The sequence below is a fragment of the Lonchura striata genome, chromosome 1 (genome assembly GCF_046129695.1).
Source record: "Lonchura striata isolate bLonStr1 chromosome 1, bLonStr1.mat, whole genome shotgun sequence".
In the NCBI taxonomy this organism is placed as follows: Eukaryota; Metazoa; Chordata; class Aves; order Passeriformes; family Estrildidae; genus Lonchura; species Lonchura striata.
This window is the reverse complement of record NC_134603.1, coordinates 132851476-132923564: the sequence shown is the minus strand read 5'-3', so window position 1 is coordinate 132923564 and position 72089 is coordinate 132851476. Positions and strand designations below refer to the sequence as shown.

General features: G+C 38.6%; 2 protein-coding genes across 2 annotated transcripts; one reads left to right on the top strand and one right to left on the bottom strand.

The window, feature by feature from the left end:
- Nucleotides 1-32752: 32752 nt before the first annotated feature.
- On the top strand, nt 32753-62296 carry LOC110474736 (putative acyl-CoA dehydrogenase 6). The gene is made up of 7 exons (XM_077782579.1): nt 32753-32871; nt 37396-37502; nt 43481-43648; nt 48807-48980; nt 54922-55083; nt 55205-55355; nt 62059-62296. The coding sequence occupies exons 1-7, from the start codon at nt 32753-32755 to the stop codon at nt 62147-62149; spliced, it is 972 nt and encodes a 323-aa protein (XP_077638705.1). The 3' UTR covers nt 62150-62296.
- Nucleotides 62297-63018: 722 nt separating this feature from the next.
- On the bottom strand, nt 63019-68276 carry BET1 (Bet1 golgi vesicular membrane trafficking protein). Its single transcript, XM_021538403.2, has 4 exons — nt 68061-68276; nt 66698-66813; nt 64738-64794; nt 63019-64265 (listed from the first exon to the last, which is right to left on the bottom strand). The coding sequence occupies exons 1-4, from the start codon at nt 68077-68079 to the stop codon at nt 64110-64112; spliced, it is 348 nt and encodes a 115-aa protein (XP_021394078.1). The 5' UTR covers nt 68080-68276; the 3' UTR covers nt 63019-64109.
- Between the last annotated feature and the right edge of the window lie 3813 nt (nt 68277-72089).

Sequence of the window (72089 nt, the reverse complement as noted above, 5' to 3'; positions counted from 1 at the left end):
GAAAAACTCCCTCTTGAAATGAACTCATATTCTTATATTATAATGTGGAAGGTTGTCCCACAGCTGTTCAGCTGTTAGATCTCAGAGAATTGTTGGGCTGTGATTGTCTGACAAATCCAATTAGGTCTGAGCTGGTATTTCTTTACAGAAATGCTGACAGTTCAAGATTATGCTTAAGATCTATTTAAAGGACAAGTAGGATTACTGGAGGAGAGAGAAAACCCCTTCTACTTTCTGCTATAATTGTTTGATAGGCAGATTTGAATTGCATCTCACTGGGTCTCCTTCACGTTGCTGATATTCGTGTTGGTTGTAATAAAGGGACATTGCTTGGTTTCCAGATTTCAGTTCTCCCTTCTTATATTCATCACAAGGCATGCAGAGGCTTTAGCTGGGGTAAGGAACCTCAGTGCTGAAGGTGATGCACATAAAACATTACAGAGGTGGGAACTTTATATAAAGCTCACAACATATCTGGACAAGAAATAATTGGAGTGAAATCCAGTGAAGAAGGGACTCGTGGAGGTAAAGTTGGCACAGAAGGTTGCAAACAATGATTACACTTGGCATGCTCATGTTTAAGACCATTTAAACTTTGGCTTTGATGTTTGTATGCTGTTAATGTAATTTGCTTGACCTCTGCAGCTGCATTTTATAAAAGGCATAAAAATTGATAAAATCCTCAGCAATTTGTGATCCATCTCAGTTCAGTATTGTTGGGCACAGAAAGTGCACCAACTCCTTGGAAGATGCTGTCTTTGCAGCATTCAGTTGTGCAACAGGATGTCACCAGATCCAGTTTTGCTCTGTAATGGTGTAATACCACCAGGTACATCCTGAAAGTCCTGAAACTTTCTCCTGCTGGTAAGTCAAAGTGTGGTGTGTAACAGCACAGTCTCAACTACACAACTTTGGTAGAGCCTGAAATTCTTTGTCTTCTACACCTCTACAAAGTGCTTAGGCTTGCTATATGATTCGTGTATACTGTAAAATAAAATTAAACTATTCACTTTTATACTCTGCTTAGCCACTTCTGTTATTTAGTTGATGTTTGCAGAGGAAGAGAAGTCTTATGAGATTTGGAGAAGCCAAGAGCAGACAGGAACTTCAGAGGAGTGTTGCAGGAAGTATGAAGAAGAGAGGTTAAATTGATTTGAGGAGAGTAATTGCAATGCAGAGCACTTGTGAGTTAGCTGTCTGCCTTACTTTCTCTTTCACAAACCAAAATTATCATGTTGCATCTCTTCAAGTCCAGATCATAAGACATTCTCTTTAAAGAACACTGATTTTTTTAAAGTTAATTCACTTTAGTAATAGCTGCAATTTTGAAATACAAGTTTTATTGAATTTATTTTCCAAGATCATTCTGTTAAGTATGGAGGGTTTTTTTCCTGCAGAAATAATTTTGAAGCTTTCTGATTGGGCAGAAATGGGTCACAAACTTGTTTTGCTTAGATAGAAGGAAACATCTGTTGGATTTCAGATTTGTTGAAACTGGGCTTTTTCCTGTGTAAACACCATTGCCTTTATGAACAATGAGCTGCTTCATGGGAGTCAGGTTTTTAAAAGAATGTGCCTTACATGTGTCTTTTATCACTGGAAACTTTCTCTGTGTGGAGAACTGATTTGGGGCACTATTTGTATTGCCAAAGCTCCATCAATTCCCACTGTATACAGTTGCAGGCTACAAACTTGGCAAAGCTTTTCCTGTATATTTTTTCACAGTTGTTTACACAGTACTTAGTTCTAGTGAATATTGGCTGTAGTTTAGGATGTTCATTGGAGGTCATGTAAACACTGTGGGCAAAACTCAGACATGCACCCATAATTGGAGAATTTTTAAGATCATCAGTAGATTTAACTTACTGTCTGGTCAGTTCTCTGCCACAGAAAAAGTCTTCTCTTTGAACCATTTCTCTGCTCTGGTATTTTTTACATGACTCAAAAATAGTGCATATGTTAGTTTTCCTTAGGAAAAAGTTTGTGTCCTGTTACATTGCAAGATTCTTCCTACTAGTAAAATAGATGGTGAAAAGTGAAGCTAATTTATGCATAAAAAGCGTCTTTCTGATTTATGCAAATTTTTTTTTCAGAATTATTTCATTCAGGATTTAGAAGAAAAAACAACATCCCTATATACTTATTATTATTCATTTATCTTTACTGTGTATTTCTTAATAAATTATGAAATTCTGAGTTATTGAGCTACTGCCAGTCCCAAAACTAAGGGCAGAGAATATTAGGGCAGGCAGCAGAAATATTTAACCATTCTTGGTAGTTTGCCATTGTCTGTTTTGCTAAGGGAAGTGGGCAAGACATATTCTTTGAACTGTTCTATGTGCAGATTAGATTAGATACTGGATTAAAAGTGGAAAGTATCTGTTTGGTTATTTGTGATCTTATGATTTATGAATCAAAGCCTTGGCTGTTGCTAAATTTTAGGATGTATTGCCAAAAATGCAGGCTCAAAATGTACCAAGTGCCTGCATATGCCAGTGCAGATGACTAAAAGTTGTTTTATCAGTTGATGTAAAAGCACAGGAATCCTGTAAAGGATGGGAGAGAAGGGTTTGTGGGAGGGCAATGTTTGCTCTCCTGCGTATTCACATGGCATCACTGAAACATAAGTGATAATGATGTCTGCTCTGGCTATTTCATTAGTGTTTACACTGGCAGTACTGTAGAAATATTTAGTGGAATGCGTTGGCATCTAGAAATAATTATGACAAGTTTTTCCAAATAGTAGCCTTCATTTATTACTGTCAGACACCTAGCAGTGAATGTAGAAAATATGTACTTATATATTTCAGGAAAATTAAGCAACTGTGGTACTATTTGCACAAGAATGGGAAAGTGTAGTTCAGTACACTGTCTATCCCCTTCCCCTACTGCTGGGACAAATGCTAGATTCAGGACTGGAGAAAGTAATAATCAGTGCCTTCTTGTCACTTCAGACAGAGAAGCATCTAATAAAACAAAAACAATGTTGTAAGTGATTGATTGCACTGCAATTGGAAAATGATACAGTACCTTTCCTTCAGAAAGCCTGTTTATTACAAGTGTCTCTGTGCTGAGTGTGGGGAGGGATTATAGATATATACTGTCCTCTAAGGTTAATTCTGTTGTTTTCTTTGCAAGTATACATTTGTCTGATAAAATGACACCTTGTGAGAGTTTGGACATGGAGAGTCACATGGAAAGAGTGTATGGGGTTATTTTTTCCCCTTTCTGTAATGCTAGGTATTGTTAATATACAGAATGAGCCTAGAAGTACCTGGGAGGAGCAATAACTAGAAAGGGATTTAGTAGTTCAGGTGAAACGGGATTTGATGGCAACTTAGAAAGTAAATGGAAGATGTTCAGGTACTTCTGTGGATAGAACTAGGAGGGATATATTTGTCAGAAGTGAATTGATTTACCCCAAACTGTTCCTACATGGCAGTAGTGGACCAGCTGCAGTTCTTGTTCTTGGTTTAGTAGATTTAAGTATAGTCAGCTGAATTGACTACTTGATCTTTTTTCCACTTACAAAAGAGTGCAATAATCATTAATTAATAGTAGTTGCACTCTAAAGGTTTGCAAGAGAAGCCTTCGGCCATATTTTCAGACACACATGAAATGATAAATCATCACTCCCAAGTGTTTACCAGCTATAATTTATACCTGTTTTGCAATCAAGTAATAATTTTGATAGGCCTTCAAAAAACAGTAGACCAAATCAGTCACTGCTTTATTTGAATCAATTTGATGACAAAATTTGTGATGTGTGGCAGAGGTTTGGAGACCTTAATCAGATCACTATAAGCAATTTCAGGTGCTTATTAGACCTTCTAATTTGGTGGATTGGATTGAAATCTCAGGAAAACAGGGTTTTGTATGTGTGTATACACCTGAGCTCTGTGTAGTTGTGATTTTTTTCCCCTCTTCCAGTGTTGTGAAATGCTGACTATTCAAGTCCCATCTAGTATCTTGCAAGTGCCAGATGAAATTCAGTTGAAAATGGTAAGTGGGGGGCAGTTTGCTGCATTCCACAGATCATCAGGTATTTCTGATCAGACAGGGAAATAAGCACTTGAGTTCATCTTTGATTTTTCTTTAACTGTGAACCTGACTTGAGAAATAGTTGTGCTTCTTTTCTTCGTGGCTGGTTGGGAAATGCAGTGGTCCCTCTGTGAATAGCTTGTTCAGCTATTGATAGCAGCCAGCAGAGAACTGACTTACTGAAGGACACCCAGTCTTTGCAGAAGAGATAATCTTCCTTTAAATGTGTTGTTGATAGAAGGATCAGATTAGTTCCTGGGATTCTGCTTTTGTGCTTCAGATAAGGCAAATCCTCACACTTGTGTCTTGTAATGCAGTACTTCATGCAGTTCAGGTGTGCTAATGACAATATCTTAGGGGTCAGACTTAGGAATTTCTGAAATCTGGTATGTGTACAGGTTATGTCAAAATTATATTGAGAAGATAATTTAAAATGTCTCTTTCCTAGAGAAAGTTAGAAGCATCTAACTGGGAGCATGTGCAATTAAGGCTTGAGCTCTTGACACACATTTCTCTCACTGCAGATCTGCCATGCCAAATTCACTTCTGTGAATCACAGGCTTGTCAGACCCACGTGGCGTCTTGAATCTGACTTGGAGCACTTAGAATCTGAGATGAGAATGTTGCAAGCAGCTGTCACTGTTCTGTCCCTGTTCTACATCTGTTCTACACTGGGTTATGCAGGAGAGTCTGTCCTCTATTGTGATTGACTTTCCTCCAGTTTTGTAGGAAATTGGGCTTGGAGATTTTTAAAGAGATATATCTGCTAAAAATAAGATGTTTTTGATTTTTTATTCTGAATAAGAGAAGAATGCACACTGATGAGAGCAGTTAAAGAAACATATTAAAGAAATTAATATAACACCTGAAAAGAATATAGGGTTTGAGACATTATCAAGTAAGACATACTGTTCAGGAAGTTTGTATTAGAGGAGCCTTGTTTATTCTTTATGTCTGTAGATCAAATAGCAAGACTGTCTCTTGACAAAGCTTGGCCAATGAATGAGGTTATACTAAAATAACCTGGGTATTACAAATATGTCTATTTACACATACCTGTTTTTTCCCAGTCTCAAGATTCTTGACGTCTGTCACATACATAAATGCCATAATTTAAAAGCTTTCTGAAAGTATAAATGCACCTCTTACATGTCAGTACAATTTGAAGTGTGGACCAACTGTGAGAGAAAAATTGGTAAGAAAAGTGTTCTTCCAATCACCAGAATTGTACATACATTGATATTTAACTGAAGTTTTCTGTTTTACAGAGAAAGTTTTGAAGTAAGACCTCAGTGTCAGGGTTTTTTTCTGGTTTTATTTCTTAAACAGAGTCGTGGGAGGCCATTTGTGATAAACAAAATACTTCTTGCAGGACAATCTATTTCCTGAAGAATGTGTCTGTTTGTTCTCTTTGTGTCTTTCCTGGGTGGTTTAGAATTGCTGATTCCTGTTATCTCTAGTGCAGTAGCTATAGTTTTCCATAAGACAATAAATCTGCTCTGTGGTCTTGCCTGCCCTGGGAGATGCCTTCAGTGCTGGGCAGCAGGAGCCAGGAGCGTGGCATGGCTCTGGAGGAGGGCAGAACTTCTTGTGTGGGACCTTGGAACAGCATGACCTGTGAATGAGCACTGCCCTTGAGCCTGAGAACTGGCAGAAAATGGGCACTTGCCCAGGGCCTCAACCACTCACAAATCAGCTTCACTTGTACACCTAAAGAGGGAGCAAAGGCAGAATTAATGAAAAATTTCCATGAATGTATACCGCACGGGAAGGTATCTGAGTTTTTTGTGGCATCATTGAATGCTTTAAAATTCTTTGAAGGTGACTTTAGTCAGCATTTCTTCTGTTTCCTATACTGTGTGTCAGAGGAAATGAATGGGACTGTTCTCAACCTTGCTTTATTATTCAAGAATAGGAGTCTCTCAAGAGAGCAGAAGATCAGTGAGTAATAAGCCTTCTGAAAGGATTTTTTTTTCTTTTTACATTATGTATAAGCTGTGAAACTCATTCCACAGAAATCACAAGGAGCAAAGTTTAACAGAATCCAGAGAATGTTAAATAAATGCATAGATGGTGGCACCATCCACAGCTACTACAGGGAGAGTAATTGTATTTCTGATCATCAGCTGCTCACTCAGCAGGTGAATACACCATTTCACAGCTTCTTGTACTTTGTGGCCTCTGGCCTCACCAACTCCCCCCTGAATAGCACATCTAGCACTTCTCTGTGTGCTGGAGTCTAAGCCTGGCAAAAACATTCACAATACATATTTTGACTTGTTTGGGATCCTTCTGCAGCCCAGGAAAGGAAGCCTTTAAGTAGTCACAGAATCATAAAGTTTAGAAAAGACCTCTTAGATCATCAAGTCCAACCATTAACCCAAAACTGCCAAGGTAATTTTTGTACTTTTCTCCGTCTTTGTATGGTTGTGAACATCTTTTTTACAGGTCATTACTATCAATATTTATTTTCTAAATTTTACCAACTGTTTTCAGCCACCTCTTGTGTTTCCCACTGAACCTCATCTCTTTCTTCTTGAGAGGGTTCTGATGGGTCCTTATGTAGCTTCCCTAACAACTTCTATTTACTACTTCTATTTTAACTGATTTTGAAAGGACTGAAGGCAATAAAAATATTTTGAAAAAAAGTAATGAAAAAAGCCTCTGAATCAATTTTTCTGTTTTTTTTGGCTTGGCTTGCTTGTTTTAGATAGACTAATGAGGGACTCTCTTCCCTGCTTCCTTTTTTTTTTTTTTTTTTTTTCCCCAAGAGTGATAGCATGGGAGCAATTTGCTCTTGTGTAGCTGGTGTAAAGGAGCTGTTAGTTCAGTTTGTCACTTGGAGCTGGTCAGGAAATTCTTTCCAGTGTGTCCAGATTCTTCCTGTGCACAAGGCTGCTGTCATACTTGGCACATGATTAAAAAAAAAAAAAATCACACTGGTGATGTTTTTTATTTTACTTTTAACCAGGTCCTTTGGCACCATGGAGGGAGGACAGTTTTTCTGGTTGGATAGTCACACTATGCTTGGGGTTGTTTGGAAGAACAAAAAGGAACCATGTAAAATTTCTATTTTTTTATTTCAAAGCCTTACACTAATTCATATTCTGCACATACAAGGTTCTGAATTATTAAAAGAAAATAGTTATGGCAGCTGATACTTGTAGCAGTGCTGCATTTCAGAAGAGATTTTGGCATCTTTGTGTTCTGGGGGTATTTGAGCTGATCACGATGCATCCTCTGACCTTTTTGTGGATTGTATTATTCTTTTACATGCTTCTGCATGGGAAAAGTTGTGTAAGCTGTACGTTCTGGTTGTTCCTGTAAAACCTGTGGGCTGCTGGACCTATAAAGGAAATAATTATGCACTTTTTACTTTTGGACAGGTCTCACCTGGACTCCCTGGCACCACACTAATGAGATGCCCAGATAAACTTGATTCTCTCAAGAATAAAGGCAGTTTCCTGTATTTTAACCCTATATCCTTACAACACAATGTTGGAATTCCTTCCTCTATCTCTGCCCAGGTTGAAACTGTTTGTCATCAGATCCCGTAGCCCAAGAGAAGGATGTGGAAAGAGGAGAATACAAGAGGAAACAAACACCAGGAGGAAAATTCTTAACATACAACTCATTTTGACAGGAAATGTTTTGCTCCTTCCAGCAGGACTTTGTAATTATTTTTAAGATACTAATTTCACTTTATTCCATTTTTGCATTTATTTCTTGTTAATGAGAATCCAGTTTCTTCTCTCCTAGAAGATAGATGAGTATTTTGGTCTTTGAAAAGTTTGCTTCATCATTAATTTAGTCACCAGCAGATCTTTAATGCACATGAAAGATGCTATAAGTTCTGCTGGGTGGTACATTTAAAACTGAAGGAATCCTGAGTTTTGGAGGTGCCCACTGAGCATGTTTCTGCAAACTGATTGTGCAAGAACTGGCCTGTAAAGTCATTGCATTGTGTAACCCATAAGCAGCTCCAGGGATTTCAGAGTATCATCTTTGAGATGGATCAGAATCTGACCACTGCACAGATTCTGTGGTGCTGCCTGCTAAATTAGGGAAGGGAGGGAAAATATCCATTTTCTGTTAGGAAACTGGAAAAACAGTGGAAGGTAATGAATTGGACTTCCTCTAAAGATATTTTTCAAGCAGTTTAGTTAGGTGTCTGAAACATAAAACATGTAAATGCAGAGGATTAGAAAAATCTTCCAACTTTGATCTTGCCAAAGGTTTGACAGGTTTTAATTGCTCCCAGGTTTCAGACAACAGACTTTGAAACAATTTGAGATGCAAAAACTAAAATGATGAGATTATAGGAGATTTTTACCTTTGCAGCAACTATTATCTAGATCTATAGCATTGTGGGGTTTCTGCAAGGAAAAATGCACAGCAAAGTGGGGAAGGTGGAGTGGGGGGGGACGACACATTCTATGTTGTACTTTGTGCCTGCATAATCAGCATTCAGGAGGCATCCTCAGGTTTTCTGTCATAGTTTCAAGCTGTCTGGGATGCATGCTGCATTCTGTGGATAGGCTGTCCAGCATGGACATTTAAAATATTTTGCCCAGATTTGGGTAGATCTGTGTTTGTGGTGTGCACAGTCTTCTGCTCATGGATATAGTCAGGAGAGGCTGAATAGAGAGTGGGTACATGGACATGGCTGGGAGATCTGGGGCTTAAACCTGCTGCCTCTCCTACCACTCCAGCGAGCTCTGTAATTAGCTTGTCTGTAATGAAAGGTGGAAAAAGCCTTCAGCAGAGACTTTGCATGTTCTGATGAGAGATGAAGCAGTACATGTGAAGGGTGGTGGTTTCTCACAGTGGCTACCATCATCTCCTTTCCTGTCATTTGAGTGAAGACACTGGTAGTGCTTGAAAGAAAAAAAAGCTGATATTTTAAAATAATTTTCCCTTCATTTCACTATTTTATTTATTCAATGGGTAATTGTGAGCTGTATTCTGTAAATATCTCCACATGCTGAATGATCTAATTTTCCATGTGGGAGTACAGAATAAACTTTAGAACACAAAAGGTTACATGGAAAGGTGGCATTAATTATACAAAATTACCATCAGAAGGCAGATTATTGTACAGAACATTTTTTTTAACATTATGAAACAGCTTTTAATTTAATACTAGGTTTGAACTGACAACACTCAAAAAATAATCACAAAGCATTGGAGTTTAATTTCTTATAAGAGTGTATCCTTAAAGGTAGTTCTTGAAGTGTACTAAATAAGTTTGGGGGGAAAGGAAATTTAAATATAAGTTCTGCTGAACAATAATAAAGGGATTGAAATAATTAATTTCTGGTTATAACAAAGCTTGGTGAGAAAAGGTGAAATGGAACAATACCCAAGTTCTCTCTGAGTCCCAGATATCCACGAGCTGTTAATATGAGAGTAGCCTTGCAGAGAACAACGCTGCAGCTGGGGGTGCTGGTGGATGAAAATTGGACGTGACCTGGCAAATGTGCACTCATGGCCCAGAAAGCCAAAGGTACCCTGGGCTGCATGGGAAGCAATGTGGCCAGCAGGTCAATGGGGGTGACTGTCCCCCTCTCCTGTGCCCACCTGGGTGCTGCATCCAGCCCTGGGGTCCTCAGCACAGGAAAGATTTGAGCCTTTGGAGCGAGGCCAGAGGAGGGTCATAAAGGTGATGAGAAGGACAGGGCACCTCTCCTGTGGGGAAATGCTGAGAGGGATGGAGCTGTTCAGCCTGGAGAAGACTCCAGAGGGACCTTGTTGCAGTCTTTCAGTACCTTCAGGGACTTTATGAGAAAGGTGGGGACAAGCTCTTTGGCAAGGCTTGTAGTGATAGTACAGGGAGTAATGGTTTTAAATTAGAAGAGGGTAGATTCAGATTAGATGTAAGGAAAATATCTTTTATAATCAAGGTGCTGAAGCTCTGGAACAGACTGCTCAGAGAGGTGGTCAGATGTCCCTTCTGTGGAACGTTCAAGGTCAGATTAGACAGAGGTCTGATGTAGTTGAAGGAGTCCATACTCAGCACAAGAAGGGTTGATTTATATGACATTTAAAGGTCAAGCCAAAACCTTCTATGATTCTGCATAGTTAATTTCACAGGCATTAAAATGTAAACAAAAACCTGCAAAGAAAAGGATTGTAATTTATTTGATGCATTGTTTAAAAAGAAATAAGAAAATTAAGAAGCAAATAAGAGGAAAAATCAAAATATAACATGGTCAATTTGTCTGTGGCTAAAGTTGCAAAATGTGAAATAGACAGTAATGAAGTAAGACTTGTGTTTTGCAATTATCCCTGGCTTTGGAGTGGTACAAGCCCTTACAGGTTTCCTTTTTATCTCTAATTATGCCAATTTATTTTAAAAAAAACACAAAAAACCCCAAATAACAACAACAACAACAACAACAAAACCCAAAAACCAAAAAACCCACAAAACAAAAAAAAACCCTGAAAACCAAACAAACCACCAACCTGCTCCAAAAGCTACACTTACGGGGTAGAGGCCACCAGTGTAGCCAGGTCCGTGGTGCTGGGTGGATGGTGGTGCCCACCTGGAATCAGGCTTCACAGCTGAAATGCAGATATGGCAAAATCTGGAGCACAGCCAGAAAATTAACCCTAAATTTGGGAGTTCAGGTAGCTGTGATGAATGTGAGAGACAGGAGATTTCTGATCAGGATGGTTTGTTTGTGCTCTCAGACAATCCTGAGGGAGTTACTGTAGTCCAAAATTTGAAAGATCCCAACATATGACCCTTGTGGAGAAGTGTTTACCTCTGGCATCTCCCAACATCCCTGCTCAGCTTTTAACCACCCTTTCCACTCTTGTCTGTGATGTTTTTGAGTCAGGGTTTGGTTTTTTTGTTGTGAGAGTGGTAAATTTCAGAAAACAGGTGAATGTTTTAAGAACATAGTAGAAAATACTCTTGCTGTTCAGGTATCATGCTGTGAAACCACTTGCAGGGATGGTTTTATTTCAGCTGAATCCAAAGAATCTGAGGAATGCCACAAATACATTTTTAATGATCAGCTGCAATTTTAATAAGTAACAGATTGCAACCAATCAGGGCATAAGTTAGAGTGAAAAATATCTCAATGATATGAAGTAATTCTAAAGCACAGGGCCAGATGAAAACACCCACATTCAACACAGGCTTTGGACTCACTATGTTTGTGAAGCTGGTTAACAAAAAGCACAATCAAAACATTGCTCTTCTTTTTGGTATATGAGTTGTGTGTCATCTGCAAAGGACAAAACTGGAGGAATTCTAGTCAAGATTGGGTTTAAGTTGAACCTCTGTGAAAACTGTATGTCAACATGCATCTTCTTTATGCAACAGTATTTTCAACACTCAGGCCACTGTCTGAGACTTGGATAATGGAATATAGCATCTCTGTTGCTTGCCTGTGTGTTTTCAGCTACTGTGGGTCAAATATCACCTTTCTTTAAATAACCTCTGTGCAATAAAATGCCTGAGTACTAGTTATTGGGTTTTGGCTCCTTTGAACATCAATGAGAACTGGGCACATATTTGAAGTTTTAGTTTTTTGAAAACTGAAATTATCATGAGAGAAAGGAAATAATGTGATAAATATTCTTCCTCTTTCTTTGCCTCCTTAGAAGACCTTTCCTTGTTGGTTTCTAATAAAGCCTTCAAGCTACCTGGAACCAGACGGGGCAGTGTGTGCTGGGTGTGTGTCTGTGCAGCCTGCCTGTCTCCTGGAATGACTGCACTGTTGCAATGCCCAGCAGGGGAATGGTGAGACAGGTGGCAAGTGCTGCTTGCAGTGGTTTTAAAGGCAGCATCCTCACTGACTTTAATAAGGCCTGGATTAAAGGGCAGGAGACCTCTAATGCAACTTCTCTGTAATAAAGGGAAGCTCCCTGATCTATTCATGGAGATGTCGCCTAGGGGATGAGCAGATGTCACCATGCCCCCTTTCTTGTCCAGAACAGAACAGTTTTTAGTTTGGGCAGAGGGATAGCTGTGATGAAATTACACCAATGCTACTTGGTCTGCAGCAGTGGTCTTTGGAAGCAAGGGAGGGACACTGAAAGCTGTTTTTATGAAGCTGTGACGTGGTTTGTGTTGGTTTTCAGAAAAAACTCTTACTTTATTAAGAACTCAGTTTCCTTTAATACTTTGGGATATTACGAACCTTAGCCAGATTAATTTGAGGTCCCTAAGATAACCAGTTCCTGAGTGTCTGAGAAATTCCTTGATGGGTGAGAGGAGAGAGACAAGAATGTGTGGCACCAAGAAGAGAAATGTGGTGTGAGCTGCAGCTGCGTGCTCCCTTGGCCCAGCTGGGGTGGCTGCACTTAGAGCTGCTTACCCCCCACACCCCAGCCTCTCCCCTGGCTGCAGCCTGGAGTGGGGAGCTGGTGGTGCAAAGCCTGAGACAAAAAACAACGGGGAGCTGAGCACCTGCACAGGATTTCCCTCCACATGATGGCAAAAAATACCACAATCTAATTATTTTTTGTTTGCTGGGTCACCAGGCAGAGTCATGATCATCACTGCTGCCATAAATATTTATAGAAAAAAAAAATTCTATTCCATATTCCACTTTCACTGAGGTATTTATCCTCTCTTTTTCTCTGTTTGTTGTCAGGTTACCCACCTGATTCATTTTTCATCACTCTACACTTGTGGCCTAATGCAATGTTGCATATATTCAGGTATCCGTGAGAAGAATTACTATACTGTTTTTGCAGGAATGCTTTTCTACTATATGTTTTGCATGCTGGTAATAGAGTCTTTCTGTATTGCTTTGAGATGGTACATTATTATTGTTGAGTGTATTTTTTCTTCTTTTGGATATATTATCAAAGCCTTCACTGGTTTGTTTTCTCTAAAAATCTTTATAAATTCATTTTCAAAGCTGTGCCTTGCATTTATAGATATTTTACACAGCCTTAATATGTTGAAGAAAAATTAGGGGTCAAGCAGAAGCTCACAGATCCAAATAATGAGTTCTAGTAAATGCCCTTAAATCCTCTGTGCACTGGGAGTAGGGCACAGAGACGCCTCTCCTGCTGCTTATTTTCACTTATTCCTTCAATATTTAATTAGCATGGCTTATTCACTCATTCTCAATGAGTTTTGAAAATATTTAATTTGAAACTAGTTAGACCAATTCCCTGACTATTAATTACCCAAACCTACAGATGGTAGGAGATCAGTCCATGTGAAGACACTTTGTGCAGTTTTATGTCAAGGCTGAATCTCAGATGTGGCTGAGCAGATTTATGCAAATCTCTCCACCTTTCTCTGTACCCCTTTTGTCCTTTGAAAGAGGGAAGAGGGGAGTGGCATAACAACCACGGGGTTCAGCTCCCTGCCCCTCTCAGGAATATCTAAAATTAAACCCTAAGAGCATCATCCAGACATAGGCATTTTCCAGTCTTTAAATTAATGAACAATTTTTAGTTTGCCATAATTTTAAAGGGTGAAGTAATTGTATTGCTTGTGGAACATTGTATTTTTCGGAGGGTCTTTCCTGACTGAATTTATAGATATGGAAGTCTATATAGGAGGTCTTGTTTTTCAGAGGTTCAATGTCCTGAAGTAGACATACTGCTAGTTGGAGATTCTCATTTTTTAATCAGCAAGTGAAATTTCAGTGAAGCATTACAAACTCTTAAGTTTTCCATTCCTGCTCCTGGGCAGATGGGCATTACTGTAAGCTTGCAATAAATGTGTCATGAAATGTGTTACTGAAATTTGTAAACTTGCCGGTTTGATTGAATTGAAGAAGCTTGCTCATGCTTCATTACTCTTGTGGTTTCGTATAAACATTTCTTAAGCAGTCTCAAGTTGTCATAAGGAGCATATACCTGAGTCTCTTTGTTGCTTCAGTAAAGACACAGAGGTTTAGATCTCACTCTTAGAAGAATAAAAAAGAAAAACATGTCTTACGTTTTGGGTTTTTTTGGTGGTTTTTTTTTTTTACATTTTCCAAAGAAATGTTGTCCATTTTTCCTGCTGGTACCTTGGTTCTCACCTGACACATTAATCCTGCATCTTGCTGAGTGGTTGGATGTGACTTGTTAGCAGTGGGCTTGCAGGCATGGCAGCATTGCTGCGGTGGTGTTTTTGTCTAGTTGTTGTTTTCTAGTTGTTTTTGCAGACCTGCAACCCTGCAAACCCAGCAAAGGGTGTGGGTGGCAGAGCAGAGAGCCTGTCTGAGAAACCACCGTGCAGCTGTGGGGTCTGGTCATGCAGCAAAATGGGAATTAGATTTTTCTGTCCATCATTTGTTCAAATGGCAGCATGAACCCCGCTTCTGCCTGATTAAAGTCAGTGCAGCAGTAACTGAGAGGAAAATACTAGCAAGATTTATTTCTGTGTGTTTATAACACAATAGGTGTTCCAAATAAGTTGTTGCAGGTGCCCTGCATTTTCAGGGACTCTCAGCTGCTGTAAATCACAGTCATGCACTGGGACTTTCAGTGTTCTTCACACTGACATCAAAACTGTGCTTGGTTTCTTGCTTGCCTCCCAACCTCCCATTGCAGGAGGGAATGAAAGAAGCTGTCTCCTGAAACACAGAGGAGATGAAGTGTATCTTATTTTCATGAGAATATTCATGAGGAGCTGCAGACTCAATGACTTGAGTCTGTAGTATTAAGGGTGACTGCAGTTTCTGTCACTCTTCATATTTGGATAACAGTAAGATGACTTACTTGGGGTAAAATTGGATCTCCATGCACTTGGCTGCTCTAAATCCCAAGTAGCAATCAAGAATATTCTTAAGTAATGTCTTTTAGTCTCTAATCTAGAGTTCATGCAGTATACATTATTGGCTAGGAAAGCTGTGGTTAATTTGTTTAAAACTGTAGAAACAACAGAGCCCTTTTCCTGGCACATGACATGTCTACTGGTAATAATAAAAAAAATAAACTTAGATCAGTTTTTAATTTTTTAATTTGCCTTAGTTTCCTATGATTCTTTTGTTTTTCCCAAATACAAAAATACTGAAAAATTGCCATTTTATATGCTGCTAGAGACAAGTATGTATAGACAATGTATTTTACCTAGTTTAATTTGGTCTGTGATCTTGATTTATTTTTTTACCCATCTGTTAATCAGCCAGAAAGACATTTTTGAGAGGTCTTCTTGTTTGACTGTTGGGATAACTTTGCTTTGATGCTGGACTGCTTGTGTCAGTGAAAGACCTAAATTCAGTAAGTAGCAATGAACAATATTCTGCTGCAAGAGTTTTGCCGTTATCTTTTATGTTTGAGCAGAATTTGATCCCATTCTTTATTTTAAATATTTGTTTTCTTCTTTCTCTTTGTTACAAGGCTGCTTTTCTTTCTGCATATGTTTACCACTTTTTTTGCAAAGGTCGTCACTGTAATTACCGGTGAAAGCTCAAAAAAGAGGAAAGCAATCTCTTCTGTGTTTCAGGGAATTTTCATCCACAGCTCTTAGGACAAAAACTAAATTAACTGCATATTTTACTAACATTGAGGACAGATTTTGAATGGAAGCTATTAGCTGGGCATGTCTTGGCCTGAAAGTTTTGGCAAACGAATGAGGTCAAAGAAGAAATCAAGAAAGCTCAAAGGGTTGATCTCTTGGAACAATTTAAGAGCTCTCCAGTTGAGCTATGGAGTGATTAGAGTCCTGTGATTACAATGGAAGTGTCTGGCATAAACAAGGATATGAGGACCTGTTTAGGACAGTGGGAGACAATGAGAAATATAGACTGAAAAGCTGCCAGCAAATGGAATGCTGAGATTATCAATTTCACCAAAAGTTGGGAACCTCACTGGTGAAGCAATACCATTTGTAATGGTGGAGAAGATATGCAGCTGGGACTTTGTCCTCTGGGACCTTCTGTGGAAATTCTTGGCTTTCTTTCTCATGTCCTCAAATCTTTAATCATCATTAAGAGCATCTTTATAGAGAAGATAGATATAAATAAGTCTCTTTTCAGTGAACAGTGCAAGAGGATGTATAATGGAAAAAAGGTTGGTATTGCTAATAGACAGTTTTTCTTCAGAATCTCCATACATTTGTTCAGAAAAAGTGTTTATTAAACAATTTCAAGCATGTTTATAAGTTTGTTTTCTATTAGAAAACAGGCAAAAAGACCATTTCTGACTGCAAATTATTTGTTATACATGTTTCAATCGCATATATATTTATTGTAAAATTTTTTTTTACTCTGTGTCTGTATAAAAGGAAGCTGGCTTATATAATCATTGAATAAAGTGAAAAATGTTAAGTCATTTATCATGCTAATAAGAAAATAATCTCAACTCTAAACAGAAGAAGATAAGTAAGGAAACAATCAGTCTTCAGTTTTCATGCTGCTCCCTATAAACAACTTGTTAAGTCACATTGAAGTTAGAGTGTATGACATGGAAAGACTTCTAAAGCAAATTTTGGGGAACAAATCAGCAAAACTGGTGTGATTTTGTTAATGTCTTTTGTTATTCTGACATGTAAAACATCCAGATTGAGTATTAAACAGACAAATATGAAACTTCTAGATAGAATTTGTGTATGGGACAGGAGGTTTTTCATACACATCTAGTTTAGTTTTATATTATTCAGACAGCCCTGTTGGGATTGGTGACACTCATTAAAGAGTGTGTAGACTGGCCATTAGAATTAGAAAAAAGGGGGCTTTAAATTGGAAGCATACTTTTGTGTCACAAAGGTTCTTAAAGAGCTCATGTAAATTTTACAAATTGATTTTAAAAAGTATCCTTCTAATAGTTAAAAGTGGGAACCCGCTGTGTTGTGCAGGGAGATAGCATAACCAGTGAAGTACACTGTGGTATAATTTAAAACAGTCTGCCACTTTTTAATACTAGTTATTTCATAACTCTTCTGTTGCTTCAGGCAATTGTGATTGGGGATGGGGAAACAAACAGCCAGAGACAAATTATGCTCAGGATGGAAGAAGCAGGGCTTCTGGCAGCACCACGGTGTGATGGCTGTGGCTGTTCCAGGAGTCAGAAACCTTTCTCATGCTGATTTCTGCTTGTAGATGGGGCAGAGGTTCACACTTAGGGATAATCTTCAACTATCTTCAAACCAGTCCTCACCTCAGGATAAGGAAAATGAGAGTCCCAGCTGGCAAAAGTCCCAAACTTTTACCTTTACCTGTTTGTGGCCGCAGTCTCTGTAGAACTGTGAGCCCCCACCAGTTGTTAGGTTTGTACTGTAGGTGCCCATTTCCATGGAGGCCATTCTTATACCAGACAAGATTATGGGATGGTGATAAAAAACCTTGGTCTGTTAAAGCTGAGTTCCTCTGAGTGAAGCTGGGTTGTTTCTCCAGTCTCTACCTGCCTCCAAAGAAGCTTTTTCTTACTGTGCTTCTTCCAGGAGGAATCTGTTAAAGCACATACCTAGTTGGTTGTGAGGATTCACATTTCCTTCCACCCCTTGCTTCATTGAATTAAGTTTAAAAACAAAATACTTCTATTGTTAAACTGCCTTCTCCCTTGTTTTTTGCAATGGTGAGCATCACTCTCCTCAGATGTCTGCCTTCCTTTCCATGCACTTCCCTGGAACTGTTCCTCCATTGTGTTCCTTGTTAATTAATTATACTACTCTCAGCTTCAGGGTTTCTTTTTTTTTTCTCCTTTGGCTTTTTTGAGGCTGTGATAAAATCCCATAACTTGTGTATCAAGAGACTTACTCTGTATGCTTGTGTTACTTATCTTGCAGTATCTACATTCATAGAGACCAAAAACATCACAATAGCAAATAGCAGGCAATGCACTATTTCTAAATTACTTTGTCCTTCCACACCATCCTCCTCCATGTCTTTTACTAGTTTTTAAAATCCTGCTGTCATCATTAAGGGGAAAAAAATTAATCTTTTCAGTAAGTAGTGACGTATTTTAGAAGAAATTTCATAGTACAATATGGGGGCTTTATTTCCTCACTGGCCATTTATTTTGAAGACATATAAAATGCTTCTGTGCTTATGCAAGGAGATAAGAAAATGAAGGTAGATAAATGGGTAAATGAAAGATAAGAAGTACAACTGTTTGGCCTGTCTCCTCCTTAGCAGGAAAGACCTGATAGCAGGTAGTGCCTTGTATCTCCAAGTGAAATCTGACCATCCAGACATGGGGAGGCAGCAAGGCAGTGTGGGGAGGTGAGGGCTTTTTGCTTAGTAGCTGGCAGAGCACACTACTGTGGCTGTTTTGACAGCAGTTGAGAAACTTAGCTAGAGGTCATATTAAAAAAAATAAATTGAGTCAACAGGGAAACATTTGGAATAATTAAATTCCAATATGATTAGTTTTTATATAACCTTGTTGCAGCACATTCTCCATTGCTGGCAGGCTAAACAAAGAGGTCTTCTGATCCTGCTGTAAAATCTGTATGAATGTGGTTTGGATTATTCCATTTTTTTCTGTGTTTGTAATCAACAAAGCAATCAGATCAATAATGCCCATTCATCTTGCTAAGATATTCCAAAAACATCCTGAATGTGGGATAAAGAAGATAAATCTTCATTAGCATAAGAAACAGGACTGAGTGAAGCACAGTGCCCAAAGCTGCATTTACACTGATAAAGACTTTTCATTGAGGTAGAAGTTAGGGAACATTTCACCCCAGGTTAGAATGGAAAACAAAAACCAGAGAATGGGATTTGTCTGAAGACACATCTTAGCCCTGGGAAACTGGCATGGAAGGATACACTGAGAGACAAAAAACAAACAAAAATCATATCAAGGTTTTTCAATGTTTGATTACTCAAGCATATTAATTTTCAAATAAGAGTAACCAGTTTCTTATATCTCTTTGTTCCAACACAGTAAAGCTTACTAGTTCTTCTCTTTTGCTTAAAGTTTTAGCCTAGAGTTTTCTGGAAGTTGACAGGCTGCACACACTTTTTCAACAGCAGGGCAAGATTAAACAGAACTCCAACAGTACTAACCACTCCAACACAATGTCAGAAGCAAGCCAAATCTCACGGAGTAAATTGCAAGTGGAAGACATTTTCCAGTGGTAAAAAATTAGTGTGGTTAACCTCAGTCTGCAGCAGCAAAGCTTCCAAAAAGCAATTTCCCTAAAATGGTAAAAGGCTGGGATTTCTTTTGTGGGATTTTCTGTTTCTTTCCACTTCCAACATGTAAGAAAAATCTGTGCAACAGAATATGTATCTAGTCTTTCATGTAAACCTCCTTAAGTTGCAGAGAATAGTGACAGGGTTTGAAGATGTAATTGCTAAGGTCTGTCTTTTAGCATGCTATTTAGATTAATTTGTATTTGCTACATTTTTCATTTCTTGCTTTAGTTAATTACTCTCAGTTCATATTTTATCAGTGCTACTCCAAAATTTAGAAAACAAGATTAACCACAGTTTGAGACAGATTTCAAACAAGAAACAATTCTTTGTTTATGCTTAGTGATGTAAGAAAAACAGCTCAGTCATTTCAGCTATACCATGTTTGCATAAATGAGTAAAATAAATAAGCTCTTTTTTTCCTTTGCTTCTGCATTGGAGTTTTTTAGGCAGATGATACACATTAATTCATGTTTTACTTGTTTTATGTCACTTGACTTGAAGTCATGAGGCTGTAGCCTAGAAGATGCTGTGATCTTTTCCAGACAGAAAAGCTTATTTCACTTTCCCCTCCCTTTTTTGTTGTTGTTGTTATTGTTGGTTAGTTGGTTAGTTGTTTGATTTGGTTTTATTAATGGAAAGAGAACTCCAGCTTTACAAGTGAGGAATTGTTCATGTAAGTTTTCATTGTTTCAATGATGTATAGCACGGTCTTAAAGCATATTGCTAATTTTTAGTGTTCAGTATTTAATGAACAATGTATTTGCCCTTTCCTCGACTATTTTAAATATAGGGTGAGAGTTTAGCATAAATTGATGTCTTTGGTGTGGGCTTTCTCATTCTTAATGGTTGTGTAGAATGATGTATTTGGGGAAAAGGAGGCGCCGTCACCGATGCTTTGCTCACCATTAATTTGCTGTTGCCAGAATCACTCAGTTTGGGACTACCTGAGGCTGAGAGATGCTATGCAGTGGATTAATCATAATGAGTTAGCAAATAGTTCTTAAGGAGAAAAAGGATTATAATAATGCAGCACTGAAAGGATGTGCAGTATGCTCAAGATCATGAAACTTATAAATTGTAATACATTTACTATAATTTTGTCCGAGACACAGCAGAAGCTTCAGAATGCGTCACATTACAGATGCTTATATATCACTTTGTTTCTTCAGCATCTCACTCTGCACTTGGATCATGCTGATGAAAAAGCTCCTTTGCACCCTTGAAGAGCTGCCCTGGCTCTTGGGCAGTTTATACAGTCTGAGTCAGTGTGGGCTTGGTGTCTCCACCAGACTAAGGGTACTCAGAGATGTTGACAATCCTGTATTTTTGCATGACTGTGAGATACGAGTGCTGGAAATGCCTTTTAAGCCAGAACCATTCCAGGACAGACATCTGCACTTGTGCTGCCTCTGCTGTGCAGCATGGAAAGCCCACAGTGCTTTCAGCTGCTGGGGAACTCCAAGGGTCCAGCAGCAATGGGCTCTTTGTGTGTCCTCAGGATGCTCCCTGCAGCCTCACCCACCTCCCATGTCATGTGCTGCCCATAAATGAGGAAACTAATTTAGCCCAGCACCTCTTTAGGATGCTTCTGAAATTCTGGAAAGCTTATCAGCAAGCTCTTTGGAGATGTTGCTTAAGAGTAACAAGGAAGTGATGGAAAATACTTCTCCCTCTGAACAGAAATGTCCAGGAGACCACATGAGACAAAGGATTCATCAGCAATCTTACTTACAGTGCTGCACAGTGACATGACTGTGATAAAAGGTTAATAAAATGCTCTTCAGTTCCCTTTCTTACAGACCTATGCTGCCCATTGGGGTCTTATGGCCACAGAAGCATGCAGTGATAGATGTGAAATGCATGTGAAAATTAGGCAAATAGTTTTGAGTATTGAGTATTTGAGTATTATAGGCAAATAGTATTGAGTGTCCTTCTAAAATTGTCCCTCTTACGAGATGGAAAGTTATGTAACTCAAAAACATGACAAGAAGCCTTAATATATTAAAATAATTTTCTAATTGTGTGTTTTGTTTCTGGAGATTCTTACACTATTTGCCAATAAATTGCATGTTATTTTATTTTTTATTTTAGATGTTTCAGTTACTCATTTAGAAACAGTATAAAACACTGTATAAACACCAAGTGTCTGATGAATGGTTGCAAGTGCTTTAAAAATTCTTTGCAATTAGATGGATCTAATGGAAAGTCCTTCATACAAGACCAATTAAAAATTAGTAGTAATATGTAGTTTTGACAGAATTTTTTTCCTACATGAAAAGGCTACTTTTCCCTCCCCCATCATCCCCACTTTTTGTCTACATGTAGATGTGTGGGGGAGATAGGAAAAACATGATGACTCTGGAAAGTCTGTGTCCTTGGGAGTGGAAGCTGGAGGGGACTCCAGCCTCCCTGGTTTGTTGTTGTTTGTTTGTTTTAATTTGAAAGGAAGGTGTGTTATTGGCTAGATAATTGAACCATGAAGATAATAATTCTGGTAATAGCAAATACTTCTAAGATTATTTTTAAAATATCTCCTGGAATAATTTCTGAATTTATATTAAGACAGTGGAATTTTTTCCCTCAATAAAAATGGTTTTGCTTCTTTTATTTTAAAATATAAATATTTTAAATTCAGTTTCAGGGATATCCCATAACAATACAATACATGTGTTGATTTAATGTAATTTGCCTTTCAGAATTTCTTGAAGAAACCAATTAAATTTAATTACTTTACAAATTTACTATGTGACCACGTATTCAGTATATTGAATATGAAATACACATTTATTGCTATATAACTCTAGAGTGATATTTTGAGAACAAGAACTTGAAATAAAATTTGCTGCATAGCTACTTATAAAAAAATAAATTACTGAGATGAGTAGTGAACCTTTCTTGGGTTCCTGAATGGTCTGTAAATATTCACAACTGTGAGAAGTCTGACTTTAGTCTTAAGTGTTTAAATAGCAAGTGGTGCAAATGCATCCTTACTGTATACTTTAATTTGCTATGGCTAAATCTATATTCCATTTCTGTTGTAAAAAATTACAGCTAAACTGTGTAGTAAAAGGCTACTTAGCTACTGGGTGCATGAATTCTTAGAATCATTAATTATAGTTCAGGTAGGATTGGGAATCAAGGAGAGTGACAGGGATGTTCTGGGGAGGAGGTTTTGTTATTTTTCTGAACTCGTCTCAGTCTTCTACAGATACCTTTAGCCATGTCATTGTTCCCTTTTTGTCATTGTTTCCCTTTTTTAGATTAATCCCTAGGTATGTTATGGACCCCAGTGTGTCACACTGGTAATTGTGTAATAGGCACTTTGATGTGATTTAATTGCAAACTCTATTGTAATTTTATCTGCTCTGCAGCAGGGTGCTGTTATTCCTTCTTGGAACAACCTGCTTTTCATTGGTTTGTGAGTTGATTTGTTACTGATTTCGGAACCAAATCTATAAGAAGAAAAAGATAATTCTGATCAATAATAATTTCTTGGAGACAACATTGTGTGATGAAATGCTTATAGAAATAATATAACACTCTGAGTAGAAGGTTATTTTGAAGAAAATAATCTTGAATGGGGTATTTTATTTGTGGTATGATTGCACTATACTGAAAATCCTTTCATTTTTGGCTACTAGCACATACAAGGCACACCATCCAATGTCAGCATAAATAAAAATAGTAGAGTAGCATATTTCACACTGGAGGTGGCAGTTCAGATCAGAATCCTGTTGTGTCAGCACTTTTACAAACAGAGAGGAATAATCTGTTTCATGATATGGTCTGGCTGACAAATCTTAAGGACAAGGATGCACACAGAATCATAGGCAAAAATGAGAAATGATCAGCTGTATTTGCAGCTCTAGAATATGGTTTAAAACATTTATCCACATTCTTTAAACCAAATAAAAGTTGCCAATGAAATTTTTTCTCCATTAAAATTATCAAGAATAGAGAAAGCATGGAAATGTATCAGTTTTACCAAAATATTGACTTTATTGGAGAAAATTAAGGGAAATGCATTGTTTGGACATCGCAAAAATGCTTTCATTTTTACCCCAGAAGTGTTTTTTATTGTGATCTTTCCTTTGTGTGTCTTTAAAAAAAGCTAAGGTCACCTGACAGAAGTATACAATTTAAAATGTTATGTTATGTTTGTTATGTTATGTTATGTTATGTTATGTTATGTTATGTTATGTTATGTTATGTTTGTTATGTTATGTTATGTTATGTTATGTTATGTTATGTTATGTTATAAAAATACTCATATTGTTTCATTTTTATTTTACTTTTGTTTCCCATTTGAGATCAAACCCATTTCCTTTCCTGGAAAACTTCAAATTTGGGTTTTGTTTTGAGGAGCTCACCATAATCCATTGCTCAGACCTAGAAATACTCTTTATTGCTTTGCTTTTGCTAACAGAAAGTGGTTTCAAAGCCAGTCAGGTTTCTCAAGAATCACAAACACAGATGGTCTCCTTTGGTTTCCGCTGTGCTTGGGAGCCAAAACCTCTGGAGATGCTGCAGCAGCCCGATGGGCTGTCCCACAGAGAGTGGCTGGGGGCTGCCAGAGACAAGGGGGTGGAACTGGTGGTCCCAGCCCTGCCCACGCCGAAGGCTGTGCCAGCATGCAGATGCAGATGTTGCCAGCTGAAGAGATTTTATAACCTGGGAAATTGCCTAATGACAGAGGGTGTGCTTCTGGCTGCAGCATCACTTGATGGATGTCTCTTTAATAATCTGTTGGCTGTGCTGGGACTGTGCAGACCTGCAATGTGGCAGGCATTCTAGGATGGAATGTTACCTTCTTCTCAGTATCTGACCCAAAATATCAAGGACTTAAGAAGGCAGCCACTGGAAATTCTTTTACTCCTTTAAATCTGTGCTGATCAGGAATTCCTGTGGAAGCCTCATGCAATGCATTTCTGTTCCAAGTTTGCTGCTACTGAACTAAAACCCCTATGCTTGCCAGGCTATCTCCAGAGCATGTCCAAATTTATTTCATTATTCACTGCATACATGCTGAAATTCCTTTTGGGTATTTTTAAGGTTATTGAAAATTAACATTTTTTAAGTTTCTTCCCCCATGCCCAAAATTTCAATTCTCAATTTATAATTCCATTTGTAGATTGCAAGTTTTGGAAAGTATGATTTAGTAAAATTTATGTCTTTGAGTGTGACATATTAAATGTCAAGACAAATGTGAATTTCCAACAAGCTATTTATTAGCTTGGACTGGATTAAAAGATCTGCTAGGGAAGAAAATTAAACACAGCTTTCAGCTGATAAATATTTAGCCTTTGTAGTAAACCTTAGCATTTTATAAGTTTAAAAAAACTTACACAATTTTATAAATTTTAATAAGTAGCAAATGTAATAAATCTGTAATCCTTAAATCCCTTAGTATTGCTTCTCAGTTTAATTATTTATTTATTTGGCATTCAGAAGAAACAGAATGATATTTTTAATAGTGACTGTATATCCTGATACCTTAAAGGAATGAAAGTAATTAGATGCCTGAAAGAAATGAAAGCAGTAAGTCTGTTTTTGCCCATAGAGTGCTACAAAACTGAGTACAGTGGCTTCTTTTCATCCAGCTTTTGAAAACTCTTTACAAATGTACATACTTTTATTCAGTCCTGTTACTCGTCTCTTCTTGTGCTTAAACTGGGGTGTGTTCCTTGGGGTATCTCTGTCAGTTACCCATTGATAAGTCAATTCCCATTTTCTTTCCCTGTTGACCTGTGTATGGTTCAATGTCTGTGCATTACTGCATATTCTTATAATATCTATTTGTGCATTCATACTTAAGATCCTACTGGAAGAAAATTTGCAGTGATGCAGAGTAACATAAACTTTTTGTAGGAATTTGTGGTGGTTCATGTGAGAGGACGAGTCCTGAATAGAAGCACCAGCACCACATAAAGGTGATGTACCTGCTTCATCCTTGTACAGGTGTGGGACTAATTATTACCTGTTCAATGTGAACAAATATGTTAATGATAGTTGAGCAGCTGTTTAGACATTTTCTTGGGACGAAGAATGCATTTTACATGGGGCTGACAGATGCTGGTGACAGATTTTAGTGCCTCTGAGGGCTGACATATGGTTGTGTCAGGAGGACTTCAGGGGACACACGTTGTTGAAGGATTTGATGCAGTGGTGGCTTGAGCATCAGAAGGGTGGCCACCTTTAAGCTGGAGAGAACAAGCATTCACTGCTGGATGGGCCTGACTCATTACTTGAGTAATGCTCAAGTAAGCAAAGCTCAGAGCAGGCTGGCAGCAACGTGTGTGCTCGGTGTATGTAAGGAGGCTGGCAGCTGTTGCTGGTTGGCTGATCTCACATAGAAGGCAGATTGCAAAGGGGATATCCTTGAAATTCATTCTGTGATTTGTTTATGAGCTTGCCCAAAGAGAATCCCAATGAGAAGTAACATGGCTTTTCCACTGAAGCTCAGGAAGGGTGATACTCAGCCTTTATACTTCTTGATTTCATTTTTCTGTGTGTTTGGTGTTTATTTAATTTTCTTTAGGCTGTGGCATTTAGTTTGACTGACATTTTCAAATGTACAAATGTAGAACAGTTGAGATCTATGCTCTTTAACCTTAAAGAAAAAGCTGTAAGCTATTTTGATTAAATTCCAATTCTTTGGAACAGGTGTTGGATCAGAGTTGAGTGGTGGGGGGAATAAGCTACATTTAAAACTCCAGACAGAAGACAACTGAAGGGTCTGTGACCAAGAATTGCTTAAAGTTTTTCTCTGGCTTGGAGTTGATGCAACATCTGATGCCTGGGGCTGTGTGCACTTTGGATATTCTTTTTTCTTTTTTTTTTTTTGTTTTTTTTTTTTTTCGCTACTACATCTTTTATATTGTTAATGTTTCTTGCCATGTGTACATTTTATTCTGTTGTGCTGGGCAGCTTTGCTTTTCCTTCCCCATAACATTGTTTGTACACAAAATTTGTGGGTTTGTGTGATATTGTTTTTAAGAGTTTGCTAACCTTCTCAGTTCAAAGTTTTGTACAAACGTGATTTCTAATCAATGTCATTGGGTGATTCTGCATAACCACTTAGAAAAGGAGGAAAACTCTACAAATTTTTGAGGGATATTTTAGAAATCAGAGGGTAGTTAGTGCAAGTGTTGGCAACTTGGTGATTTAGAATATACTGCTCTGGCTTTTTAAAGTGTCCTACATAGCTCTGAAGCCTTTTTAAAGGTGTCCATGCTGTCCCTAGCTGGGGCCAGGTCTGTGTGGTGCATTTATCTGCCCAGTGTCAGGCATTGCCAAGTTCCAATGTGGTATTTTGTGCTGGTGTTATAGGAGAGTTTTTATCCTTACACTGTGTGAGAAGTTTCTCCTTTATTTTATAGTGTAGATCTGTCTTAATCTGAAACAGTCCTATACAGACCCAATAACCTTATTTGTTCAGTAAATTTAGTTTCTGTGGTGGCAGCTGTGATGATGTCTGTAGCAAGAATGAACAGAATACAGTACAGAATAATACAGAATACAGAAGGAGTTTTGCAGGAACACACATTTTGTGTTGTTAATTGCTCTTGGGATTGTACTTGTGCTGCTAACCATGAGTGCTTGAAAAGTAATGAGAAGCCAATCCATATTTCTCCTTTTCCAAGGGCTACTAGATAATGAGAAATACTAAAAGTTTGTTTAGGAGAGTAAGTCCTTACCTGTCTTGAAATTATTGGATTAAATGGTATCTGTGAGAGAGCAAGTACTGAAAGGTGACTGCAATCTTTCTAGGATCAACCAAACAAAATCATGAAGCACTATATTTTTTCTTGGTTTGGGACAAAATTTCATTCAAACTGGGGGAGTTTGGTCTCTCTTACTAAGGTAATCTGTTAAAAAGAACTTTGCATCTGTTACAATGCTTTATTTGTGTTGGGAGGTTTTTTTCCTTGTTGGCTTTTTTAGTTTGCTATTTCATTTTGATTTTTTTGTGAATTGGTCTGGGGGGAAAAAATAGCCCAAAAATACTTATGTCTTAGTCCCAACAAGACTAAAGTGGACTCACAGTTTTTCTGTTACTCTTAATGAGAGGGTTTTTCCTCTACACCCAGCCAGAAGCAAATAACCAAGAAGGCAGAAGATGTTTTCTGAACTTCATCAGTTTCAACTTTTCATAATGGACTTATGGGAAATTGCACAAGACAGAGAGTACACCCTTGGTAATTCTTTAAATTCCTTCAATATAAAGCAGAGGAAGGAATTATGATATGGACTTCTGTACTGTCCTACCTGATGACGTTTGGAGTTATGTATATTCAAGGTTTTTTGTACTTCTCTGGAGCTGAAATTCTTGAACCATATTTATGACAGGTGAATAAAGTTTGAACAATTAAATTTTGCTTCTGTTGATTTAAAATTGTAGGCTGTGAACTGGCAATTAGCTTAAAGTGGTAGCGGCTCTTTACAGGGGCTAAGGGTGACTTGCTACTTAAATTATCTGAGCAGAATTAGTGCCCTCCTCTCCAACTGCCACAACCTGAGATACAAAGCCAATGTCATAATTTCTTATCCCTAAAACTGCTTCTGCTGGTGCTTGATTCCTGTTGCTTGCATCCTATACCATCATTTACATGTGTACTGAGTGCTATCAAGTCAAAAAAGCAGAAACACAGATAAGAGGGCCCAGAGGAGGAGGAAGAATCTGGCCCTTGCTGTTCAATTTCTGCCGCCTCTCACTGCTCCCCTTTGCACTTGAGCCAAGGGGAGAACTTGCTCATGCAAATCTTCTCCCGGCTTTGTCATTCTAGTGTCAAATATAGTAGTCTCAGACCTATCTTCAAACTGGGATTGGATTCATGTTTTATTTGTCTGTGACAAATATAAAAGCACATATTTGATTTTTTTTTCTTGCACTGAGGTAAATGCCCATAGTAGAAATAATGCTGAGTGATTTTCTTTGGCGTAGATACACTTCACTGAAAATTTGGAAAGCAGACAAACAAGCAAGATAAATTATATAAATATAAGCATTTAAAATGGAGTTCTGGATACATTCTGCATTGTATTATCATAATTCCTTTATCCAGGTTCACTTACCTTCTTAAAATACTCTGATGACCACCTGTTTCACCTTGCTTCAATTCATTTCCAGACCCTTTTCACCACAGATATTGTCATTCTCACTAGCAGCTACTACATGGGGTTCAGAAGCAAATTCCAAATAGAGACACTTGTAAACTCTTACAGATTTTTGACTAGAGACTTCAAGCCTGTCTCATCATGGAACAGAGTCATATTTGAACAGGGATCTTGAATAAGCAGCAAGAAATGCTCTGGTCTTTACAAAAGTGAAATGATTATATGAAAGACTTCAGCTTCTTGTTTGCCTTTATGACTCCTTTTTCATAGAATTTGCCATTGCTTTTCCAACTGTCTTCTCAGCAGTGCTTCTGTTTTGACATGTTGCAACTGGAGATCATGTCTTGCTCTTTTATTTGTAGTTTTGGGCCATCTGCCCTAAATTGATATGTAAAACTCCTGCTACCCTAAATTGTCAGATTTAGTAGAATGTACACTTGCATCTTTTAAAACCAATGTTTTTTAAGATTCACTGTGTTCTTTTGGATTCCTACTCCACTGCCTGGATCTACAAACATGACATGTAAAAATTTGCTGGTCTGTCTAAAATAAGGAGTTTTTGTGGGTTGTAGGAGTGTTCAAATAATGTGATGGTGGTGATCAGTAGAAAAGCAGAGAGCCAATTTAAAGGAATAGGTTAATACACTGACCATGGTGTGGTGGGTTCATCTTGTCCAGCCACTAACTCACTCCCCGTCTTCAACAGGACAGGGCAGAAAATCGAATGCCAAGGCCTGGCTGCTGAGGAAAATCAGGGGGGCTGGCCACCAGTTACCATTACAGGAAAAAGCAGACTTGGCTTGTGGAAAATTATTTTAATTTCCTGCCAGTTAAAGTAGATCTGTGTAGTGAGAAGCAAAGGCAAATTAAAACAAGAAGTTCCAACATCCTCTCCCCCTTCTTCCCAGGTTCATCTTCCATTCTTCATTCCTGACTCACCTTCCTCGTTCGCCAGCACAAGCGGCACAGCAGGATGGCAATGGGAGGTTGTAGTCAGTCCATAGCACATCCTCTCTGCTCTTCCTTCCTCCACACACTTTTTCTTTCCTGCAGCTTGGCTCCTGCCCATGGGCTGCAGTGCAGAATCTTTATTTATTTGTATGTTTCTGTGCTCTCTGCTTTGGGCCTTATATTTTAATTGCTTTGTAAAAGAACTTGAAATCCGACAATGAATAAGATATTGTATTAGGCCATTTAGCTGCTGGAAGTTGTGCTATTATCATCAAAAATGTAACAATTTGAATATAGCTGAGTTGCCTCTTTTTACCTGTTTTCAGCTATAAAAGCAATAATGCAATAGACTTTCTGCCTAATTTAATCTACTTTGTGCTTTATTAATTTAATTTTCTTGCAAATTATAAATGGTAATGTAGCCAAATAATTCTCTAAAGGCCCCTCATCTCATTTTAAAGTAAAATGAAATATTTACCTACCCCAGAAATGTTTTATATGTGAGTATTTAAATATAATTTGTTATTCTTGATGTGGAGTTTTTTTTGGTGTGGTTTTTTTGCTGTTAATTTTTTGAGATTTTGTGTGTGTTTATTTGTATGTTTTGTAAAGCAATCAAATCTGGAATTAATTTGGTTTCTTGAACTATGGATTCTTCACCAAAATTTTCACTCCTATGTCAGGCGTGGTGTTTGCTCTTCTGAATTAAAATTTAATTGACCTATTAGCATTAAATCATAGAAGAGGTACTTCCAGGAAGTGGTGTTTGTTGATGAGACTGGTGAACACAAACCTACTACCACCAGCATATTGACTTTTTTGCAAATAAGGGTTATTTTAAAAAGTTCTTCCCTCCTCCAAAAAGAGTTATTCCCAAGTTCTGTTCCAAATAAAAATTGAACATTAATGTCATAAAACTTTTACCATCATCACTGAAGCAGATGGAAATAAGTCTGGTTGGTGGTTTTTTCCCAGATTAAGAGCCGAGTTCCATGACATGCAGGGAAATGTGCTCAGACCAGCCCCAGAATTGCTGCCTGGGGTGCTGGCGGTGGGTCTGCCAACACCAGGCTGCCACTAGGAACTGAGGAAAAAAGGAAATTTCTTTGGTGCTTGTAGCCAGCACTGTCTGCTGAAGCTGTGTGTGACACCACTGCAGCCTGGCTCAGTGTGGAGTGCCAGTTCTCCGAAGAGATGGGACACAGCTGAGTTTGGCCACGGCCTAAGTTACCTGAATTACCAGGGATATAATGGCACAGACTGCACTGAAAAATCAGTCTCCACTTTGATCAAGTATTCAGGGCTAAAAAAGACATTCCCTGTCATTGTCCAGCAAATCACTCACATTTCTCCATGAAGCTTTAACTTGGCTCCTGGAACAGAACTGACTAAAGCTTAGGTGTGGTCTGATTAATGGTTTTACCATTTGCTTTTGCCCTTCCTGCCTGCAGCTGTGGTTGTCTCTTGCATTATCTATCCCCAGATTATAAAACTTCAGGATTTTACCATCTCTTTGCCTGGCAGGACTTCCCTCTCCAGCTCCCAAAGCTTCATTCTGATCTTTTACTCCCTTTGTTCAGAAATTCTTTCATTGTTATCCCTTTAAAAGTTGACCTTTTTCAGTATTTTGTTTTTAAAGTGTACTCAGTAACTTATCTCAAATGACTGCAAGAAGAGTCTGTTTTGTGGTAATATACAAGGGACAAAGTGGTAGGGACAAAGAATGTCTCTAAACTGTATACTTGGATAAAGTAGCCCTTCTTTGAGTCAGTTTTGTGCATAACATTCCTCCTGGGAAGTTACTTTGGACAAATCAAGAAACTAAGGTTTCTTAAATTTCTGTGAAATTTAAGTGAAAGATGGGAATATAACTGCCTGGTAGACAAAACTAAAAATAAAATCAGTAATAACAGTAGTTTGACAATTAAATAAAATTATATAAAAAAAATCTAATTCTTAAAAGAATTTGTGAGGTGCCAGAACTGAGGTTGTCTATTATAACTCTGCTACCAAATTAATACAATCTCTCTAATTCCAGATATCTTTAAATAATTTTGGCTTTACGTACACATAGATTCCTTACTGCTTTTCAGAGCATTTATTTATTGATGGGGGCTGTGTAAAGGCAAGAAAATTAGATTATCTGTTATGTTAAACACATTTCCATATTGCTGATATGTTTCATTATACTGCTTAAGCTCCCAGTAGGCACTTTAATTTTGTGTGTATTTTTAAGAAACATTCTTTTCAAGCAAAAGTTTGGAAAAGTAGCAGTTTTTTAATTCTGTCAGTCTAGACTATTCAGTATGACCTAAGGAGAAGTGTTTTTTGGAAACTGAACTTTATGCTTAGCCTTTCCTATTGTATTTTTTCCTTTCAGCAAAGAAAGGATGCACAAAGATAGTTTTTGTGGGTTTAGGAAACAGATGATAGCATGCAAAGCCCCATGTTTATATGCACTGTGGTGTTTTGACCTTTATTTAATGGTATTTTTTGAAAACTTCAGAGCAGGTCAGTGAAGAGTGTACTCAGTGTTTGAGGTCAGCAAGTGAAAACAGACAAGGGTCATCTGCCCCTTATTGTGTGTGTGAGGGGTGAGGGTTTGTATCTGTTTATTCAAAACTTTTTTAGCTGGTCTTCAAAGGATCTAAAAGAAAAAAAAAAAAGAGGCAGCATTATCTAATCAAAGCTGCTCAGTCAACTAATGACGTCAGGTAGTAACCTTAACCTTCACTTTCTCACCATATTTCCTATGGACTATAAGCTATTTTATACAGCTAAAAATTACCTCATCCATCATAGCAATGTAGCCTTTTTCTGTGTTTCACTATGTAGTGGGTTTATCAGCACTGGGCATGGGAATGAGGTGAAGAATAATTTCTTCTTTAATTGAATTTGCAGATTGGAATGCTGGTGGGAGAGGGGCAGCAATGGGCTGTGCTGGCACCAGGTCAGTACCCCAGGCTGTCAGCTCCCTGGGAACAGAGGGCTTTAATCACTGCACAGATGGGTGCAGGGTGTGGAGTAAATGCATTCAGTACTGCAGTTGTGTCTAACATGCATTTTGAGCTAGAGCAGGAATTTAGAATAGAAACATGACCCGCGTGTGGTCGCGCTCCGTGCTGACTTGGCTGCTGTGTCTGAGAAAGATGATTGCATTGTGTGATGAGAGTGGATGTCAGGTGTTATCATGGGGAAATAAAAGCACTTATTACCTTGTGGTGTGATTTGTTCATATGACCTTGCTGTTGGAAAGAATAATTTTACCCTCTGGTATCATTTACAACAGCATGTCACTTATTCCTTCTGTTTCCAGTAAAAGTAATGAGGCTACATAGGATGCTCAGAAGTGACCTGATGTGCACATAATTAGAGCAGGTGTCATTCTCAGCTCAGTTCTCAATATTGTAGAGAATAATGTGTTTTGCTTTTGTGAAAGGGAAGCTGGTAATTGTCAAATACATAAAAATTAGCAGTTAAATTGCAGTTGGCAAGTCCTTGCAGTAGCAACATCTTTTTTTGTTGTTTTTCTTGTTGCTTATGGCAGTCTAGAATTTGAGAATCATAGATTTGTTTTTTCCTCAGAATATGGCGGCATGGGTTTGGACTTCTCCTATAATATTGCAGTGGCAGAAGAGCTGGGAAATATCCGTTGTGGAGGTATTCCCATGGCTATTGGAGTGCAAGCTGGCATGGCTACCCCTGCTCTTACAAGGTAATTTTCAGAAAGTTTGGTTTAGGCTAAAACCCAATTGTCATCAGTAGAAAAAAACAATACTGTGTAAATTTACTGTCTAGTGGCTACTCCGTAATGCCTGAGAAAAGAACCAACTCTTTACTTCTCTCAGTTTGCTTTAGAGGAGAAAATACTTCCACTTTTTTTTTTTTTTTAATGCTAGAATTATATTAATTATATGTTAAAACATAAACCTCATTGAGTAGTAAATGATATGTTTACAAACACAAAATCTTGGTACCAAAACCAATTTTAAAAAAGCAATTCCAGAATCCAATTTCTTCATGTCTGTCTTTTTTTCTTATATCCCAGTGCAGTAATACTAAAGATGCATTTAGTTGCAATGATTAGTATCAGTCTAATTCTGCTTTATAATTGCTCTTTTTCCAGCTTTGCAATGTGTCAGTCCTAAAGCTGTAGCACAAATATCATGCTTCCTAAATATGCCCATTCTAGGCAATTAATCATTTTTGTTTTTTTCATCAGCTACATCAGTGTTTCCATTTGAATCGCTTACTATCATTCAGGCTCCTACATTTTCTTAATCTGATTTGTTGTGGTTTTTTCCTCCCTCAATAAAAGTGACAGTTACCAACTTCTTAATGTAGGAGTTTTGCAGACACACTCTATCGTAACAGCAGTTCAAAACTAGAGTGGGGCAACTGGGTGATCCAGCAGTCTGCCCCTGGAATATGGATACACCTAAAATTCTGGAAGCTGAGGGTGGGAATTAATTTCTAATAATTATGTTGAAATAGGGAATTTCTCTGCACTAAACAGATATACAAGAAGGGAAGTTTTACTCAGAAGAACATTTTAGGGTTTTTTTGCTAACAAAAAAAATTGTTGACTTTTTTCCCCCATTCTGAATGAAAACCCCTGTAAATCTACTGTAGAGTCTGGAATATAAGCTTCATTCTCTTGGGATCTGCTTATCCTGCTGTATGTGTGACTTTGGAGGTCTCACCTACAACAAATTTTTCTTAAAAAATTTTCTTAAAGTTTTCTTCTCCTTTGTGTAATGCACCAAAAGCTTGCTAAATGCATGGAGTTCAATATGTCTCTTGCAACAGTGGCTTAACTATAGTCCCACTGAGAATAAGTATTTTAAAAGACTTCAGACAGTACTACCTTGCCCTCATGACAGCCCTTTATTCAGGGGTTTAAAGAAAATCTGTGGGTAAAAGAAAATGGGATTTTGTTCCATCGCAGTTTTTTGGCCTTCTGTTACTCTGTTCTGCTGTAGTAGAACAGTGAAGTTATGCATATTTGTGCTAATGAAATCCTAAACTGGAAGTTCTTGGAAAAGAAGAGTGAAATTGTTGTTAACTTGATGAAATCTTTAATTGAATTTGTATCTGCATGATTGAATTTTTCGTCCACTGCAGAGCCAATTACATGGGCTCCTTATGCAGTACAATTCCCCCCACACACATATAAAAGTGAAACTTGGTAATGAAAAGAGAAAGCTACAGGAAATTTTGCCTGTGTGCATCTTTACCTCATGCTGTGTAGTGGGAAGATCCCACCACTCCCAGGATTGCTTGTCCTGGGTCATGGATTTAAATGGCACCCATGTCCTGGATTGTTTCTTTAATAGTATCTGTGTACTGTGGGGATTCTAAACACGTTGTAGAGATAAGTCAGATTTTGCATCTTGATTATTCATTGTTACACAAATCAAACAATAATGTGGGAATCAACCATCAACCCATAAAAAAGCCTCTGTAGCTCTTTGGTGGCTTTCATAACTTTGAGCTTTGTTCAACATTCATCCAGCATATGTTGAGTGTACCTACAAACTAACTCCATGAATGTGATTCCTGTAATTCCCAGAGTCCCCTAAGTGAAGCAATAAGACTTTCTAAATTTAAGAACTAAATAGAAAATGCTTTGCCCGCAGTGATCTGACCTTTGATGGTTTGGAACATAACCTTCTGCCAGGTCTTTCAAATGCATTCAGATATAATACTGCCCTTGCTTGCTTACAAATAGAGTGGAGAAAGCAGCTCCTAGCTGAGGCAGTGAATTATATGCATTTCCCAGAGCTTATAGACATACCTGAAGTGTGTCACATCTGTAGTGATACCAGATCAGTTTAGAGCTGCTTATCTCAGCAGTAGGCAGTGAACTTTTTTTTCCACCCCCTGTTTTATATAGGCAAATAGTAAGGACAATGATGATTATTTAGTGGGAAGAGAATGCTTTTCTATTTCATCACTGATTCTTTCTCCACCCTTGTTAGCAGCATAGCTGGGAATTAATATAAAAAAAGTTGGCTTTACTATCTGATTTATTGTTTGCTGTAAAGAAGAGAAGCTGCAGCTGACAATTAGAAAATATAAACAGAACTGCGTGGATCACAGAAGTGTTACATCTGTATTTTGCCATGGTTTTACTTTCCTTTTACCCTCTAATTACAAGATTGTATACCACTGGAATTTCTGTCTTTGTTTTCATGACATTCCACCAATATTAGTTACAAAGTATGGAGCAAGAAAAGATGAATAAGCACTTTCACGCAAGTCAATGTGTCAGAATCTCACAGTTGTGTGAGATTTTATGTTGCATAGGATCAACAAGATTCATTGACTGTAGACTTGTGTGTATGTGTGGATACTCAAATGCATAGAAATATATTTTATGGTGATGCTAAGGCTGCACAGGTAATCACATGGGAAACTATCCTCTGGGGTATGGACCCAACCAGAAGGCAGACATGGTCGGGTCTGTCTTGAGTCCAGAGCATGATCTCCTTGAAAACAGAGTTTTCTAGTTCTGGAGCTGTTAAATTGGGAAGAAGTGGGTATTACATTTGTGCAAACCTGAGATTTTTCTAGGATGCATTTAAGATGGGTAAAATTTTACAAAAATGACATATTTTTAACACAAAAGCTAGCAGCTTAGCAAGAAGCAAGCTGTCTCCTGCAAGGCATGGAGACCCGCCATCTTCTGAAGATAGTGGTGCCCAACCAATTTTTTTTTTATTTTTATTGCAAAATAACATTTTCTATAACCACATTTTTGGAAAGAACTGAACTGTTTTCTGGAACTCAAAACAAAGAAAGACATCAAACAAAAAATATTATTCTAAGCAAAGTTTTTGCAATGAAAATCCTCTGTTGAAATGCTAAAGGTTAGCAAAGTTTCAAACATTAGAAAGCATTGCCAAAAATCACAACTATCATAATCTGATTGTCCATTTTGTTGGTTGGGCTGTTTGGGTTTTTTTTTTGATTGATGAATGTGCAGCTAGCCATACTTGATCATGCCCCATGAAAATTAAAAAATAAAGTATGCTGTCTAACAGACATGGGAACTTTGTTCCAGTATGCTAGAGGAAGGAGTAGGCCCTCCAAACTTGCTACTTGTAGTTATTTGGAATTGCTGCTGTGATTTTCAGCAGGGACAGGACCAGGAATTGAGCTCCTTGTGTGTACCAAGTGGAAGTGTCTGCCAGATCCCAGTCTGTTCTCTGCCTGTCCAGGGCTGGTTGGAGGGGATGACTTAGTCTTAGTTTGAATGGCACCACTCTTTTGGAAGTACTGGGACAATGTTTTAGAAGGAGACCCCAGTGAGGAGCTGAGTGGTGATGATGACCTGGGAAGCCTCACAACAAAGAGGAGGCTGAGGAGGAACTTGAATTTATGGATTCCTGGACACGTAAGACATTTCATGACCCAAGGAATTTTTCAGTCACACAAGAAAGGTTCGAGAACCAGATCATGAACTCACCATTCACACTGCAAAAGGAAATCAGTGAATTCTAATTAGGACAAAATCAAGCATGAAATGAAATATGGCATATTTTGACTGGATACAGTCTTTTAAACAGCGGGAAAACAGCATGTGCCTCTTAACTGAATTTAAATACAGCCAAATGAAATTTTTGTGTTAAAATACCATCAAGAGTTTGCTGTTTCCCTTTTTTTTTTTTTTTTTTCTTGCGGAGTTAAAAGAACAGCTGGAAGAAGCATTAATGGATTTTACTGCATGATTTAAATGTAGATGTGAAATATAAATAATTTAAATACAGGTATTTGCAGATGGTGGCCAAAGATTTCACTCACCACTAAAATCTGGCAAAGAGATGGTGTAAAAGTCAGAAGATAAACAGAGGGCAGGTCCTCCATCCTGGTGGCTGCGTATTAGTGCGGGAGCATTGAGAGGAATCCTCAGGGGTTGTATTTATTAGACCTGGAACTTTTAAAGCAACAGTCATGTAGATAGATTTTGGGCATCTAGACCACACATTTCTGTGGGAGTAAGATGCCTGAACACTTTTTAAAGCTTCTTTGAAATGATTGTGACTGCACTTCTGGTGAAGACTTTGGAAGGTATCTTATTCTATCTTTTGGCTCTGGGACAGCTTTTTTTTTTTTTTTCCCTAGACATAGGAAAATTGATCTCTGTGTGGGTAGAACAGAATTTGTAACTAACTTCTGAATAAAATTTACCTTCATAGGGTTTTAATATCCTATCTTTTTTGTTATATTGTTGCAGGTTTGGTTCTCATGAGTTGAAAAAACAGTTCCTCGTACCAACTATAGCTGGTGATTTTGTGGCTTGCTTGGGAATCAGTGAAGATGGAGCTGGGTCAGATGTTGCAAGTGAGTTAAGCTAGCAAACTGACAGTTTTAGACAGCCTGATGTTTTAATGGAAAGGATCTGTTTTTTCTGACCCTTCACTTTGCCCTTGTCCTTTGTAAGAAACAAAAGGAAGGAAAGTCTGGCATGGTGAGGGCAAAAAGTAACATTCCAGGAACATAACACATACTTCTCATGCATCCAGAAGCAATCAATTTTAACATATCTGTCAGGTGAATCAATGGAGTGACCTTGTGTATAGGCTGAGCACAACAGATTAATGCAGCTTTTTTGCTGGCCCCAGTTTTCTTCCAGTGCTGTCCTGCTCTGTCCAGGCTCACTGCTGGCAGGAGCACTCCACACCTCATCAGCTGCACAGCCAAATTCAGTCGTGCAGCTCCAGATGTACTGACAGGGAACACAGCCCCTTCAGCTGCACTAGAACTTGGGCTGCCGTGACAAAGACCTCTCCCTGAATGGGGGAAAACTACAGAGCCCCTCTCTTCTGAAAATGACAGCATCACTTTCACAATTATTTCCTCTTGTTCATCTTTATTTCACCTCAGCCCCTTCTGTCATTCCTGTGAAGCAAAAATATCTCTCAATTGGTGATTGCTTTATTTAGAGCTAATGAAGAATTTGCAATGTCCAATCTATTATCTTTATGATTTAGTTACTTTGCATGCAACTGTTTTTCTTGGTTTAGTGCAAAAATATGTTTAGAAACCAGGACAAATGAAACTGTTATTCTGAAGTGCCTGAGGCAGTAGAAAATTTGAGAAATTAAATCAAAACAGATACGGTAGAAAAGGAAAATATGTTTCCTTTGATGATGAATCATGGACTTAATGGAAAAAGGATTGATAAGTGATTACTTTTAGAGGTTTAGTTGTTGGACAGAGCATGGCCAAGCTGACCACATTGTGTTCTTACAAATTAATGAGACGTCTTCCTGCAGACAAACTTGCCAAGTATGACAGACATTTTTTATCTGAGGAGTCCTATCAACTCCGTGACCAAACTCCTGTTGTTTTTTCAAGGCAAATAGATTAACATCCAGTGCTCAAGCAAGGGTGCAGCAGGTAGATTTCAAGAATGTTAATGTGGATAATGAGGTAATGGGACTAAATCTTCCTGCATAATTTATTGCTGTTTTCCTTTCTGGGTTAATTGAATTTGTTCTAAGAAAAATTCCATAATTTTAGTAGACTTGTTTATTAAAGAGTACTTATAAATAATGCTTAATTGTTATAAGTAATAAATATAAAAATATTAAATTTCAATATAATTAAAACTACATTATTGCTTGTTATAATTTAAATATTAATAAGATTTAAATAATCAATCTCATAATAGCACTTAATAATTTATTTATTAAAGTAATTATAAATTTGAATTTTACTAATGTAATAAAAACATCATTTATTTTAATAAGTGCCTCTCTAGTTTAATTAGGAAAATTACCAGAAAATTCTTAATATGAATTTAATTTTTTTTTTGGATGCGATGTTCTAGATAATAAGTAACATAAATATTCCTTCAACAGCATCTTGTTTATCATCTAGTTAAAGTGGTGTGATACACTTAGATGAATGCAGTTAAAAACTAATTTGGAATCAAAGAGGATTATCTACTGAACCTATGCTGCAGCTTGGAGATACACTGCAGGATGAAATGAAAATACTTTTTCCCCCCTCCTGGAAGATTTGATCCGTGATATAAATGCCAAATCCAGCTTACAGTGCTTCTGAAGGGCAATTAAATGGACAAGTTAGGTATGAGCAGCAATAGCTCGTGTTCTGAGTTGCACCATTCTGCACCATCTCCAGATGGCCCAGCCGTAAGCAGCCTGAGGTGTGTGAAACTGCACTTGGTGCTTCCTTTTGTTTCTGATGCTATTGGGATGTTTGTCTCCCTGAGAGAAGTGAAGGGGCAGAGCAGCTGTTCACAAGTGAATGTTGGGGACGTGCTTCTGCCATGTGAGTCAGTATATTTTAAACTGAAGGATGACACAGAATAAGGTATCTCTAACATTTTTTCCTGCAGTTCCAAAATTGCTGAAGGTGATAGGAACACAGAAGACAAAAACAATGTTTACGTGAGGATTGAAATGTGCCTCAAACTAATTTATTCAGAATTCAACGTAATAAAAAGGACTGTGTATGTTAGTCAAATACAAAATTCATGTCAATATGAAAAAACATCTGTCTACTTTCAAGTTTGGTTTTTCTATATTGTCCATAGTAGTGACCATGTGAACCAAAACTAGCAGAGAGTTGGCTTGAGAAGAAAAAAACAGAACAGTACAGATGGTACAGAATGTGTCTTTAATTTCAGGATTCTACTACAGGTACTACACAGCATAAACATTTGTGTAAATTTGAATTATATTGTCTCATTTTATCTCACTCTTATTCCACAATTTATAGACTGTAGTCTGTGGGTATATATAAGACCACATCATGAAAAACACTTTTCTCACACACATCCTCTAGCTTCAGGGAATGTTCAGGTATCTGCAGCTAGTAACTCTGTTGATGTCTACCTCTTAAACATAAGTATCTTTCTCCATTTTGTCTCAGTGGAATCCAGCCTTTCTTCTTTTCTGGATTGAGGTTGTCTTTTCTGAGCATGAAACCCCAGGATTTCACATGGTGTCTATAATGGCACAAATACATTTCCAACCCTGGTAGAAGTATTACACTCCAATACATGATGTTACACAACAGCTTGCAGACTTGTGAATCATGTGATTAACTGTGGATCATCCTCATTACCAGTTTGCTATCGAAACATTGCAGGACTTAGCAATCACTTTTACTGCTTTGTGTCTGAGTGCCTGTCCTTGCCATGTTGAATTTGAAAACTCAAGATAATTATTTTCTTGCTGGGCCATACTTTAGTTGTCTGAGTTGGTGATGTCTCCCAAGTTTGTGTCACAGACAAATTTAATTAGTGTATTCCTATTCTTTTAAAGATCATTAATGCAAATATTCAGTAGGTTTTGTCCAGAGGTTGATATCCAAGGAGGGGCTTAACTAGTACATCATTCACTGTACATTCTGATATAAATTTTCTCTGTACATCAGAATTGCTTCTTTTTATGTAACCTGATGCAATTTCTGCTTCGCCAAGTTCCTTATGCACATTTCCACTTTTGTTCTAATTCTTATATTTTCAAATTTTAACTCACAGTTACCTAGTAGTGTTAATTTCACTTGCTTGGGTCCAATAGGATTTTTCTCTAGAAAAGCCTATTTCATAATAAATCAGGTTGGGTTTAAATAAGATACCATGGGTAAACTGAATTTTTTTTTTTTTAATTTCCAAAAATATTTTCAGGTTGTGCAGATTGCTAAAACCAGCAATCTCTTTTTTCACTAATTTCAGTTTCTATACACTCTTTTTTTGTTCTGCTTTGTCAACCAAATTGTGAATCTGACTGTAATCTCTTGTGAAATATTTTTTAAAGTATCCTCTATATGCCTTTTTTTTTTGCTATCCTGTTTTCATTTCTGTGGTTGAAACAGTATTGTTTTCTACCACAATCTTCTTTGATTTTGTTGGTTTTCATCTGCAAGATTTAACTTAGTTCAACCTGCTGCAGTGCTTATATTCTAATCTCCAAATTGTAGCTTACTTTCATGATTAATCTTGTTCATTTCCTACAAGTAATTTCCTGATTTTTGAAGTGATTATTCATTCAGTTAGACATGAAGGTATTTCTTTAAAGTTTTGAGTTGTCTTTTTTTCGTGTGATGATGATGTAAATTTCAGGTATGTTTATCATACTTTACTTTAAGGATGTGTGTTTCTTATCTCTGACTGTAATACTGACCTTAAAAGGTGAAGCCAACCTTACCTTTAATCAAATCTATTTAAGCACATGGCTGGACTTGAGTGCAGTGGAGAGGAAAATTGAGGCTTGAATAGGTGTGATTTGAACAGTGATGTGACCAGCCCTGGCTGCTTGTATGGCATCCGCTGTATCATTCACCTCTGGTGATGCCTTGTGCTCTTCCCTAGAAGGGCTCCTCAGAGAATGATGGTTGTAAGAGTCAGTGGTATTTGCCTGCAAAAATGAGTTATGGAGCACCCACTGAAGTAGCCTTTTCCCAGAGATATGCTCTGTCAGGGAAAATAACTAGTGAAATATTCCAAATTATCTTCATAGCCATATTCCTGGGTCTACTTGACCATAGTGAATTGTTAAGTAGGTTTTCAAAGCCTGCTATATTTTAAACATATTATATATTACATATTTATTTGATCATCTTTATTAATCATCTCTAATTAAAGAGAATAAATTCTTCACAAGATCATGTAAAATAGTTGTTTCTCAAGTGTTTGAAGTAAACTGTGAACCATTGAATCTGGAGTACTTGATCATTCTCATTAGTGAGGCATTTGTTCTTTTAATCTGTATTTGGGTGGTTAGTCCCCTGTGACGCCATGCCTGCAAGAACTATTTACATTTGTGGTAACATCACAGTGCTCATTGTTCTTTTGCAGACCTTCTATGGGACTTCTATCTAATCTCTTCAGTAGCTGTTCCATAACAAAGGGATGTGTGATGTAAATCACTGTGTATGCTCCCATCTTACCACTTCAGTACAGTCATATTTCTTATTCCAACTCTTGTGTGTCCTTCATTTATTATTTAGTCTCCATGTATATGAGTGTACAGTGTCTGTGTCCATGTATTATAAGTGCCAGTACTTTAGATTACTTAAGGTTCTTGGCATTCATTATTATACAGATTTTATATTGAGTCCCTTGGACAGATTTGCCATAGTCTTTTTATTGGGTGAATTCCTCTGTGTCTGCTGGTTTTATCTACATGATTACGATCTCTTTCCCTTGCTTACATTAGTTTAGCCATAGCTATATCCCATACTTCCTTATTTTATACCTTATATAATTTTCTCCCATCATTTTTCTCCTGTGCCTTCATTAATAAGACAAATTTTCAGCCATGCTGACCTCAGTCCCAGTTTATCTCCTAAATGAAGATCAGATACTTGGGTTTGCTTTTGGTTTATGTTTAGAGCCCTAGGGAGAACATGCATGTGCAGACTGAGGTGATTGTGTATGAAAGTGTAACCAGATTACTTAAACTTGCCTGCCCACTCCATTTCTTGTCTGACTCATATTCTCCAAGATCTATGGATCTCTCCCCTCTATGATCCCCCTTCAGTGGATGGTCTCTTATGGATTTCATAGCCTTGTTAGATTCACAGGTACTATTGGGCGCATACTGTTGGAGAGTCCTCATCAGCTGGGGTTCTTGTCAGAGAAGTTTGATTGCAGGGAAAAGAAGGGAGCCCTTTGGAAACTCTGCTGGACGACATATAATTATTCTTTCTGGCTGTCTGTTGCAGCTAGGACTGTTTGCAGCATGATGTGAACCGTTGCAGATGAAAATAAGATTGTTTTTTGCCAGGGTGTATAAATAGCATGTGTTTAGAGTTCCTTCATGTCCAGACACTCATTGCAAGACTTGGCCTTTAGTAGTTTAGCAGCTTTGAACGTATTGCAGCACGGTGACCAAGAGCATGCAGGAAGTGCATGTTGGTTTATGTTTATGCATTCACAGATACCGAGGCTTGTGTTTGCTAAAGTCATGACTCTGGAATTAATGGCCTCCTCAGGACTAAGGTACACAGCAAGTGAAACTCTAATAGATCACCTCACAGTGAAATGCTTCTCTCCCAAGTTTTTGACCACCACATCTACTGAGGAAGCTTTCTGCTCTCATCTACTGGGATGAAGACTCCACCTAAAGGAATATGGGAGAAGTGGTCCTGTTTCCCTGGCTTGCCTTCCAAGTTTTCCAGACTGTTTTGCCTTATGTCCTGGAAGGGTTACAGGATAGGGGAGTATGAGGGAGAAGCAAATAGTTTTCTGTCTGAGAGCAAGGCAGTGACCCTGCCAGTCATACGTGGACCAATGTACCTCTCCTTCACAAGAATAACCCTTCATTTCCTGTGTTTTGAAATAGATATCAAGACATCGGCTGTGAGAAAGGGCGATGAATATGTCATAAATGGAGGTAAAATGTGGATTACGACTGGGAGCCAGGCAGACTGGATGTGGCTCCTGGCAAATACCAGCAAAGGACCTCCCCATCGAAATAAATCTCTCATATGTCTGCCAATGAATCTACCTGGTAATAACACAGAACTCTTTGTCTTCTCATTTGGTTTTTATTGGTGGTTTTTATATGCCTAATACAAGAAGGAAAGGTGTTTAACCAAAAATATATTTAGAGGAGTTGTTCAGATACATTTTCATGGCACTGATTCATAACCATATGAAAGTAAAAGGATAAAGAGTTTAGAGATTTCAAACTTGGGAAATACCTCTCAAGCCTGGTAGAAGAGAATTGCTGAAGAGAATTGCAGGCACATTCAGAGTGTTTCATGGCTGTGCTGTGCTGTGCAAAGGGATCCTTTCACCAGGGCACTATTGCCAGTTAAATTATAAAAATAGTCTAAGAGTTAAATGTGGGCTGGAGTGAAAGATTGAAATATCTTGGAAGCAGGGATTTGGTTTTGAATAAGACTAGCAATTCAGGTGAAGACATGGAAGAATTACTGCCTGAGCTAAGGCTACCAGTTTCAGTGGTACATCCACACAGTGTCTGTTCCTGAGCAATCTGCAGACCTTGCAGAATGCACAAGTGCTGTATGCATAAAGAACATCATCCAGAGAGGATGCAGTTAAGATTGTGCTGGTGGGGATCTTTTGCAGTTCTGACACCTGTTCAAAAGTTTTTAAACCTTTTCAGTTTTGACTCATTTTAATGTTTAAAAATATGCAACATATTAATTTATGTGCAATATAATATATAGTATATTTAATTTTAATTTTAATTAATGTTTATTTTATGCAAATAAACCATTAACAATTCAATAGTTTTTAATAGTTATTAAATCCAGAATAATGTATATTAATATATTTATATATAAGGTATTTATACTCAGGGCTTTTTTGTTCATTCAATTCAGAGTATTTTACACACAAAGTATGTGCCATTATTGACATTTCACATGTAGGAACACCACCATAGCAGTGAAGTGAATGTCTCTATGTTCACTTAATGGATTAGAACAAAACCCAGGTCTCCAGTGTCGCAAAAGAGGATGATGAGGGCTTCTTAAGGGAATGTCTTTTAAGTGAATTTAAGCATGGAGTAAGTCAAGCAAGTGGGAATCAAGCAAGCCTTGGGAATCAAGCAGGTTCTGAGTGAACTGAGTGAACCTCTGCTCATGCAAGACATGCTTTGAATGGGAGCTCATGGAAGACAGACCTGAACTTTTTCACTAGTGGTGAACTTCATTCTTATTGAGAAGTGATGAGCAAACATGTAACTTGCAGCCAGAATTGCTCTGAATTTCCAGGTAAATTCTCTTATCAGCCATCTGCTGATAAATAAATGAAGTCCTTCTTGTGATTTTTCATGGAGGGGTCAGAATGCAAATGCAGTACTTCTTCTCTGAGATCAATCTTCCTAAAACAACAAAGCAGCTGACCCAGAGTTAGTGGCAGCTAAAATACACAGAAATTGGATTAGATGTTTTCAGCTACTTGGCTTACTCCAAAAAGACATGAATTGTCATAGCTCTAGGAGAGGGGAGATGTTAGATCTCACAGCCTACACACATATCTTCTTTACCTGCATTAAATAGATGTAGAGCAGAAAAATTATCTGAGACCTTATTCTGATCTGCAGAAGTGTAGAAGTCTCCCTAGGAGCAAAATTTGTGCTCCTCAAAATGCATGTGTTTTAATTCTTTTGTGATGATACACATATTTATCTCCAAAGGGGTCACAGTACCAAGATTGGCGACCTTTTGAAATGAAGTATTAAGACTGTTGATTGTACTCTTTGGGTGAGTCATATCAGAAGTGAGATTTTTCAGGAAGCTCATCTGGCTTGATACATCCTAAGGATGTCTGTCTGCTAAAGATTGTGCTCCATGGAGGGCAGCAGACCAAGGCTGTACAGGAAGCGTCTGGAGGACATCACAGAATGATGCACTCTCAAATGCCCGTGGATGTTTGTGTGTCAAAGCTCAAAAACAACTGCAATGGAGAGCAAATGTGTTGTATCTGACTCAGCTCTGCAGGCACCAGCCTCTATGGCTGGGTGAGAAAGGATCTGTGGTGTATTTTTGCTAAAAATCTAAGTTGTTTTGTATTTATATAGTGTGGTGGGGGACAAAAGAGAGAGAAAAAGATTCCAAGTCTGAAAATGAATTATTAATTTCAACAATTGATAGTTTATTGGCTAGACATAATAGGATTTGCTTCTTCTAATTTTAGGTATATATACACTCTAATCTGGGCTGAAGTAAACCATGGTCTAGCTTTGATAGACACTGCTGAATACATCTCTCATAAAGGAAGTTTGGATAACAGCACCATGGATGCACAATAGATATCCAAATTAGGTGAATACTTCTCATACAATAACAATGTCTTAGAAAAGCAGCTGAATTTTTAATATAATGAAATAGAACCTAGTAAGCTGCAAAATGTCTGTGTGTAAGGTATATAGACAAATGGCTTGCAGCCCTGATATGGTAACTGTTTTGTCCTCTGAGTCCTCAGACAGCTCTAGGGGAGATTGCAAGGAGTTAATAAGGAAAAGAACAACCATGAAAAGAGTGTGTTTCTTGGATTGCAATTTAAAGTGTGTCTGTTTCCATTTGTAATGGCACTAAATGGTGTCAGGAGACAGCAACTGCCTTTCTCTCAAGATAGAATACAGGAAATAAAAGAGATTGTCAGAAGGCTGGAGGAATGGGAGAAAATGAAAAATCAAAGACACTTGGGAAGAACTGCCCAGGCAGAGAAATAGCAATCCATCTCAATGATACTGGTTCAAGTAACTCAAATGTGTGTTGGAGTGATTTTGGTAAGTCAGGCGCTTGGCCATAATAAATTCAGATTTGTGAGTTATTGTGTGTAATTTATTTAATACAGGTGAACACCAGGAGTTATCTGGACCAGTAATTTCTACCGCTGCTGGTCATTTTTCATTTGTAGTACCCCTTAGGAAGAGAAGGAAGATAATTACAGGAAGGGAGATTTTGATGCCCCCATAGTGGCCAAAGAGATAATTATGTATGATTGTCTTCCACGATGTAAAGCATGTGCTAGCCTCAGAAGAGACTGATTCAGCTTGGTCTCCTTGTGAGTGACAACCATGAATTAAGAGCAAGTGAAGCTGATAGGGCATGACAAAGGGGGATGCTGCTGGACCCAGGAAAATTGGACACTCAATCCTGTCTGCAAGAATTACTGGTAGAAATCATCAGCATATTTAGCTCACTAACCAAGCCTGTAAGAGCTTTCTTCAATAGTGGTTGCTGTATGTGGATCTGGGAAGTCAACAACAGGATTGATTTAGCAATATAATAATGAACTGGCAGCAGTTGTGCTTTCTTAAGAAGAATCCTTTTAAACCACGCACTAGCAAGAGCAGTAAGTGCATCTTCATATGGGTGAGGAGCAGTGATTGCATAACGCCAGTTGGCTTTAGACCATACATGATGTCTGCAACTCACAAGGAAGCCAAATAGCAGTATTTCCAATGGGAAACAATGTTCCAGATTTCATCTGGGCTTCTAAGTTTCCCAGTGCATGATTATGGAGCTGTGTTTTTAATATGGAAACAAACTACAAATGCTTTTTTGGCTGACTGAGTACAAATTGCTGGATAATTTTCAATTTAAAAGTCAAGAATTTTTATACCTCTGTCCTGATTTTATTCCTACATTGATCATATATCAAAGCAAGTTTTCCTAATACATAATCTGGTTACAGATTGGTTGGTGGAGAAAAAAATCTTGAGTGCAACTTGTGGAAGTCTATGTGAATATTGTTCTCAGAGAAGTCTTGGCATTTGTAAATACTGTCAGTATTTCATCTCTGTGAAGAGATGAAAATTTCCACAACCTTATTCAGTGCAGCCAGAGAGAGTAAATGTGAAGGAAATTACTGCCAACTTCTTCTGCCTACAAAAACCAAAGTAATTTTCATATGTCTGAAGGCCTCCTGTGAGTAAAGGGTGAGATGTCTGTATTAGTTCAGAAAGAGATGTTTTCTAAAAGCTGTGAAGAATAGCAAGATACAAACAGAAGGACCAGAACAATCTGTGTGGTGACCAACCGGCTTCTACTGAGCCGTGCCAGAGAGTAGTAGAGGATTGAAAAAGAATAAAGAGGAAAATAAGAACAGAATACCTCCTCATCATTAAGCTGGTTGGAGTAACATGTGCGTGAGTAGTAAAAAGCTTTGGTTTTCTGGTGAAGATACATATGCTGAGTTGGAGGACCGTTTTGCTACACATGCAGACTTGTCAGATGTAATTACCTTGTTATGCACAAATCCTTATGCCTGGTTGTTGTCCTCCTTTTGCTTTTGAAACTTTCTTGACTTTCACCCTGAATATTTGAATTAACTCCAGATCAACAGGGAGATAAAAGCTGAAGACAGGAGAAATGCCATGAGAAAACAGTGGATGCCTGTTAAACTCTCATGGCATAGGGGTAAGCTATGCAAGGAAGAACTTGTAGCTAAGAAAAACCAAACAACAGGAAGGAGTCCTGCCCTTCCTGAGGGTTCAGGTAGCTGAACCCTCATGTGGCCAGACCTGAATGAACCAGGTTCATCTTCAACAGACCAATGCACGTGGGGTCAGAGTCAGTGCTGTCTAGAGAGGTCTGTGGAGAAGCAAACCCTCCTCACAAACATACACACATGAAAAGTCAGAGTGATCACTGTACCAGAAAAAAACAGCATAGGCTAGGAAGGGGAGGATAAATGAAGAAGAGAGGGAAGGAAGAGAATTTCAAGGAGAAATACTCTTAGCTTCAGCTTAAAATACAGCTCTGTTTTTGTCCTTACTGAATATTTGTGTACTGTTTCATAGCAGTGCAGGCACTTGGCAAATATTGCCAAATTGAATTTTATTATAATGCTAAATAAAAATCAAACATAAACAAATAAATATTGCATTGTTTGAAGATCTGTGTGGAGCCAGTTTATTATGAATAGTAAATATTCATTATTTGGGTACATAATGAAAATTTTCTCATTTGCTGGTTTAGTAAAGTGGAAAACCCTTTTAAAATAGGATTTGGGCCACTTTACTCCAGAATATTATTATATTTTTCCTAAAGGTAGGTTTCACTGTTGTTTTGGAACATACATTCACATCTGCAGACTTTTCTTTCTAACAACAGTGTATTTATTCATAGTGGTTCTATTTTTGGTGGCCTTTCTCATACCCCTTTCTCATATGCCTTTCTCTTCAGGCATTCTTGTTGCTAAAAAGATAGACAAACTAGGTATGAGGTCATCGGACACAGCTCAGATCTTTTTTGAAGATGTAAGAGTCCCCTGCAAGAACCTCATCGGTGAGGAAGGAAAGGGTTTTACATACCAGATGTTGCAATTCCAAGAAGAGCGGCTGTGGGGAGTAGCCACTGGTAAGTCATCGTTCATGCTTCTGCAGCCAGGCAGAGACACAGGGGTCACTGTTTGCATCACTAACAGCACTTTTCTTGTAAGTTGCAATGACCTTTTAGGATCTGTTTTTTAAATAATAAAAAACAGCCTGGATACAGACAATATTCCCTTTCTGTAGAAAAATTCCTTTTTCTGTAGAAAAACCTGGAGCAGAAAATATTTTGTGAGCCATTTCAGAGGCTCTTTTTGCCTTGTTTCTTTTTCTTGGTGCTACTCTGCTGATAAGAAAATATGGCATCATGTTATGTCTATTACAAATATAGTGCAAAGGCTATCAAAATATCAACATGAACTAGAAGGATGCTGACTTTTCCTGTAGTACAGTGCATTATCATGCTGATCATGGATTTTAGAAAATTAACTTATTGGCTGCATAAAGTTAAGTGGCCCGTGCGGATGTCAGAGCTTTGTTTTGCAGATGTTTTACATCTGGACATAAGTGGTACATTCATTTCCCTGAAGTTATGTCATCACAGAATTTATGTTACTCAGAACTCAGGCTATACTCAAATCTGTGTATTTGGGTTATATGGATTCTGGATATTCCAGGAAACCAGATCCAAGTCTGAATTGTCTACTTTCAGCCTGCAAACTTTCTCCCTACCACTCAGTGTTTGGTTAAATATAATGTGGTTCACTGTAAGAAGATTGGTCTTCTTTAGATTCCAGGGTTGTCTAAGTAATGTCACTGTATTCACACTCCTGTGCATTCCATCTTTAACTGTCTGTGTGTGGCTGGGGAATTGAGCATTTTAAGAAGTGGTGTTTTGATTCAGTGAACAAATAAAAAAAGCACTCACTGCTTTGGGTTCATCCCAGACCAAATATTTTGGAGTTCAAATGCCTTTTAAAAAAAATCGTTTATTGAGACAAAGTTCTTAGTTCAGCTTGAGATAAATAGGACATGTGAGTGTAGTTTTAGCAAAGGACAGGAGGTGACACTTGCCAAGGCTGTCACTGCAGACTCAGGCAAGCAGGAGTTGTGATCCTACCACAGCTCTGCTTTAACTGAGGTGTATACAGACTGCAAGGATGTGCGTTGTGCATTTTTATTCTCAGTTTGAAGTCTAAATTATACAGACCATAAGAAGCTCTGGGCCGCAGCGAGACTCCCCAGGCAGCATTAGTCATGCCCCGGGCGAAAGTGACGCGCACTGACAGCATCAGTGCACACAGCCCGGCAGGTTAGATCACTCCTCTGAAACCACGGGCAGCTTGGTACTCTCCAGTCTTGCACAACTGCCTGCCTGTCGCTGTGCTCTGCCAGGAACTGCAACACCAGGTTGCAATTCATTTTTTTTGTCCAAAACAACGCAGCAGGAGCAGGTGAACGCTTGCCCTGGATGAGCAGCGTGGGAAGGGCATTTCTCCTTGCCTGCTATGGCCAGGCAGGGGACAGCAGGCAGGAGGAGTCTAGGAGCTCCCCAAGGAGAGGGCACAGCCTTCTGCAGTGGCTGCTGTGTAAAACCTTGTTGGACCTCTTGGGTTTGCTTTTTTTCAACTATCTGATGTAAAATGCATAAAAGCACTGGCAGCAGGGACAAGACCCATGGTTTGGGGCAAACTGAAATCTTCAGGGATCTCCAATTGTAAACACAAAAAGGACTAACCAGTGTTCAGAAGGGAGCTCAGTACTCGATGGGTGCAGTTTGTTGTATCACAGCATCTAGAGGAGTTAATGCAAATAGTTTTGCGTATGTTCAACCATGACTGCTCAGATGAAGGCTCAGATATATGAAACTAAGTGCCTTCATCAGTTTTGGGATTAAGTCTGCATGTTTAACCCTGGTCTTCACTTCTGCCCCTCAGTAGGACATTTCTGTTCCTTCCCAGTTCATGACTGTGACACTGAAAATCATCAGTCTGCTTTTAAATACTTTAGGGACCAATCCTGCTTTCCTCACTTTAACTTGGAAAAGGCAGTTGACTGCCATTCTCGTCTGGTTTTCCTTTCTGGGTGTTATATTTTTGTGTTTGGGGGTTTTTTGTTCTGTTTCTCTTTGTTTGGTGGGGGGTTTATGTATTTTTAGTTTAAAGTATCGCATGCTCTAGACTTCTTTTTGTTTATTAATTATCTCCTTTGTGGCCAGTATCTTTCTTCACTTGTTTTCTTTTTTCTTTTAAAATCTATTTGCAATCAAACAGGTTTAACATACAAATGGAAAACTAGCTTCCTGGAATTGCAAAATTTGCTCCTAGGTGTGGTCTCTTCTTCTGAGTGACATATCCTCAAAGGCATTGGTCAAAGTCACTGTGTTTCTTGCTTCATTGAAAGAAAAAAGGTGCCACGTGTCTCCCGTGTTGTGACACTTGGTAAACACTTTGAGGGCCTGTTGCACTGATCACAGGAAAATAATGTTGCTATGGCAAAAAAAGCAAACAGTTTGTTGTGAATTGCTTAGCTCAGAGACAAAGAGGGAATTCAGTGTGCATGTGAAAGCAGAATGGCACTTTTCTAATGACATGTATTTGCTCCTGCAACTTCAGTTTCATGAGCACCATTGAGTCACAGCCAGTAAGCGGATGACAGATCCTTTTGCATGGGCAACACACATCCTTAAAAATCAGATTGCTCAGCTTAGAGCTCACTGTACGTTTCATTAGAGAATGATCAGTCACAAACTAAGAAAAAGATATTAATTCCTTTTCTTTTGCGAGGAAACAGCAACAAGACAAAGTGTCTTTACAGTGAGCAGAAATTTCAAGTGGAATAGTATAAGTTGGACGGAGATACAAGGAAAAGTTTATTCTGCATTTGGCAACTTCAAGTGCTTTCACAATTCTCAGCTGTGTGGTAGGCCATGCATTCCTTAGGCTGCCCTAGAGTGACATTTCCTGCATGCTGTCAGTTGAAACCCATGGGGCTAAGTTTGTCTGAGGATGTGGGGAGCATTGTATAAGAAAAGGAAACAAATCCACAGAAAAAGAGGGTTGTTCCCTATATGAATGGCATTGCTCTGAATTCATATGACTGGCAAAGTGTTGTGTGCTGTTATCTTGTTGAACACAGCTGTTGGCTGTCATGGTACTCATGATGGGCTGTGTTTTGGTGCTGTTTGCTACACAGCCAAGCTTTGCCATGTTAGAGCTGTGCTCAGAGCTCTGAGTACCTGTCATCAGCATCACAGAATGGTTTGGGAAGGGACCTTTAGCATTCATCACATCCAACCCCTCCACCATGAGCAGGGACATATTTCACTAAACCAGGTTGCTCAAAGCCTATCCATCCTGGCCTTGAACATGTCCACGGAATGGATGTGTCTTGGGGCACCCACAACTTCTCTGGGCAACATGTTCCAGTGTCTCACCACTCTCATCAGGAATATCTTAAAATCATAAGACCAGTAGAATGGTTTGGGTTGGAAGGGACCCTAAAGATCATGTAGTTCCAGTTCCAAAACATTCTTCCTTTTGTTCTCTCCAAATCTACATTCTTTCAATTTAAAACCAGTTCCTCTTGTCCTGATACTACAGGACCTGGTAAAAACTCTGTCCCTATCTTGCTTATAAGCTCCCTTTATATACCAAAAGGCTGCAACAAGGCTTCCCCAGAGGCTGCAGTGCTCTAGGCTGAACAACCCCAACACTCTTAGCCTGTCCTCATGGGAGAGGTGCTCCAACCCTTTAATCTTCTTCAGGACCCACCTCTGGACCCAGTGCAACAACAGATCAATGGCTGTTTTGTACTGTGGGCTCCAGAGATGGATGCAGTATTCCAGATGGGGTCTTGGGAGAACAGAGTAGAGGGAGAGAACCATGACCCTTGACCTGATGACCTCTTTTGAAGCAGCCCAGGACACTCCTTAGAGTTCCTCTATTTGTTTCTGTGTGCAAATAATAGTTCCTGAAATAAGAAGGGCAGTAATGGCAGCAAAGGAGGAGGATGGATCAGCAGGGGCAGAAAAGCAGCAGTGGATTGGAGAGGTGGACACAGTATAAGAGCAGTTTTCCCAGAACCCCAGTCTGAGCCATGATGTGTGGTGACAGCCTGAGCAGAGTCTGGCTAAGTCCCTTCATGATCTTTAGACCTTTTGCAAGCAGGACCTAAACGTTTTCTGTCCTGTTTCTTCCCACCTGATCTTGCTCCTGCCTCCTCTTTGCTGTTCCCATCCCTCTTTCCCTGGTGCTGGACGCTGGGAACAACACAAGCCATGCTGGAGCACCTTGCACTGACAGACCAACACAAGATTAATCCCTCATCTTTATCCCTTCCACCTCCCTTCTGTTCTCCTAACACTGGCATGTACTGTTTAGTTCCCCACCCATCAGCTCAGACTTTGCTGTATTCTTCCCAGATTTCAGTCCAAGGGAAAGGGACAAATGGTGCCTGGATACTCCTTGCTCTTTCTTTACACTTCTCAAGCTGGAGACCATAGACATACAAATAAAAAATTAACTGCTATACATGCTACAGTGTTGTGTGACACTGTCCTTTGGAAGGGCAGTATTTCTATTCAAGAGATGTTTCTGAAAAGAGAAAATTATTTTCCTATCCAGAAAGCCAGAATTTGGGTGACAGCATTGTGTGTTAACACAGAAGAAATGAGGATATTACTGTATATGTTCTTCTGAAAAATAAGCATTGAGGTTAGTTGTATGAGAAAGGAGGGGAACATATTTAGGTAGTGAGAAAAGCTGATCACCCTATGGAATGTGGAGACATCATGTGAAAAGTGGCACTCTGGAAGTGATAGAGAATGATCATGGCAGGGGAAATTAGTGGGATGCAGAGTCTACACAGGAGAGCAGTACAGAGATAAAATTTAATTAGCAGTGATCTTGAAAACAAAGCAAAAAGGTACATGGAACCAGGCCAGGCTCCTGCAAGGGATTATCATGTAAGTAACTGGCAGGTAGGAAAAGGTATTTCATCCTAGTCCAAGGCTTGGGTTTATTTTGCATTTCATATTCAGAGTTTTGTGGTTTAGACTTTAAATGCAAATGGATGTGGATATGCATATTTTGAAAAGAGAAAATGTGACCCTTCTCATACAGATAAATTTATGAAATCATGCCCTGCTGCTTTTCATAGTAACATGAGCCCATATTTGCCAAACAAAATTCTCCACACATTCTGTATCTGCTGTTATCCCAGCTACACTGCAAGAGACTGATAGCTTAGTCATTCACTTCAAGGCTGGTTTGCCTCAGAAGAGAAACTTTTCCCTTTTTTTCTTGTTTAAAATGATATATGTCTCAGTTGCACAAAAAGCAGCAGCAAACTAGCTCTGCTTGAAAGCATCTTCTGCTGCCCCTCTCACATGTTTTACAGCAGTATCCTCTTTTCATTCTGTTTCCATTAGGAGAATTATTTAATGTTTTTTTTTAAAGTGGATATGCTTTTTTTTCTTCTCTATGCTGGGATCACTGAATGCAGATGTAACAAGCAGTCTGTTTGTGTTCCTTGATCTCAGAACAGGTTTCTGCCTTCTCTCTGAAGGCTTCCTTCAATTTATATTTCTGCAGCCTTCCTCACCAAGCACACTACACTGTCAGCCTTCAGATTTTTTTCCAGGATTTTAAAAAACCTTCAGGGCACAGGTAGCATGGAAAGTAGGAGTTGCCAGAAGCTTTTGCTAGGGCCCTAAATGAGACACTAAGCATAAAGTTTATCTCATCATGTTGGTACTGCTTTCTATGCTCTACTTTCCTACCCATTTCTCTTCCCTCTCTTCCAGGTTTTGGCAGTTTAGGGCTCAAGTGAGATAGATGTCTTCAAGGTACAAGGAAGTACCAGACTTTTCTCAGAATTGAGGCTTCACTGCAAACTGAGTGTACAGAACCATTTATTTTAAAAAACTTAATGTGCTGGTTGTACAATGTGAAAAAACCTTCTTTTTCAACAAGAAGCTAAACAGATCTGGCTAAAATTATATCTTGTTCTGTGCTTTATTTCTCCAGCCCTGACACCAATGGAAACTATTCTACAAGAAACTATTGACTACACAGGGCAGCGGAAGGTGTTTGGCCAGCCTGTCCTGCACAACCAAACCGTGCACTTCCGCCTGGCCGAGCTGGCAACCGAGGTGGAGCTCCTGCGCTCGCTGCTGCACCGCGCCGTGGGTGAGCTCCCACTCTGCTGCCCAGATCTGCTCCTCTTGTGCAAAGACCCTTGTCAGGCTAAAGGAACATGGGGAGGTGGCTTCCAGAGTGACTGCTTTTTTATCTCTTCTTTTTTTATTAGCTCTCTATGTAGAAGGCAACGATGTGACAAAATTTGCTTCCATGGCTAAGCTAAAGGCAGGTCGTCTGACCTGTGAAGTGACTGACAGCTGTCTCCAGTTTTGGGGAGGAATGGGATTCACCAATGAAGTTCTCGTGAGCAGGTTTTACAGGTAAGGGAGTGATGAAAATACAAAGTGTCTTTAACTGAAATTTAGCCTCTTAAATATCCTGTTAAACAATCACCTACTTGAAAAGATTCTCACCAGTGTGAATAGTGTTGTTCTGCTTCATAGCACGTCACTGAAGTGGGTTGTGGATGCAAGGACACCCAGTGCAACTAACTTTGGGTAGACATGTGTCAGAACTTGCTAGTCTTTTGCCAAATCTTGGCTTTGTGTTATAGTTGTGAAGTTTGAACTGCCCACAGGTTAGCTTAAATGTCAAATGAAAGAGGAAAACTCAGTATTTTCCATGATGGTCCTCTGCTATCTGCCACAGAGTAGAAAAAAGAGGGGGGAAATTGAGAGCTACCAACCAGTGACTTTTTTCTCTTTGCCTTTTGTGCTTGTAATCTTGATTACAAGAACAGAAATAAATCTTCTTCTAAAATGAATGAAAATCCTCTTTTCCCCGGCTATGTGTGAAACTGGAGTTTCCCACTTGGTTTCTGCAGTAGTCTGTTCTGATAGCAGTCTCCACCCATTTAGTCACACTAGATACCATGTGAGACATACAAGAGATGTAATTGCTTCCAGAAAGTTGTTAGATCATTAAAATGGTACAGAAGCCTTTTTGCAAATTAATTGAAGTCCCTTCAAATTTTAGTCTCTATCTACTTAGAGCAAAATTCTCCTTAAGGAAACATTTTTCTTGGTATCTGGCTTCAGTGTGTTACATTCTGTAGAAGGACCAAAATTGACCTTGGATTCATTTGCAGTAACAGTTTTCTGTTCAGCTGTTACATAGACAATACCTAATCCAAAGTCAGCCAAATCAGTGGTTCGGTTAGTTGAAAGTTTTGGTAAATATATCTGTGTAAAGTGAGAGCAGAACACTTGAGAAAACCTGCAAAAATTTTGTTTCTTCATAGGTAGGTTGGGTTACTTTTTCTATTTTTAATAGCATTTTATGAATAAGAATGCTATTGCAGTAAGCCAAGAAATCCTCAATATTTTTGACAAGTGGACTCCTGAATTTTTTCTTATGAAGGTACAGACTCCTTTATGATGGTGGTTTTAAACCAGCTGTCAATATGATGGTTTTCCTTAGTTATTTTTTTCACAGCCTTGTTTAAACAACTAATGGTCACTGGAGATGGAGATGCTGAGAGCTACTGCAGTAGGCACTCTGAATAAAATGAATCCTTGTCTTTGCAACACTTACTGTAAATTATGTAGTCTGTACAGATTAATGCGTACATGCTTTTACATAGCTTTGTTTAAGATTTCCTAGCCCAGTATAGTAGTGCTAACTGTGAGCAGGGCTTTCTTTTTTGTGTGGATTTCAGAGTGATTTCCAATTATACCAGCACAGTCACATTTTTCCTTAGAAGAAATTCAGAGTGTTTCCTGTTGGTGTGCACAGCCAGCTGGCTAAAGAAATATATCTTTCTACCTCTAAAACAAACACTGTCATAAATGAGGCTAAAGGCAGTGTGATATTTATACTCTGAAAATTTCTATGATTCAGTAAAATTCCACCATTGAGTAACCAAAGGTCCAGGAAGGGACAAGGAGAGTTTTACCTAAATAAACGATTACACGTTCAAGATAGAATCTTGTTAATCTGTAACAATAAGCAAAGCAGCAACTTCCCTAAAGTCGTTCCTTTTAGTACGGCCGTCTGAGTAACTATTCACGTCACTGTGATGTTTGTCCAGTAGCAGCAGTATAATTGCACAGCAGGACATCTAGTCCTAATGTAGAAACATTTTTGTAGCATGATCTTTATGAAGTTCCCAGAGAGATGTAGGTTAGTCTTCAACACATCGGGCTGTTACTCACGCCTCAAAGAACATACAGCACAATGTATAGTTAGTGCATGAAGTCTCTGAATTTTAGTTATTAGGGTCAGTTAGAGATCATAAACAGAAATAGCACAAAAGTGTTTGCCAACTTATTTTTTATCAGTAACCTTTTAAACTTTGTAGAACAACTGGCATTTCTTAAGCACTTATTCTCTAGAAAGCATGGAGAGCTGCTTCACCATGTAGGTGTCTATACTGTGTTGATTTTATGTATGTGAATGTCTAACTAGTACAGATTCTAAAAAGGGAATAGGTTAAGAAAAAAAATCTTAGAGCCCAAATATCAAAATGTTTAATAGAAAAATACAAGCCAATATAAAAGCCATAAAGAGTTGACTTTCCAGACTGTACCCTAATGGCAGGATTCTGGAGAAGGAAAGCACTAGCCTGGAGTCATTCTTGTTTATTTTTCTCTTCTCTGTCTGAAAGGCCTTAAAGCCATTGAGACTTAGCAAAAATCTATTATTGAACAAACCCATCATCTATATGAAAAACCAGGGTTATGAGAGATAGAGGAAAGAAATCTTTTAGTATCAAGTTTATTGCAATTTTTCAGATTTCATGAGTTTTAAAAAATTTTAGGTAGTGATCCATATGTTTTAATAGTAATTATGTGAACTTCAATTGTTATTGGAAGACCTTATGTGGTCTTCTTAAAAGAGTTTGGTTTGTTAGGTTTATTTTTAATTAAGATTGTTATTAACTGCTAAACACCATGTCTAACTGCTGCCAGTTCTCACAAGTGGGCTGTGATGGGGAGAATACCATCATTTCTTGCTACACTGTAAAAGACTCAAGAAAGCAGCAGTGAAAAACATTCTACTACTCATGTGAAATAGAAGTGTAAGTAGCACTGAAAATGCATAGCTGCAGAAGAAACACATTTTCATTTTTTTCATCAACTGGCATGTAGTTATTGCAATATGAAGGTATATTTGTAATTGAGGATAGATAAGTAATGTCTTTCCGTCTAGATTTTTTTCCTTCTCATGTTTAAAAAGTTAGTTTAAATACTTCATTCAGTTTCATTTTTTATTTCATTGTTTATTGTCTTTCGTTCCTTACAAAGCATGTCTAAACTTGAGTCGAGACAACTGGGGAGTTTAATCAGTTTATTTCAATATAGTAATTTATAGTTGTACCAAACAAAATGAAACCTATCCATTTCTGCTGACAAAACCAATTTGCTTTGAAGTCTGTAGCTAACTGCTGAGACAAGACTTAATACCAGTTCCTGTCATCTGTGAAACAAAATCTGCAGTTTCCAGCTTTTTCTGCAGAGGTTTTGAGACAGACGCCTGTCTACCACTTTGTTTAACTTTTATGAGTACCTTGAGAAGGAATTTAGGAGATGAAGCACATGACATCTACCTTTAAGACAGGAAACCAAGGCAGGTAACTGTACAATGATGACTTTAAAGTAGAGCTGTTCTTGACTCTGCTTTATACTCAGAGCAGGCCATTCCCTCATCTTGGCCTTCAGAATATCCCTGAGGGGGAAGGAACAGGGTCATGGGAACTGGCAGGCACAGCTGTGGGCTGTGCCAGCCTGGTCAGATGCCTGCTGCACTGAGTGGCACCAGCTCAAACTCTTCTCTCTAGAACAAAGCCTCCTTCAGATTCTGCTTAATTTGGACAGCCTATAGGTAATTTAGTGAAACTGAAGATGGAAGAAGTCACAAAATATTGTGGCTTGAGGGTTCATCAGTACCTTTTTTGGAGGAAATTCTTACCAGTAATAAAACCTTTAAATAGTTAAAACCTAAAATCGTGCTTATGAGAAAAAAGGGTAAAGGTTTTGTAATCAAGTGCAGTTTGTGCTGAAAAGAAGCAGTGATACTCTGAGCCATGCAAAACTTGGTAAGGTTTTTTACCAATGGCCTTCTAACCAGGGATGCAGAGAGCAGCATCTTTGAAGGACTGCAGCCATAATGCCAGACTATTAGGGGAAACCAGGGCTTAAATCACCAAGACCCACTTTCTTCCCCCTGACTGGCACTGATCACTGCCAGAAAAGGGGAAAAAAATTCTTAGTTTATTTTGGCAGGAAGTTTGAAGTTTTGTGAAGACACCTGCATCATAGATAGTGCAGCAGGCTCCTCTCAGTTTGTTTGGGAGCAGAAAGGGCTTCAATCCAATTCCATATGGTTTTCCAGAGGAAAATGCAATTGTAAAGCAGCTCTCAGAGCAGGCCCAGCTTTTCAGCTGTAGGTAATAAATGGTACTGGAAGGCACAACTGCAAACACGATCACATTTTACCAGCTTGAAGCTACAAACGGATTTAGCGTGCCTTAAGCTGCATATAGCACATGCAAAAATCTAAAACTTTGCTTGTGCTGTGAATGGGTACCTGTCCCTGCCTTATGGCTGGGGAAATCGCATAGAAGGAAGAGCTCAGACTGGAATAAGGACCCGATTTTCAGGAAAACTGGGACCAAAAGTTTTAGGGGCCGGGTAACAGACATAGCTTAGCTTGTGCTAAGGTGCAAATGTCACTCAGGGTGCAGAGGGGTCAACACCAGCCAACAAAGGAATGTTAAACTGTAGACTATTTTGGATAACACTGTTCAGAAAGACATTTTCATGCTGTAAATTAGAGGGTTCCTAATCATTAGAACAACTTTGTTATCTTATAACCTTCAAATTAGGGTAGTCTAAGATTAAAGGGATCTTGTTTTTTCTCCTTTAAGCAATGCTTGACACATTTCTTTAGGCTGTATGACATGGCTTCTATGGAGATGGGAAACACAATTTGACAACGTGGAGGGCTTTTTTTTCTCCTGTTACTACCTAACTAGAAGTTAGTAATTACCTGGACTGAGTTTGGTGGGTGGGAATGGCTCCTCACTCTCCCTCCTAAGTGCAGTTTTTTAATGTGACATTGAAGAATTTTTTCCTTTTATTCATTAAAACATGGATTATTTTTTATTCATTAAAAAAATTATTAATTGCCATGTATATATCTTGATTTGGTTGAGTGAAGTCTTATAATCTACAGTGAGTATTTCAGACACATGGGATTTCCTGAATGTAAGGAAATTCTTCGCAGGGAATGTTTTAGAGGGATAGAACATAATAGTTGGATTTTTGTCCTTCCTCAGGTTAACTCCCACTCTCTAAAGAAAACAGCATTCAATGACATTCAACAAGTGGCTAGAGGTTTGGTACCTCAAAATTACACTTTTACAAACTGCCTGGTGTGCTGCAGGCTGGTTCCTCATGGTCCTTTGTCAGGGGGTGCTCACCTCAGCAGGGCTGCAGGTAGTTCATGATGTGCTGCTCTGTCATGTGGCAACAAAAGTGATGCAGGAATCAAAAGCAAAATGTTATTGTGCCAGATTAAAAGCCTTTACAGCAGTAGCCTAACGATGTCCCTTACAAAAGCAATCCAATTCCAATATTTATATATATTGAAATATTTATGTGCTGTATTAATAAGCATAAGCATACATTAAATAACTGATATAGAAGTTGACTTCACTATGTGCTCTTTCCCAGCTTCCTTACAGAGTTTCTGTCAGGATAGTTAATCCTGTGGTTTCGTCTTCTTACGATGAAAGCAAGTTTCTTTCTCAGAAGAAGGCTTCTGGATTAAAGTAATTTGTATCTTTTGTCATCTTAATCCATTTACATTAAGGGGGAAACCTGTCCTGTCTCCTCAGAGGAAAGATCAGCACCTGGCTGTAGGTCCTGTAAGAAATATTCTTTATCTCACCCATTGAGACAAAAATATAATCAGCAAATTTGTAAAGATACACACAAGCACAAAACGTACGAAAGGTGTTCTGTTTTTTTGGGATGTGTCTGTATATGTGACAGCCTGACTTGTTTGTCACACACCAAAACCAGATCTTAGCACTGTCTATTTATAATTTCATATAAACAAGCCCCATGTGTCCAGGATTCCTGCTGCATAGAGAGGATTTCTATTGACATCACAGAGGAGTTCTGAGGATTAGTTACTTGCTGTTGCTACAGTGAAGATGCCAATGCTGAGCACTGGCAGGGGCTTTCTGCAGCTTGACAAAGCAGATAGCACTGCACCACTAAGAACAAGCAATCTACCACTTTCCAGGTCTGCTGCCTTCAGCAAGGCCCATAGGAAGGTGGGGAATCTTCAGGTTACTAAGTAGATGTAGTTTAGAATTGTTCTGGTAGTTTTATTGGTGATGTTTTTTTCTTCCGTGAGGTAAAATATTTGTGAGTAAAATTGCTCGAGGCTGCAGTAGTTAGCATTCTGGCTAGCACAGAGAACGTAGGCAGTACTGTTAGGGATGACTTAGTGATGGTTAGGGCAGGTTTATTAGAAATATCAAATAAAGAATAAATATTCTTGAAGCAGCCATTAATTTTTAAAGCACAGAAGCTCCATAATACTATATGAAACCACACCAGAATACCATACAACACTACTTGTGATACTATGAAACATTAAGGTACTATATAATGCTAATAAGGCTTTTACCAGATCTTATGTAGCCATTAGGAAAACCTGGATTGGTTAAAAACCTTGAAAGGAAATTGTACTGTTTCTGTGCAATTCTCCAATACCTCATGTGCTGGTTGACTCTTTTACCAGTTAAGCAAATTTAAGTGCTGCAATGCTTTTTGCTGCTGGCCCAGGAAAAGCTCCCTCCCCTCCTACAGTTCAACTGCAGGCTTAGGCACCCACAGGTTTGGGACAGGAGCAGCAGGGGTGTTGTGGGAAGCACCACAGACCCCTGCCCAGGAGCCAGCGGCATGTGGTGTTTGTATGCAATGTGTAAGTAGCTCTGGACAAGCTGTCCAGCACAGCACCATCACAACAGCATACAAATGTTTAAATCTACCCTTTATATTTCTGCAGGGACTTGAGATTGATGTCAATAGGAGGTGGCACAGACGAAACCATGCTTTCCATCATATGCAAATACATGGACATACTTCCAAGAAAGTGATGCATCTGCACTCTTCCTTGAAAATTAAGAAAGCAAGAGCATGACTTGTACTGCACACTGAAGGTGACAAGCAGGCAGTACACTTCGAGCAGAAAACAGATCAGTAATTTTGCTATCAGAATGCAAATCAAGGTCTTTCACCATTACCACTCTGTGTTTTCCAGTGTCAAATTTTTGTTGATATGAAGCACTCTGAAAGCTTGCAGCCTCCTGCATTCCATTTTTTCAGTGAGTTACCTAAGTTTTCCAATGACCCGGGCCAAGCACACAGAAAAAAATATCTTCTTTAATCAAGCTTTATCTACACTTCACAGCATCTAAGCTGACAATTACGAAACAGAACTTCCATGTGAATGGAAGCTATGTAGCTTAATCTCATTTCAGTATAGCTTTGCTTTCAAGATGAACAACTATGGCACAAATTATTCCCTGCCATAATGAAACCCCAGAACAGTGCCTTACCTTCCCTATCTTTCACTTTTAGCAAGCAAAAATGAGCTCCGTCTTTGTGAAATCTGTATCAATTTGTACTCCTCTGTTGCGGACTTTTGGTGATGGGACTAGTGTTAGTTTTATTTGTAGAACACTATAAACAACTGTTTAAGTGTATCTGAAGCTTGCAGAGACCTGAACTTCAGCAGCAATGTACCATGTTGTGTTTTCTTAATAATTATTAAGGAAAATATTAAACACATTAATATGAAAACTGTGCGTAATTACTTAAGTCTTCCTTAAAAAGCCATTTAAGCTGGAAGAGGCAGCCTGTATTATTGATTAAAACAATAGAAATTGCCCCTTAAATACACCACCATTTAAAAAAAATATACTGGTATTCCACAGTAGAAAAAATGTGTATAAACAACACTAGCTAGGATAATACTACAGGACACTTTATTTGTAAATTCATAATTTGTCATTAATGGTAACACATCATACAGAATTTCTAAAAAAGTTTTTCAAAAATTGTAGATACAATTTCAATATCTAGCAAACTTAAAATTTTTTTGAATATTAAACTCAGCAATGTAATAGCCTTAATGATTAGAAACTACTTGGTGAGCCAAAATTAAGTCTTCAAAATAACATACCTTAATGTGACTGCACCTCCAACAAGTGCATCATAATATGCTTTAACGTAAAATTCAAAATATCTGCCATTGTATTTCAGACATCATGCGCTGTAGATTTAGGGACTATCACTAACTGAAAAGTAAACATACTAATGGTAGAAGTTCAAGTGATTCAATTGAATCATTTAAGTTTTAAATACTTTAAATATAAAGAAAACATTTGTACTGTGTCCATATTGGCTGGTCCCAATGATGAAAGGCATTTGCTTAAAATAGTAGATGTGTAAACACAATCTGTCACCTTTAAATTAAAAAATAAAAAATCCAGTTTTAAGTAACTTCTTGCCAAAACACGCAGTTAAAGTTACTTAAACATTATCAGATCTAACCACAAAAGTAATTTTTGGGGGTATTTGCTAGCTTCAGGCCAGCCTTTAAAACTCCACAGGTAAGATCTATTTAGAAAGATCCACATATTGTTTGTGCTCTTGCAACTGAAATTACTATATGCCTGAAACTGCAGCTCTAATTTAGAGCATGGTCCAGAATGAAAAGCAGAATGAAAAAGAAAGCCTCAAAATTCTGCAATTACTTCATTTTCAAATAACCACTGTTCTTTGAATGTTTTCAATCAATTCTAAAAACAGTTTTCCCCTAAAAAAATCCATCCCACTAGGCTAGCTGTTTCTGCATATTTATAAATAATCCCCCCAAAACAGGAGGAAAAACTCTGATACATTAAGAAAATTATATATAACTTCGCATTAATTGTTAATGCAATTTACAACAATTTCACTGTTTTATCCACCAAATGTGCCACTAGAAATCAATGTCTTCATTAACTAAGTCTACAGCTGAAATTATACAATGTAAACCAGAGGTAACATGCATCACCTCATTTTAATAATCCAGTATATTACAAAAAAAACAAATAATGAAAAGAGCATCATGTAGCATAATAGCTTTGTCTGGCTTCCTCTGGAGAGTGTTCTCAGTCTGCCCATAGTTGCACCTAGCAGTCCACCCGTAGAGTCAAAATCATTCTCCTACATTTTAAAAAAAGAAACAAGCAAGCAAACAAAAGAGCAAAAAACATGTTACTATGAGAAAGAAATACCCTTACAGCTCACTATAGTTTTCCCTGTTTTTATAAAGTTTCCAAAATTAAAATTATTTTAGAGACAAAAATTAACCATGAAAAACTTTCACCCATTTATCCACTGTTATTATTACCCCAAGGCACCAAGATGTACCTTTTTAGTGACTTTTGCTGATTGAAAACCTATACTCCTATCTGAAGCATAAAGATCTTGGTTGTACCTTAAGAGTAATGTATTTTCACATCTTATATTTTTTAACAGAAATGCTGATACTGCTGACAAATCAGTCACATGTTACAGTCAACAATAAGGTGTCAACATTTTAATACCAATGTTCATAATAAAAGACAGGATGCTTTACATTATTAACTTCTAATCCTGACCCATATTTAAAGAAAGCTAGTTATTCAATACTTACCATTTCTGATAACATTTTATTCTGGTTTTTAACTTCTGTTCCAATTTCAATGGAAAGCTATCAGAAACAAAAACAAAACAAAAAAAGTATTAAATATGAATAATAAGTTAATACATACACTAGAAAACCCAGTCGAAAATACATGACTAACATTTTCCCCAGTGAAAGCAATACCTGATATTTTCAAAAACCAAAAACAGTTATCTATCAATAACCCTTAAAGAAGTAAGATTTTTCATCTGATTGATGAGTCTAAAGAGTCACAGGAAGTAAAGAGTCACAGGAAGTACTCGATGCTCCTCTTCCCTTTTTCCAGATAATGTCATACTTGAATTATTGCACAGACTTTAAAATCTCAAGATCTAGTCAAGTCTGAAGTAGCAATTACCCATTTCCTGGAACAACTGTTAAAACTGCTGGCAAACAGTAGAGAGAACCCTGAGCATTGGTTTGACTTAAAAGTGTTGCTGGAGTTGACACTTGTAACCTGCAAACTCATCTCTTTTGACAAGCTGCTGCTGTGCTATAAACAGGACTTTCTTCAGTGAACTTGTGTAGCCCTTCTCTGCTTTGTGTCACAGAACAGGAGGAAAGCTGCACAAGAGCCAGTTCTGAGACAGTCACCAGGGCCAACGCCGGCCTGGGCAGAAGCCTGAGACAGGTCCCAGGTCAAGCCAGAAAGTGAAGCCAGGCTAGTGTTGGAATCAGAGAGGTACAAGACCGGGCCCAGCTGGAGCTGCAACAGCACAAAGGTGGGAGCCAGCCAGAAGAGCCTTGGCTTAAAGCAGCTCTGGAGTTAAACAGGGGAGAACTGACACTGAGCCCGACTCTTAGCAGCCATTCCTCTGTCATCAGCACACTGGCCTTGAACAACCTGCTCAACTTCTGGGATGGAGGGAAAGGCACTCCAGGCTGCCATGCTTTGGATTAGCCAAAATCCATTTGTTTTCACATGTCAAAACTTGAATCTCATTATCTCATACTGATGCATTTCAATCAAGAGTGAAACTGATTTTACACCAGGCTTCTTGGAAGATTATGTGAAGGCTATTCCATATGCCAAGATTATCCCATTGCACTAAAAGACAACTCCAGAAAGAGCTCCTTGGGGAACCACAAATTGCTTTGTTGACATACATGGATTTTGAAATGTAACATAGCACAGCAGGAGACAAGAAATTAAATTTGATAACAAAGGTCAAAGCTTTTTTTTACCCCTTAACTTGTTCCAAATTCTTATTCTAAAACTGTTTCATTTCTCTTTGAGACTAAACCAATTTTAAGCAAGAATATTAGCAGTAAGATGTCGAGTGAGTTCAGGCCTAAAAACTTTACTGGAATGTGCTTTATAATACTTTAAACTTGTAAGATCAATAAATCCACACAACTTTAATCTCAGAGCTGTCTTTCAGTTAGACTTGTTTGAAAGAAGTCCTCAATTTCTGAAAGGAATTAGAATCCTAAGAGCACCAAACCTTTCCTTCAGAGGATGCTATTTCTGAAGGCTGTTTTCATGTCACAATTTTTTTGACTGAAACTCCCATTTCCCATTCCCCTGCACCACTGAGGTTTAAGAAGTAGAGAAAATTGGGAGTGAAGTTGAGCCCAGGAAAAAGGGAAAGGTAGTGGCAAGGCATTTTAAGTCTTTTATTTCTCATTACCCTACTGATTTGACTGTCAATAAATTCATTTCCCCAAGTTGAGTCTGTTTTGCTAATGATGGTAATTGGTGAGTCATCTCTCCCTGCCCATATCTTGATGCATGGACCTTTTATTGTGCTTTTTCCTCCCTTGTCCATCCACCTGAGGACAGAGCAGCTTTGGCGGTCAGTCACCTGACATCCAACCCGATTAAAACATCACAGTTGTAAATTTCTGTTCTACACTAAGTCTACTGCTTCCCTGATTCCTATAACTGAATGAAGTGCCTGTGGCGACACCGCTGCAGTTAGACACGTACCGATTTAATGGCGCTGACTTTTGTACGCAGGCTTTCTGTTAACCTGTCGTTCTCCTCTTCGTAAACGCTGTAACCGCTGTTGGTGTAGCCATGGCTCCCTGCAGCTGCTCCATCACCTGCAAACACAAGTCAGCAGGCACGCTTCCTTCAGAACTGTCTGCATAGACATCCATCCCCTCTTCAGGAACAGCACACGGCTGGCTGGCCTCCACTCCAACCCAGAGGGAGCTGCCAGTCTGACAAAGGAAAGGACTGAAGACTTCAGCACTATCAAATGCCCACTTCTTAATGATACACTTCCTCATACCTCTCTTGATTCTCTAAGAAGTGTTCCCAGGACTTGTTTTAGTTCATGAAAATACTGCTGCACAATACAAATCTGAAGTGTAGGAGTAAATCTAGGGTAGTGTCAGACACACCTGGTTTAGCCCTAAATACTTTCTAGGAGGAAGCCCCAGAGCTCAGTCATACATCTCAGAGGTGTAAACACCTCCTGAGCTTTACAGTGCCGTCACAGCACCCACATAGTTGTAGAACATGACGTGGGAGTTCAAAGTTTCCTTCTACTCATCAGCATGACTGCTGGCTGAAAAATGAGGCCTAAACTGCTCAAAACACTCAGCAGGAACTCTGCAAGGATTTCTCCATTAGCACCAGATTTTATCTGTAATAAGTTTATAACAGTCGGAATTCTTGTTTTTTTACTCCCTAAACACGGCAAGAAAACATAGAGAAGCACTTAAAAAAAAAAAACCCCAAACGAACAATTTCTGAATTCGGAACGGACTTGACAGAAGAAAAACAAATCTGCCAATCCATGGGAACACAGCTCAAACTATCTTGGTATTGGAACAACTAAACAACAGCACAACTAAATGGAGCAAGACTATCTACAAAAGCATGTAGTGGCATGACAAGCGAAACAGGTCCAAATTGAAGGACAATAGGTTTAAATGCAATATCACAAAAGAATGCTTTACTATGAGGGTGGTGAGGCACTGGAACCGGCTGCCCGAAGAAGTTGTGGATACCCCATCCCTGGAACAGTTCAAAGCCAGGCTGGACAGGCCTCTGAGCAACCTGCTCTAGAGGAAGGTGTCACGGCATGGGGGCGGGGGAGTGGTCCTAGCCGGCCTTTGAAGTCACTTCCAAAGCAAATCGTATGATTCTATGACAAAACACAAACCCTGGCGCTGCTCCGCAAATCCAGCTAGGCCAGAAGGAGAGGCAGAGGCAGCGGTGACGGCCTGTCCCCGCCAACGCTGCCGAGCCCTGCCACACGGCCGCAGCCGGGCGCGGCTCCCCGCGGCCTCACCGCCCTCAGCCCGACACGGGCCGGGCCCGGTCCCCCCGCCGCGCTTACCCAGCCCCGCGCGCCTCATGGCTCTGCCCTAAGCTGCCGCGGGAGGAGAGGGACGAGGAGGAGGAGGATGAGGAGGATGAGGCTGAGGAAGAGGAGGCTGAGGAGGATGAGGCTGAGGAAGAGGAGGCTGAGGAGCTGCCGGGAGCGCGGGCACGCGGCGGCGCGGACGCTTCCCCCGCGAGCGCCACGACAGCGCTGCGCGCGCGGCCCGCCGGGTGCGCGCCACGGCGCCGCGCGGGGGCTGCTGGGGGCTGTAGTCCCGCCCGAGGGCCGACACAGAATGCCAAGAACATTAAGTGCTAAGAGGAGCTTTTCACTTCTCTTTCCCCCCCACTCCACTATCTATTTAGGAGTAAAAAGCGTGCCACTGCAGCATACAGATGCTTAGACTGGAAACCTGAAGATTACTTTATTGAATGTTTTAAAATATCATTGAATGATTATTGAATGATTTAAATTTTGGTTTAAAAGGTAATTTCTCCTTCATTCTTTAACCCCTTGCAATGCTTTAGCACATATGGGGTTTTCTAGCTTATATGAAAAATGTGTTCTCACTCTACACCAGTGAATTGAATTTATTTGCCAGGATGATACCAGAAGGATTAATTAGTACTCCAATGTAAAGCAAACACCACTGAGTTCATTCAGAATTTGCTATTTCACCTGGTGTCCACTGGACTAAAGAAGCTGAATTCCCTTTCCAACTACAACAGGCTGCCTTTTCATTAATTGCTCTGGTGTTTGTCTTCTGGTAGGAACTAAGACTCTCAGTATTGGACCAGCACCTACTTGCATTGTACAAGGTATATAAAAACAGACCACAGCTCCTTCTTCAGTGAGCTTGCAGTACACCAGGAGTCTTCACCTAGGCAGGCAGAGTTGTAGAAGGAAGAATAGAATCGTTCTGGTCAATAAGAAGGCCCATGGCATCCTGATGACCTCCTATATAATTGCTGTAAGACATCCCAAGTCTCCAGTGAATATACCCACAAGTACTTGGACCATTTATTTTCTCTGCATTTGTTGAAGTGCATTTGAGACCTTAGTCTTGTACCTCTCCAAGTTCCGGGCAGATGTTGAGAAGTTGCTGATTTACTTACTTCTCTGTCACCCTTGGATGCCTATGTCTCAAACAACATTGCAAAATTAAAGTTAGTTAATGCAAAAAATTACTATTTATTTTATTTTTGATAATTTAAGCAGTTTATCCAAAATTTCAAGTACAGCATCATTTGCTCATCTCAAACAGAAGAGAAAGGCCAAGGAAAAGAAATTAGCTGCAGTGTTGTTCTCTGTAGTGCTCACTGTGAAGCTAATCTCCATGAGATTCTGTCTGGAGCTCAGAAATTCTTACAAGAATTCACTAGCTGCCATTACTGACAACCTGAGACTTGATTTACAGCAATTCAGGGAAATGTATCAGTTGTTTCAAAGATGGGAAAAGTGCTATCACCAGCCTGAAGCTCAAAGATTTAGCCCTTTGAGGTAACACCATCTCAAGTTCACAGACAGGCCCATTTTTTACCTTACTGGGGTAAAGAGTAAGGTAAAAAATGGGCAAAAAGAGCAGGGTAAAAAATGAGTCCTTGCTTTAAGATTACCCTTAAGGTAATCTCTTAAGGGATTACCTGCTTAGAGCAGCAAAATTGAGAGGTTGCAAAATGAACAGATTCAGAGAAAACCTTCTTCCTGAGTGCTTCAGATTTGAACAAGGGCTCTGTTAGGAGCAATGTCCTCATCATCACAATTTTTGTAGAAGGGCTAATGTGACAATCTATAAAACAAGTAATCAGAAAGTTAAACCTGAATTTGAGGAAATGTCTTTTCATAGCAGCGAAGGTGTAATTTTATTTACATTTTTGTGTTCATGTATTATCCAAGAATGACATTGGTGACATTGCTATATGAGAAGATTTGTCTTTACAGTATTTGCATATTACGTGTCACCTCTTTCCCACATGACTCATCTTCAATTTTTCAGTAAACATGGGTTTATACATAACTAGGTAAAATGTATATCTCTCGACAAGGATTGTAGTTATAATTCCTGTTAAGGGGCTCATTTTTAATTTTTACTTACATTTTCTGTAAAATAAAATCCCAATTAACACATGTAAGGTGTTCACAACTCATAGTGTATAGATATATAATCTATATAATCACATTGTGAAATAACATCTTGAGTCTATATGTGATTTATAAACATCACATTTAATTCTACAGTTTCTTACAGCAAAGCATGAAAATTATACTGATATGATTAATGTTTCAAATCCATTTTAGTCATACTGAATTTATGTTTTTTTCATACACTGGAAGTACCTCATAGGAAAGTTAATCCTGTAGATCTCCTGGCATTACAACAAGGAAATCATGATTCCATCTCAGAGCAGAAGCTGCACACAGAGGTCAACTGTGTGTCATTAATATTTGCTATGTTTATTTTACGTTTCCGTGGAACAGCTTGTATTCATGTTAATCATATCACAGAACACATCTGTGAAATAAATACAATTTTTCTGTACTGCTGCTGGCTTTCTGGCCCATTCCCTGGCAGCTCCCTGCCTGGAGGCTGTGCCCTGAACTCCTCAGTACTGCAAACCAGCTGTGCATGGGTAGCCAGCAGGTGTGGCTGCAGCTGTTCTGTGGCATCTGCAGTTCTTCCTGCCAGGAAGCTTAAACGTGTAGTTGGCAAGTGGTTTTAAATGAGAGACTCATCAATGTTTGGTTTACCAGTGACAACACACAGGAAGAGAAAAAGCATGTTAAAAATAAATAAATAAAGCCTACAAGCTTGCCTGTCTTGTCAATGCTTTTACAGTCTTTTAATAGTAGCCTGCTGCAGGTGTGTCATTGTCAGAGACCCTGCTGAGGCAATGTGCATGTCAGTCTCCTTTCCCCAAAATATTAGTAAACAATTTACTCATTAAAAACCAGAAATTATGTCTTTTAGAAGAAGAGCATTCCACATGTCCTACCAGCTGTCCTATCACTGCTACCACTTTTACTGACTCTACTGACTTCTACTGGTTCTCTATACTGACTCAAATTAAACTGGATGGATGCATTTATATAGCAAACAGCCCACAGATTTTATTAGTGGATTACTCCATGATTCCACTGCAAAAGCAATAAAAACGAAAAAAATCACAGGAAATCTGATTATCTGATTCGAGCATCCTGTAAAATCAGTCTTCCAATATACAACTGAAAACCCATGCCTCTTACAAACATGATATAATAATGACATTATTTAAATCAAATAATTAAATAAGTAACAAGAATTTCAGTGATTTTACACATTTAGAAACAGGTTTTTACAGTCTTCATTATTAACTTACTACTTTCAGCAATTATAGATTGTGAAAACAACCTAACTAGTCACAGGCATCATTAGCAAGTTGAAAAGCAGATATCACACAATCTAATGTTTAGTATCAAATATTTCAATGTTTTGTTAAGCAGTAAGCATCAATTATTAAAAAAAACCACTTGGCAATTAAACTTTGATCCATTGCACAATTAAGTAACAGCTGACTTTTCTTAATAAAACTAAGGCATTACTGACAGAGAAGCAGCACAAGACAACAGACTATTTTAGTTAGCCTCAATATCTTCAAAAAGGAGTAATGTCAGCATATTTCATCAGTATCCTTGTCAATTAATATCCTGGTTTGTTCTAAGAATTTTTAGCAAATGAGAACTCTCAAAATGCTCTGTTCCAACAAACCTAGTCAAATAATTTAGGACTTTGCTCCCATGTTGTTAAGCTGACAAATCTGATAGTAGGCTTAGTATGTCACAAGCCTTGTTCTTCCTGGTTGTATTCTCCAAATAATGCCATCAAGAAAACCAAATACTGTGTGAAACCACACATTCTGTAAGACTTTAAACGGCTGAAGGAGTCTGCTGCTCCTTGCCATCCAGACTGAAAAGAATTAACCATCTGAGTCACCAGAGGAATAGTGTGTGCAGTCGTCACAAATTGTTTAATCATGAGACCACATATAAATCACTGCAAGTACCACC

Bases quoted from the DNA above. Each gene is read 5' to 3' on its own strand.
- LOC110474736 (XM_077782579.1), top strand. From the start codon at position 32,753: ATGGGTTTGGACTTCTCCTATAATATTGCAGTGGCAGAAGAGCTGGGA. The intron at 32,872-37,395 runs GTAATTTTCAGA...ATATTGTTGCAG, and splicing joins GCTACCCCTGCTCTTACAAG to GTTTGGTTCTCATGAGTTGA. The intron at 43,649-48,806 runs GTAATAACACAG...CTTTCTCTTCAG, and splicing joins TCTGCCAATGAATCTACCTG to GCATTCTTGTTGCTAAAAAG.
- BET1 (XM_021538403.2), bottom strand. The intron at 64,795-66,697 runs GTACGTGTCTAA...TGTTTCTGATAG, and splicing joins AAGTCAGCGCCATTAAATCG to CTTTCCATTGAAATTGGAAC. The intron at 64,266-64,737 runs GTAAGTATTGAA...TTTAAAATGTAG, and splicing joins ATAAAATGTTATCAGAAATG to GAGAATGATTTTGACTCTAC.